Source organism: Leptodactylus fuscus, chromosome 9 (genome assembly GCF_031893055.1).
Source record: "Leptodactylus fuscus isolate aLepFus1 chromosome 9, aLepFus1.hap2, whole genome shotgun sequence".
In the NCBI taxonomy this organism is placed as follows: Eukaryota; Metazoa; Chordata; class Amphibia; order Anura; family Leptodactylidae; genus Leptodactylus; species Leptodactylus fuscus.
The window spans coordinates 43,411,644-43,483,732 of NC_134273.1; the positions used below are offsets into that span (position 1 = coordinate 43,411,644).

Genomic DNA, 72,089 nt, shown 5'->3' on the forward strand with positions numbered 1-72,089 from the left:
CCGCATCGCCGACTCTCTTCTCCGCTGCCACTGATGATGCGGGTGACCGCTCTCCCGCCTCCGGTGATGACCTGGATGCCCTGCTGCCCGGCGCTCCCCTTCCTTCAGCGCGCCTTCCCTACAGGCCTGCTCTCCTGTCTCCCGGTGTGAGCGACGCTGATCAGGTAGGCCGGGACTCTCCCCTGCCCTCCCTCCTGCCGGCTCATGGCCCGGATAGCTCCTGGCCATCCCTGCCGCCCTCTCCTGCCGCCCCCATGATGTCTCCTGCTCTGGTTCCCATGATTGACGCCCCCACAGTCCTTGCTTGGGGTGAAGACCGGTCTGCCTGGCTCTCTGCTGTGCCCTTTCCCTCACAGTCGGCCTCTGACTCCCTTCCAGATGCTACTGATGTGTCCCTGGTTTCTGGGGCAGTGCCCAAGACTCATTTGGCCCCGGACTGTAACAAGCCTGAGGACTGTGGCCTATCCTCCTTGTCTGCTGCTCCCAGGGGTTGTGGCTCCCTCCCTATTGCCCCCTCTCGGTCTCTCCAGGGCCGTCCAGCGGTGTCTGCTTCCCTGCCGGTCCCTCCTGGATTACCTTCAGCTCCTGTGGATTGTGGGCCTCAATTTTGTATTGCTAATGACTCTGCTGGCTCTGGTGCTTCCCCGGCCTCCATTGCTGATACTCTTGTGGAATTGCGCCGCCTTAGCGCCCACTTGGCGGCAGTCCCCACCAAGTCTGATATGGAGGACTATGTGGTGTGACTTGAGCAGTCCTACAAATCGGAACTTTCCGCTGTCCGTTCCTCTGTACAACAACTTGAAACCAAGGTGGATTCCCTTGAGGCGGCCTCTGCCTCTCATGAGACTCAGCTTTCCTCCCATGAGGCTACCATTGCTTCCCACACTCAGCAGCTGCGGTTTCTGTCTGATATGTTGGATGACCTGGAGAATCGCAATCGGCGTAATAACATTACAGTGCGGGGCCTCCCTGAATCCGTTGAGTCACAACATCTGGATGCTACCTTGCGCACCATCTTCAATTCCATTTTGGGGGTCCCCTTGGATTCGCCCATTGAACTTGACCGCGCGCACCGCTCCCTGGGTGCGCGCTCTCCTGGTGATAATAGGCCTCGAGACATCATTTGCAGGGTTCACCGCTATCAGCTGAAGGAGGCGATTATGCGCAAAGTCCGGGAAGCCCCGAAGGTTCTGTTTCAGGACAATGAGTTGCAGCTGCTGCCGGATTTGTCTCGCCTCACCCTGGCTAAACGGAGGGCTCTGAAACCCCTCTTGGAAGTGCTCAACCAGCATCAAGTTCCATATACATGGGGCTTCCCTTTCCGCCTGCAGGTCCGTCATGGTGGCCGTGTTATCTCCATGTCTCATCCGGATGAACTTTACAATTTCGCTTCTGCCTTGGGTCTGCCATCAATTCCTGCCCTCTCCTGGCCTCCATTCCCTGGTGATCTGCTGTCGGCCCCTCCTGCTCGTCCTCAGCGGCGCTCTAGAAGGCGTCGTAAGACCCGCTCCCCAGAGGGGGCGGACCTGTCTCTGGCTGCTTCTGGCGCTTCCACCTGACTGCTGTAGTGGCTAATGTTGTTCCTGTTCTTTTGAAGTGGACTGTCTGTCTATTTTTTTGGGCACTTGTGGGAGGGATTCGGGACGTGTTTGACTTATGTCTTTTTCCCCTTTTTCTTTGGGGGGGTTCCCATCCTTTCCATGGTGTAGTCCTTTTGTTGGGTCTGCCCTCCTTATTCCTTCTGTTTAGTCATAGATGCCCTAGGTGGCGTTGTGCGGACCCCTGATGTTCTAATTTGTTGGTCAGCGTTTATTCTGTGTCAGTTTTTTCATGGTATTGGTGTTTTCGCCTGGGGCCCGGGGGCGGGGTGCCGGCTTCTTTGTTTGGAAAAGCCCGTTTCCCACCGGGGTCTCCACGCTTTCTGTTTGCGTGGTCTTTGGCAACTCTTTTCTTTGCCGTTTCCCCACCCTTTTTTTTTTGTGTGGAGTTCTTCCCTCCACCCCACTTAGTTGGTCTTGTTTGTCTATTTCTCGTTTATTTTCCTTCTCCTTTTTCTTTTCTCATTTGTTTCCCTTGCTTGTTCTTCGTTTGTCCCTTTGTGGTCTCGTTCTTTTTGTTCCTCTTCTTTTTTTTCCTTGGCCATGTCCTCTGTTAACTTTTGTACCCTCAATGCTAGGGGTCTCAATGTCCCCCAAAAGCGTAATCAGATTTTGTATCAGTTGCATAAACAGCGCTCACATGTCCTTGTTTTGCAGGCTGCGGATATCCGCAGCCGTTACTTCCCTAAGTGGTTCCACAGTGTCAACCCAGTTGCTAAGTCCAAGGGTGTCTCGATTGCTATCCACCGTTCGCTGCAGCATGAGGTTCTGGACACCTGTATCGATCCCGAGGGTAGGTTCCTCTTCCTGAAATTGCGCACCGGTGGTACGATTCTCACCATGGCGGGTTGCTACCTTCCAAATCAGGGTCAGTTGGCGTATTGTAGGTCCCTTATCCGCAGATTGGCAGACTTTAGTGAGGGGGTCGTGGTTTTGGGTGGTGATTTTAATTTTGTCCTGGACCCTCAGGTTGACTCCTCCCCCCCGCGCCCCTCCCACGCTCCCTCGCAATAGCGCCGCTTGTTGTCGGCTCTTCATAACTTCCAATTGGTCGATGTTTGGCGCATTCTAAATCCTCAGGGTCGAGATTATACTTATTTCTCCCCGGCTCATAACTCGCATAGTCGCATTGACTTTTTCCTGACTAGCCATCATGCCCTTTCATGGTCCCCGGTAGTTCGTATTGATTCGGTTCTTTGGTCGGACCATGCTCCGGTCCATTTGTCCCTGGACATTCCTGGCCTGTCACGGCGCCCCTTTAACTGGCGCTTGAATGAGGGCCTTTTGAAAGACATCCCCTGTAAGGAGGCTGTCGGGGAGACCATTCGGAATTTTTGGCTAGACCATGCTCTTGATCCCACTTCTCTCCCTATGCAATGGGAGGCTATGAAATGCGTGGTGAGGGGGGTTCTTATCCAACACGGCGCTCGTCTTAAGAGAGAGCGAGCCGCTGGGGTTACCGCCCTTTTAGACCGTATTCATGGCCTGGAGCTGTCTCACAAACAGTCTGGCTCCCGTTCAACCTTTACGGAGCTTCTTAATGCGAGGGAGGAACTTCGCGCCCTCTTGGACGGGAAATATCTGCGCTTTAGGGACCACGTTAAGAAACACTACTATGAGTTTGCTGATAAATGTGGTCGCTCGCTGGCTCGTTGTCTTCATCCGCGAGATTCCCCTGCGTATGTTCCGCGCCTGCGTACTGGGTCGGGTGGTCTTGTTCATAACCCCACTGATATTGCTGCGGAGTTCCGCTCGTTTTATTCAAACTTGTATGATATTCACGGTCATTACGCGGATTTGGACCCGTCGGTGCTTAGAGACAAGATCCAACAGTATGTAGCCGACACTGCTCTTCCCTCTCTTTCTAGCTCTGACGCGGAAGCCCTTGAGTCGCCATTTACGTTAGAAGAAGTCACCGCGGTAATCCAGTCTACACCCGCGGGTAAAGCGCCGGGACTGGACGGGTTCTCTGCTCGCTTTTATAAATGTTTCAGTTCCCTCCTTTCCCCAGATCTGGCACGGGTGTTTAATAGTGTGGGGGATTCGTCTCCGTTCTCTGCGCAATCCTTGTCTGCCCTGATCACTGTGCTTCCTAAGCCTGGTAAGGACCCTGTATGCCCGGGGAGTTACCGGCCTATTTCCTTAATCAATATTGATGTGAAATTATATGCGAAATTGTTGGCGAATCGCCTCTCTTCCTTCATGTCTGCTTTGGTTCATAGTGATCAGGTCGGCTTTATCCCGGGTCGGGAAGCGCGTGATAACGTTTGCAAAACTGTTCTGGCCATCTCTATAGCCCGCTCCTCTAAGGTTCCTCTTTGTTTGCTCTCAATCAATGCCGTTTGATCGCATTCATTGGGGTTTTCTTCGGGAGACCCTTGCACAGATCGGGGTTGGCTCCGGTTTCCTGGGCAAGATTTTAGCTCTTTATGGGAATGCGTCGGCGCGTGTCCGGGTGAACGGAGTGATCTCGGATTTTTTCCCGGTCCGCAATGGTACCCGCCAAGGTTGCCCCCTCTCGCCTTTGCTCTTTGCCTTGGTGATGGAGCATCTGGCGGTGGCGTTGCGTCGTTGCCCCGATGTCCACGGTTTACAGTTGGGTTCCCGTATGGTCAAGGCGGCGCTATATGCGGATGATCTTCTGCTGTATGTCTCTGAACCACGGGTTTCGTTTCCGGCTGTCTTACGTGAATTCTCCCGCTTTGGTGCCCTAAGCAATTTTAAGGTCAATTTATCTAAGAGCGAGGCTCTTAATGTCTCACTTCCCCCTTCTGAGGCTGAGTTCCTGTCTCGGTCTTTTCTGTTTCGGTGGCAACCCTCTTCCTTCAAATACTTGGGGATCCGTATTTCTCCTGATCCTGCTTCCCTGTTCCAACTTAATTATCTCCCGCTTTTGGATACTATTACCTCTGATCTACGTTCCTATGGAGCTCGTCTCCCCTCTTGGTTTAGTCGCATTCATGCCCTTAAGATGGATGTCCTCCCTCGGTTCCTGTACCTATTCCAGGCCTTGCCCATCCCTCTTCCCCGCGCTTTTTTAGCCAGGGTACAGTCGTTGTTCGGGAAGTTTGTGTGGGGTTCCTCTCGGAGCAGACTGGGGTTCAGTACTCTTGTCCGGCCTAAATATAGGGGTGGCGTTGGTCTCCCGGATGTGCGCCTTTACTATCGTGCCTCGGTTTTGCTTCGTCTGTTCGATTGGCAGTTCCGTCGCCATGATAAGCAGTAGGTTTCCATTGAATTTGATCTGATTTCGTCTTCACTTTCCTCTTGGCCATGGATCCCTCCGCACTTTCGTCCTAAATCCCCTGGCCTCTACGTTCTCCCTTCGCATTTTCTGAAAGTATGGGATCTGGTCTGTTCTTCTGGCCGCTTGGCCCATGTCCCGGGCCCTTTGACTCCCCTCTTCGACAACCCTATGTTCCCTCCTGGTTGCTCGGTTGACCGGTTCCTCTGCTGGGACCGAGCGGATTCTACGTGTCTTCAGGAGGTGGCGGGTGATTCTCCGCTCCTTCCGTTCGTCCAGCTGTGTAGTTCTCACCCTGACCTGCGCCTCTCGTGGTTGGAGTACGCTCAACTCCAGTCCTTTCTGAAGCAGTTTTCGCTCACTCCTCGCCTCTCTTCTCCTCCATTAGCCCTTGAATCCTATGTCGGGCGTCAGACCTCCCCCTCTCGCTTCTGTATGATGTTCTCCTCTTGGATGTCACTGCGGAACTCCCTCCCTACGTCGCCGCTTGGAACGCCGACCTTCCTGTGGGTTTGTCATCTGCGGATTGGGACCGGTCCTTTTTGCTCTCTCACAAGCTGGCCCTCCCTTGTAGTGCTCAGGAGAGGAATTATAAGATTCTGTCCCGGTGGTATAGGTGTCCAGTGCTTCTCCATAGGATTTTTCCCGCTGTTCCGGACTTGTGTTGGCGCTGTGGCTCCGCTAGGGGTACTATGTTGCACATATGGTGGGACTGTGACGTTCTGCGCCCCTTTTGGGACGCGGTGTTTTCTTTGTATTCCAGGGTCAGTGGGCGCTCGGTGACTGTCTCTCCCCAGCTGGCACTTCTATCGGTTATCCCTGGTAAGCTGTCGGAGATTAAGAAGGACCTCCTGGGGCACTTTCTCGTGGCCGCCAGGACCGTCATCCCCAGACACTGGCGCAGCCCTACCCCTCCCTCCTTGATTGAGTTCCTCCAGGAGTTCCTTCTTATTCAGCGGATGGAGACCTTGGTGGCGGAAGATTCCCCTGACTATTCCAAGTTTGAACTTCGTTGGCGTCCCTGGGTTATGTTCCAGGAGTCGTCTGCCTTCTCTTCTGCCTTTGCTTGAGTGTGACATGGCCGTCTGTTTTCTTCTCCTTTTCTTCTTTTGCTTCCGTTGTGGTTCTTTTAGTCTTCGTCTTGTGTTTGTTTGTTTGTTTCTTGTCTATTCCTTTTCCCTTTCTCGTTGGGCTATATTTGATTTGTGCGGAGGGGGGTCTTTTTGGCCTCCCTGTCCGCGGACTGTTATGTTTTTTCATTTTTGCTCGACTTCATGTTTGTTGTTTGTTCTGTATTATTTTGAAAAATCTTTAATAAAACCCGTTTAAGCATTAATACAGAGAAAGGCACAACATCTGTAAAAGACAAAAATGAATAGACAATTGCTGTAATACAAAAAAAGGTACATATAAAAGGTGGAGGAAACATGCATGTAACCAAAAGGAAAAGTAGACATACAAGGTTATAGGTAATATAATACTATCTTATGCTACACAATACTAGGGCTATACTATACCACACTGAAGTTGTATAGGGTTTCATTTTGTCTGTGGGAGAAATAGGAAGCAAGATTAATATCAGGTGTAATACAAAAGATATCAGAAAGTAAAATCTCAGTGGTACGTATAATTTACAATCTTCTTCCAAATCTATCGTACAAGCATAACATCCGTTCATAGCATATAAGTCCGGTCATAGGCTCTGTTGAGACCATCCGGTTCTATTGTACCCAGCGTATGAATCCAAAATGCTTCCCTTTGTTTAAGAAGGGAAATACGATTACCACGCCTCCTTGGCTGTTCCATATGTTCATTCACTTGAAACCTAAGTTGAGAGATGTTGTGTCTGTGTCCATTGAAGTGAGCTGGGATGGGGAGGGTATTAATGTTGTTTCTACTTGTAGACTTGTGTTGAGAGATGCGGTCCCGTATATGCTGGGTTGTCTCCCTGAGACCGCAAGGACACTGTATAAGATAAACCACAAAAGTGGTCTCGCATATGAAAAACCTTGGCTTAGGGAATTGGTGACTTGTGAGTGGATGGTAGAAATTATCTCCTTTGATTATGGGCTGAACATTGTATACAACGCAGGCCTGGGAAGGTGCCCCTTCTGGGGGTTGAAAGGTCTGTTTAGGCCTCAGTGGACTGCCCACATCCACTTTGACTAAGGAGTCTCTAAAATTCCTGCCTCTTATATTGCACCTTAGGGGAGGATTTTTATATTCCTCTATATTTGGGGATGTACAATGTAACATAGGCCAGTGTTTTTTGATTATGTAATTTAATCTAGGGAAAAAAAAGGGTGGAACTTTTGGACATAAGGAATGCGTTTTTGTTCTTTAGTCCTCTTGTTAGAATTGGTCTCCCTATGTGTTGCTTGGTCTAATATATTGGATGGGTAACCTCGTTCAATGAAACAAGCAGAGATTCCAGTAACTGGATTGTGTCTGGTGTGTGGATCAGAGACTGTGCGATATATACGTTGAAACTGGGAAATAGGAAGGGATTTCTTAGTATTTGGGGGGATGACTGCTGGTGTAATGCAGTAAACTATTCCTGTCCGTGGGTTTGGTACATACACTAAGTCAAAGTTATTATCCCCACTAGTGTATTTTGTGGACCCAAGTGTCCAAAAAATTCATACGTTCTGGGTCGTGGTGTATAGTAAATTGGAGTTTCGGATATATGCTATTCATGGAGTGAAGGAACTGAAGGAAGGAATCCGACTTGCTCGACCATATGCAGAAAATGTCGTCGATGTATCGATGCCAATAGATGGAATGTTCCTGAAATAGAGGGACATGAAAATGTTTGCGTATAGAGGGGCCATGTTGGACCCCATTGCAGTACCCTGAACTTGCAAATAAAGGTAATAAATCTCTGAAAAGGAACAAATTGTTATGCAAAATTATGTTAAGCAGGTTTAGACAGAATTGATGTTGAATGTCCATTATACCATGAGTAATTATAAATCTACTAATGGCAATTAGGCCTTTGGAATGTTTGATAGAGGTTTAGAGGCTACTAACATCCCAAATAACCAGAATAATATTGATGGGGCATGGTGAAATGTTTTTTACAGACTTGATAAAGTAAGTAGTATTTAATAAGAAGGAGCTTGTTGTATACATCAATGGAATGAGTATTTTCTCCAGCAAAATAACTAGTGGTGCCAGCAGGGAATCCGTATTTGCCACTGTAGACAGACCCAGTGGGTTGTGAAAGTGTTTATGAACTTTTGGTAAAATGTAAAAGACTGGAGTAATAGGGTGATGGTTGGTGAGAAACTCTACCGTTTTTCTATCTATACCACCTTCCACCAGATAATGGTTGAGGGTCTCCTGTATGGTAAGGGCAATGGAAGATGTAGGGTTTCTGGAAAGAAGCTTATACGTGTTGCTATCTTGTAACTGTCGTGTAATCTCGTCAAGATAGTCCTGTTTATTCATTACAACCTCTCCCTTTTTCTGCACGTTTGATAATGATATCAGAGATGTTTCTGAGTTCCTTTAGTGCCTGTTTCTTGGTAGGCGACATATTAGAGTGGTATTTGAGGCGTCCCAAAGAAATTTCATGAAGTAGATCTTTGATCTCTCTTTGTACCATTGTGACATAGGCTTCCACTGAGGGATTACTTCTTGGTAGGTTAAACGCACTTTTATTCCTAAGACCCACAATTTAAGATGTAAAATATCGGTATGGTGTCATTAATAGGAGCACTGGAAGGGTTCTCATGGAAGTGCGCCTTCAGACTCAATTGTCGGAAGAAATTATGACAATTTTCCTCTAAAATGAAGGTGTCAAGTCGTTATGTAGCACAACAGGATAAACCTTTGCTTAGGACCAACATCTGTGTAGAGGTTAATGTCTGTGAGGATATATTAATGATGAGTTTTGACTCACCCGGGATCGAGTCTGAATGCATCTTTCTCTTGTTTCCACCACTGCGGGTGGGTTTCTACCCTAGTTCTCTGGTTTGGGGCTGTAATGTGGAAAGCGTTGACACCGTTCTTAAAAAAGTACCCTCTCAGAGTCTCTTAACGTGTCGCTTCCGGAGCACACTGTAGTGCTGGCACCTGGAACTTCAGCCCCATTCCAGTTTACTTGAATAGGAGAAGGGCTGTTTAGTATATGAGTTCTGATGGTCAAAACAACTGATTGGGATGGGATCCAGGTGTCAGACCCTGACCAATCTGTTACTGATAGCCTATGTTGTGGATAAGTCATCAGTATCAATTACCTTTAGATCCTGCACAACCCCTTTAAGACCAGTGCACTATACATTGCTCCAAATAAATCCCCCCATAGCTTTATTTTCAGATCCACACCCACCTACTCGGAAGAGCACATGGCTTTTGTTTCTTAGTTCCATTCAGGCCAAAAATAGTATTATGACAGTAATTCTTGAAACTACAAAAGGCTTGACTTGTAGAAGCAGGCCACTTTCAGGGAATAGAATTGTCTCCAGTTAGGACAGTGAGTGGACATACCACCAGAGAGAAATTCCAAATGGATTGACGATATCAGTTTGCGAAGCTAATAAATCTGTGCGGAGCCTTAAATTTATGCATTGCAGCTAAACTGAAATAATGGGACCTTGATTGGATACAGTACATATAAAGCCTAGTTTCCAAATATGCCTGTCATTCAGCTTTGGAGACCCATTTTAATGTAGATTGCAAATGAAGAGGAAAGACCACCTTTGAGATATTGTTTATTAACCCAATATATATCAATTCAGAGCATAACTAAAGATGCAATTCCCAAGGTGTTGGGTTTGGGTAACAGCAGGAGCATCATAGAGAATGCATGAAATCTCTACATATTTGTAGTTCCCATTATGTGGTTTTAGGCCCTATGCAAATCAAATATGGTGAAATAGCTATTTCACTTAATGCAATCTATCAGTTCTGAGATCAATGGAAGCTGGTATCAGGTTTACACTGTAATCTTGTTTAGCCCACAATAGTCAATGCGTAGCCATATTTGTTTTTAACAATGAAGAATACAGCTATTGCAGGGAAAAAAAAATTCATGGATAAACCATTTTTTCCAAACCCTTCTACACTTTTGTTTATCTGCAAAGTCTCAGTACTGAGGTGGCAGCTTGGATAGAAGAGGACCAGATAGGAGTGATTCCAGGTTGTGAATCAGTCAAAGGGTAAGTACACACTGAGTTTTTTGGTCAGGGTTTTGAGGCCGTATCTGCCTCAAAACCCTGACCAAAAAGACGGCTCCCATTGAAATCAATGGGAGCCGCTCAGGTCTTTTTTCCGGGAGCTGTTTCTCTCGGCTCCCGGAAAAAAGAAGCGAGATGCTCATTCTTCAGGCCAAGTCGCCTCGCGAATCCGCCTGAAGACACTCCATCCTCTGGACTAGGCCCTTTCATTGGGCCTAATCCGGAACAGAGTGCGCGGCTGGATGCCGGTACAGTGCACTGGCTTTCAATCGCGCTACCTCCGCCTCAAGTTCTGATCCAAAAAACCCTGTGTGAACTTACCCTAAGAAAGCAACAATGAAAACAGGAAGACTGGATAACTTATCAATGATAGGAAAGTGTAGTCTGAGCCAGGGTCATCCCAGGTGCATGAAACTAGTAGAACACTGCCTAAGGGCTTGCCTCATTATTCTGACAATGTAGCCAGGGATCAGACCAGGAAATTACATAAGAGTAGAACCAGAAAAAAACAGGCAGCAAATCTAAAGATTAAAGGGCTATTCCCATGTACATAATTATTTTTAAATTTGTAGATAATTAAAAGTTAATCATTTTTGCAAATATAAGTAATTAAACATTTTGCAGAGTTTTAAAGACTTTCTCTAAATATCTTGTGGTCACAGTCTTGTTGTCTTGATCGGTTGCCAGCGGATACGACCATGAATGCAGGAACTTTCTAATGTCAGAAAATCAGCCATGATGTCCTTATTGTGGCCGGGATATCTTCTGATACATGTAGTGTCCCTGCCTGATAACATAGAAAGATAAATCTTGCTGCACACAAAAGTAGTATTGAAGGAATATAGTGATTTATTTTACAATAGAACACACGCCATTGACACAATGCAAAATAATAGTTTTGAAAGGCAAACTAGATCATTCAGTATTGATGTTTCGGTCGTTAGACCTTCATCGGAATAGATCTAGTTAAAGAGGACCTTTCATCAGATCGGGCACATGCAGTGTTATATACTGCTGGAAAGCTGACAGTGCGCTGAATTCAGCGCACTGTCGGCTTTCCCGATCTGTGCCCGGTGTAAAGCGCTATCGGTCCCGGAACCGTAGCGCTTTAGTGTCAGAAGGGCGTTTCTGACAGTTAGCCAGGAACGTCCTTCTGCCCAGCAGCGCCTATCGCGCTGTACTGTGGAGCGGGGAGGAACTTCCCCCTCCCCTCCTGATAATACTCGTCTATGGACGAGCTGTGTGAGCAGAGGAAGGGGGCGTTCCTCCCGGCTCTCACAGTACAGCGCGATAGGCGCCGCGAGGCAGAAGGACGTTCCTGGCTAACAGTCAGAAACGCCCTTCTGACACTAAAGCGCTACGGTTCCGGGACCGATAGCGCTTTACACCGGGCACAGATCGGGAAAGCCGACAGTGCGCTGAATTCAGCGCACTGTCAGCTTTCCAGCAGTATATAACACAGCATGTGCCCAATCTGATGAAAGGTCCTGTTTAATGGCATGGCAGGCAGAAGTGTCAGGGTGTCATCTTTCTATGATTACATGAGTCGGAGGACCCCTTCTTTGCTAGCACCACAAATTTCTTATGAGTGTGCGGTACCACTGATTTCTCTTTACCTGCCTGATAACACAGCTACAATAAGAAAATCATAGCTGGGTCCTGACAAGTCCCAGACCATAGAAAGTTTCTGCATTAGTGGTTGTAACCATTGGCAACCGATCAAGATAACAGATGTTACCACTAAGAAAGTTAGAGAAAATCTTTAAAACTTTGCAGAATTTTTAATTACGGTACTTATATTTGCAAAAATGTTTAACTTTTAATTATCTATAAATATAGATATGATTATGTACATGGGAATACCCCTTTAAGTCAGGGGCATCACAAGGAGCAAGACCACAGTCAGGGTCAAGAGCAGGAGTCAGAAACAGAGTCAGTAACAATGACAGGAGCAATAGCAAGGTATGGGTGTCCATCAAAGGTCCATGGCGGCCTCTTCTTTAACCCCTTAAGGACCCGGCCATTTTTTGGTTTCGCATTTTCGTTTTTCCCTCCTCACATTTCAAGAGCCATAACTTTTTCATTTTTCAGTTCACAGAGTCACATGATGGCTTATTGTTTGCGGGACAAATTGTACTTTGTAATGGCACCATTCAATATGCTGTGCAATGTACTGGGAAGCTGGAAAAAAATTCAGAATGAGGTGTAATTGGAGAAAAAATGCATTTGCGCCATTTTCTTATGGGTTTAATTTTTACAGCGTTCACTGTTTGGTACAAATGACATGTTACCTGTGTTCTACGTGTCAGTACGAACGCGGTGATACCAAATTTATATAGTATTTGAAATGTTTTGATACTTTTAAAAAAATGATAAACTTTGCAAAATAGAAAAAAAATTTTGTGTCATCATGTTCTAACACCTGTAACTTTTTCATATTTCCATGTATGGAGCTGGTTTTGGTGTCTTTTTATGCGGGACAAGATGACGTTTCTATTGATACCATTTGGGGAAAGATCTGATGGTTTGATCACTTTTTATTCAATTTTTTATAGGAGGCAAAGTGTTGAAAAAAACGCTTTTTGGCGGTTTTTATTTTTTTTGCCGCTACGCCGTTCGCAGTACGGGATAAATGTTTTAATATTCTAATAGTTCGGGCATTTTGGAGCGCAGGGATACCTAATATGTTTATGTTTAATGTTCTTTAATTACTTTTATAGCTAATCTAGGGAAAGGGGGGTGATTTGAACTTTTATATTTTTTTTATTTTTTTAATACTTTTAAAAACTTTTTTTTTTCTTCTGTTACATTTATGATCAGACCCCTTAGGTACCTTGAAACCTAGGGGGTCTGATCGCTCATACTATTCACTGCAATACTACAGTACTGCAGTGAATAGCAGAATCGCAGCACTTCTATTAGACGATGCCTCTGGCATCGTCTAATAGATCTCATGCAGAGACAAGCCTGGAAGCCTTCAATAGGCTTCCGGCTGTCATAGCAACCGATCACCGCCCTCATGTGACGTTCAGGAGGGCGGCGATCGGCGAAACATGGCGGCGCCCATGCCGCCGGCGCCGTTTACACACTGCGGTCACGTTTGACCGCAGTGTGTAAAGGGTTAACAGCAGCGATCGGCTCGGGCACCGACCGCTGCTGTTATTGGCAGGTCCTGGCTGTATGATACAGCCGGCATCTGCCGTGTATGGAGCGAGCTCAGCGTGTGAGCTCGCTCCATACATCCCCATGCGACCCATGACGTACAGTTACGTCAAGGGTCGCTAAGGGGTTAAAAGGCATGTGTAGTCATTTTTGTTTTATTTACTGTTCAACCAGGTAGTGAAATATATCACATATTCTAATAGGTTTTTATTTTTAGATTGTAGATTTTTTTTTACTCTATTTTCTGTTTATAATTATGGAGGCTGCCATCTTTCCTGGGTTTCTCCTTTGCTCTGTTAACAACATTTAGTGACATGTTTTACATCTAGATAAACTGTGACATCATCCATTGTCAGTAGTGGATCCAATAATGGGTATTATGTGATGTTATCCATACTGGTGTTATATTCTATTTTAATTCTGTCTGTCTTGTCTGTAATGTCATAGAGGTGATTGCTGCAAAGAAAATCCCTATAGAATTGGCAAGTTTCAGTCTATTATTAGGCTTAGTGATTGGAGTGAAAATTGTAGGATATAGTAGTTTTAAAAAAATAAACATAGAATAACAGAAAATGGAAGACAAATACCAAAAATTCTTAGATTCTTAAATATGTTTAACATAAAAACTCAGTTTAATAATAGGTCAGTTTTGGTTACACATTTCCTTTAAATAGGCCACAAGTCACTATGGGAACCAAAAGCAGCTAGCCAATAAAAGGAGGAAAACTCAGCCATTGGGACAGTGCTAGAGTAGGAGAAACAGAGAAGCAAGGGTCAGTGCACACTGAGTTTTTTGGCGCTGATTTTGACGCTGAAATCGCCTCAATATCAGCCTCCATAAAAAGTCAAGTCTCCCAATAGAGTTCTATTTGAAAACCAGAGTAGTAAAAAAATTTTAAATTGCTAACTTTTACATATGTTCTTAAAATTTCACAAACGAATGCAAAAAAATATTGACTAATGTGTGCCACTAATACAACGCTAAGTAAGGCCACTTGCACATGACAGTGAAAATCAGACATGAGACAGATGTTTTTTGCAGCGTCCGTCACATGTCCAATTGAATTTAATATGCTTATTCTCATGTTCATTTTTTTGACTGTCTTTTTTTCACGTCTGTCAAAAAACTGACCTACCCTATCTTTGTCCATTTTCATGTACACAAACACCCAAAAGAAATCAATGGATCCAGTTTTACTGATGTCAAATCAACTGCTCAGGTCCATTTTTAACTGCCGTTAGATCCTTCAAATATTTCACTGTCGTGTGCAAGAGGCCTTAAAGCGTTCTGATGTTATTACATCATAAAGTGAAATTTAGATTTGCAAAATGGAGCTGTGTTCTGAAGATGATACTCGGCCTTAACCTCTTAAGGATACAGGTTAGTTTGTATGTTAATGCTTGCTGACTTTTTTCATATTTTCCTTCCCCAACTTCCAAAATTCACGATGTTTTTATTTTTCTGTCGACAAATCTAAGTGAGGGCTTATTCTTTGTGGGACAGGTTGTACTTTCATTTTGCACCAATTTGGGGTAAATAAGATGTTTTGATTAAGATAAGATATTCCTTTAATAGTCCCACAATGGGGAAATTTCAGTGATACAGTTTCATAGATGGTACAGTAGTATATAACAAGAGAGAAACACATAGAAGCTCATGGCAGATAGAGAAATCCTAGGAATCATAGCAACTAAAAAAGAAAGAAAGAAACACAGACATACTGCAGGATCATTTAGTTCTCTGTGCAGATTGATGTTAATAATAATAATAATAATAATAATACAGCCGACTTGGTTGTAGGACACGAGGAGGGGGGTCACAGCATGTGGATATAACAAGCAGAAATTTTTGCAGAGGTGGGGGACATAAGCAGCTATCATGATAACATGTGGCAGTTCCTTTGGTAGGTGGTGAGATCTCCTGCTCACAGCTGATAGTTCGGTATCTTGCATCAGCACTATTGTCCTTTTAACCACAAAAAATGCCCCAAATGTCCTTCATCACAAGCCCTCCTCCTCCTCCTTACCACAGTGTTCTACTGCCCCAAGGAAGTCAGAGACCATCCAGGTATACATGGTGCTGCTCTCTTGCCAAGCTTCCATAACTCCTGGGGTAGGTGGGTGATGGTAGGTTCCCAGGTTGTAACAGTGTCCCACGTGTCCACAGTAATAGAAAAAAATACCAGTCAGCTGTAGCATCTTCACACATCAGCAATTGATGCCAGAAATCATCTCCTTGAACGAAGAAGTCCGCATTTCCATGTAGGTTTCTCTTCCATGCCGCATGTTGAGCCATGCTGTCCTAGCTGGGGGGGATGGTAACAGGCACATGTGGAAACCAGCTGAACCAGGTCTTGAGTCCATGCTTTACAATGGAAACAAAAGGAACAAAAAACTCCACAGGGTCTTCCATTCGATTTATAGTTGCTAAATTCATAGTGCTAGATTGCTTGGTTACCGGATTCTTGAAGATATAGAGAAAAAGAGTGAAAAAGGAAAGAAAAAGTTTGCTCCCAGCTTGGAGCACTGCATCAAAGGCAGCCAGCCTCTCAGGGGGCGGCGCCAAAAAAAAAAAAAAAAAAAAAAGCTTTTATTTATGATTTTTTTTTTTTTTGGGGGGGGGGGGGGGGGTCCATGAAAAACCCACTGTTAGGATCACATCCTCCATCTTGTATTTTGTCATCCATCTTTCCCTATCAAAGATAGGTAGTTTTGTCTCATAAAGGAATTGGTTAGACTAATTAACATGGAGACGCTATGGGCTGTGCTATTGAGATTTTAAAGAAAAGATCAAAGAAGAGAAACCCTTCTTTAGGTGATAAGGAAATGGAATGTTAATGAATCCTTATATAACTAACTGTCTTCAAGGAGGATGTAAACACAGGATGTCTGTAGGCTATTGAATGTTAGCCCCAAACTGGAGTAACCTGACCAGCATGTGATTATCTCTCTCTTGCCATGATATATGCAGAAAGTCCATCCCAGTTTGGATAGCAATAATGAGATGGAGATTACAGTAGGCTTTAGCCAATGGTTACAGGCTAGGATTATGTTACCTCTCCACATCCAATCCTGTTATGCCAATTATGTTATAGTCCAACCTGCTCTTGTCTGTATAAAAACTACCTCTCTGTAACAATAAAGCAGAATTCATTTTGATACACCACCAGCTGTGTCTTTGTGAGTTCTCCATGCGTAAAGTATGGGTGTAGCCTATCCAGGCCTGTTATTTGATTTGGAACTCTGCAACATACACTATTATGAGGACCCATTGATGTCCCTAACACCCACAATTCTATCATAACTTTTTCACATTTTGTTTTTACAGCGTTCACTCTGCATTAAAAATTACATATAGAAACATCTTTAGATATGATTAAAGGTGTAACAAGTTTATCACTATTATATGACTTTTTTTATTTTTATAAATGCTCCACAACAAATAACAAGGTTGCCACAAACAAGCCCACCCTCATAATTTCCACACAACTCAACACAATTTCCACAAGTTTGCTGTTGGTAAGGAATTTTTTCACTGAAATGGGGCATTTGGTATAAGCCTCATGGGGATTTTTGCCTTCCTGTGGAGCAATACTGTAGGTTTATAGGTTGGACTTGATGGACTGGGATCTTCATCCAACCTCATCTACTAGATTACTATGTAACTCCCATCTTTGCTGCCTTTTCTGGGGGGTTTTGTGGAGAAAAAAAAACAGTGTAAGGGTTAGTTCACACGGAGTTCCACGTCTACTCATTCTGTTGCACCGGGATGCCGATACAGTGCACCAGCATCCCGTTGCGGCATTTCGCTCCAGATGAGTGGGCTGGAGCCTCGCACCACTGCTGATTGAGCTGCGGAATTCGCGGCAAGATAGGACAGCTTGCTTATTTTTTCCGCTAAGCTAGCAGAAAAAAGAAGCAAGCGGCTCCCACTGAAGTCAATGGGAGCCATTTTTGGCAGCAGATTTTGAGGCGGATTCTGCCTCAAAATCCGCTGCCAACAGACTCTGTGTGAAATAGCTCAAACCCCATCCTTCTTTTTGGGTAAGGCTGGGTTCACACTAGTGCTTGAATTCCATTCGGGGTCTCCGTCCTTGAACCTGTTTAATAAACGCGGTGAGAAAAGCACAGCAAGCAGCAGTTTTTTCTCCGAATTTTTCACCCTCTTTGGGCGCAAACACGACAGACCCCATTTTAAGCAGGTTAGGTTTTCGTTTAGGGAGGGGGGGTGGTTTCCTAGAAGACCCCCAAATGCAGATGTGAACCTAACCTAAGAGCCTACATAAAAGACAACCCTAAACTAAAATCTTCACACCTGTTCCAACATAAGATGCAAAAAAAATGACAAATGGCCTGTCACCTTGCATAAGAAATAAAATAGAAGCGACTGGCACGCATCAATACACATGAGCCAGTGTAAGTCAGTCAGGTTGTAGAGACTAGAGTCAGCGCGTATATGAGGAGGACATGACGAGCTCTCGCTTCCCGCCAACAAGAAAAGAAGAGGAAAATACCTCACTAGTTCTCACAAGGACGCGCAGTCGAGCCGACTTCAGAGGGGCGGGGCTTGTCTGTGACGTATACGGAGGAGGAGACAAGGGGCTAGACGAGAAAAAGGAAGGGGGCAGTAGAGAATTGGGAGCTTTAAAGTGGGCGTGTCCAGGCGCTGTAGCCGGCTCACTGACAGGGAGAGAGGGCGGGAATAAGACATTGACAGCGGGAAGGGGCGCGGTCACAGCCGAGGTGACAGCAGTGCTGTGGAGGAGGAGCTGTCCGCTTACTGCTGCTGCTGCTGCTAGTCTTGGCCGGGGCCGCGCTGAACATGGAGCTGTCTGCAGTCGGGGAGCGGGTTTTCGCCGCCGAGTCAATTATTAAACGGCGCATAAGGAAGGTGAGCAGTGGGCACTGTATAAAATATGGCGCCGAGCCTGACGTGTATGGACGGTCACGTCACTGTCTCTTCTCCGCTTGTCTCTTTGATCTTGTGATTCTGCATTCACTAGTCGGAGGTTCGGCCTGTGGCAATGGCGGGGCGCTGGAGTTCACCTGTTCTGTGCCCATTATATAGGCGATGCTAATGTTTGGCATCTAAGTCCTTATTCTGTTGTTGGCCCAATGCCAGTAAGTCGCCCTTACTATTGACTATTGCCCCCTAGTGGTCGTAGTGCATGTCGCAGCCTGCAGTCTTCATCTCTGCCTCGCACTTTTACATTCATTATCCCATTTTCTATAAATATTTTAGGAAATGCTTTTGATGTTATCCAATAGTGTTTGTGTACATTGGCTATAAACCTTTTATTTACACCAGATGAACATTACAATATGTTACATTATCAAAATCCTTATTTGAGAAGATAAGCTGCCATAAAACCTTAGCAGGACTCTGCGATAGGTGCAGAGTTCTATCTATATCCTTTAGGGTCAGATTCCTAAATTTACTGGAACTTGTGAATGTCTTCTTGTACTATTGTAACCAGGCCGGCCTGGAAAATCTATGAAGCATATCTAATAAATGTGCAGGCAATGAAACAACTTTCTGATGGTTGGAACCAAAAGTTTTCTTCCCATAGAAATATCAGCAGCTGCATTGAGTAAAAAAAAAAAACCCTATACATCTGGTTGCAGCTTGCGCTGACTAGTATTCCCCGTCTTGCCCCCCGCTGTATGGCCTCATATGCCCTCATGACGTTTATTGAAATTCTTTCCTATTCTGTTCTGAGCTCGCTTACGCTGGAGGAAATGTCTTTTGCTATAATATGATGATGTGTATGTAGCTGTTCCTTTCTGCCCCCTCGTCTACAGTCAGTAGGAGCAGAAATTGTCTGTGCCTGTTCAGTAGGTGTATTTACAGAGTTAAACAGGGACACGCTACACCATTTTTGGCAGTGGCTCAACACTAAGCCCTGTATCTGCTATTCGTTTTTGTGGGGTTATTTTTTTTTCGTTCTTTGTCCTGATGAAATCCTAACATTTCTATACATTTGTCATACCATTTACCACTATATAGGGGATTTACAAGAACAGTCATGGCAATATTGTAACATAATTTCAATACTAAAAAACAAAAAAATTTGTGCATCATATCTAGAAAGTCTCACTACTTGTAGAGAAGAAGTAAGAGGAGGATTGACTCTTCAGGTTTTTTTTCTTACCTGATACAGTAATCTATTTTAGTTCAACTTGTACTTCATGTACTCAACAGCCCTGCGTATTGTTCAGTTATGTATGCACACCACACCAGTCGTGTTTCGGTCAGTTCACATGTTCTGGATTTGACATAATTGGATTCATACTGGATTCGGCATAAAGTTTGCAGGCATTCAACATATGTTACACATGTGACGATAGTTTCCACAACTTTATTCACAGGCTATAAAAAATATCTATTCTGTAAAATGCAGAAGTGTAAGTAGCATTCTGGGTGGATTAGTCTCATTGAATGGGTTGGTTTGTAACACAACCACAGAGAGATTCAATGTGTCAGCCTCAAATCCTGTTGTAAATATGTCACCTTTCCAAGAGGCAAACCAGACACGTGTGAACATACCAAACATGGCCAAGATGGGAATACCAGGCTTGTTTTCTCCCACCCCAGGTCAGAAGATACAGACCTTTCTGAATGTGACTGTTTTACACTGTTTCCATGAGTCACATAGAAGTAAATAGGAATTACCGAAATGGAATACCCCAGCCAGCTATTATTTCCATAACTTTGAGAGTTACTATACAGTTTATTATTTGCCTCAGTAAGAGCTACAGAAATGGCATATAATGGCCCCATTTGTCTGTGATGCTAGGAGTCCCTGTCTCCTCGGAGCTTTATTGACCATACTGTATACAGTACTGGTTACTGAAGACAGTGAAAGCACCATAGATCATTGTGATGCAGTGGGTGCGAGTCTCCGGGCTAAGTTTGGACCAGACAATCTGGCCAATGGATTGCCCCATTTGCATGAGGCCTTAAGAAGATTTACAGATTAGGAGGGATAATGCATAATAAATATACTGTATTATTGCACACAGCTTTATTGTAGGGACAAAAAGTTCACAAAACACACAATAGAATAAATCTTCAAATGAAGAACACTCAGATAACCAGTCCTCATATCTAGTTAATGCTCTATGCACTTGGTCTATTGTTTCCTTACTATAAAGTCTCCACGTGCCTCTATATGACAGCAATTTATTGTATTTGCTTTAATACAGCATCTAATAAAGCTTCTACAATTTTTTTTGCTTCACTGATTCTGTAAGGATAAGAGGAAAAAACTCAATATGAAATTGGAAGTTTACATTTGTACCGAATATAATATAGCTTCACGCAGCTCGGGACCTGTGCTTAGTTGTAGTACTTTCCTGTAATAGGGGCTTAAAGCGAAAGTAAACTTGGGACAGCTTTTGATTTTCGGGCAGAAATTGTGTCATTAAAAAAAAATGTATTACATTTTATTAACAAATGTTGGCTTTTTCCCGTGAAATCCTGCTTTTCTCTGTTCGGTCTTTCTGTCCGTCGCTACATACGGCGCTTGGCTTGTCTGTAATGCAGGGAAATAAGGGGAGGGGTGTCATTTGAAACAGTTATATATGTGGCATTATAAAGCATAGAACATGCTTCTGATGTGAGATGAAAGCAATGTCATATGAAAGTAATCTTTCATATGACACTAAGTTCTACCTATATTATTTCCAGAGATATCAACAGTTGAAAAACACATCTGGGATTGGGACATCTCTATGTCACTGCTGTAAATCCTATGGATTCAATTGAAGAGACCCCTAAAATTACAGGTAGAACTGAAACCTTAGGCTGGGGCCCCACGTTGCAGAAACGTAGTTTTTTTTTTTTGTTAGGATGGGGCTCCACGTTGCAGAAACACAGCTTTTTTTGTTGCAGATTTTGTTGCAGTTTTTTGAGACAAATCCAAGAATGGCTACTCTATAAAAATTTCTTATACGTCTCCCTTCTGCTCAATCCACCTCTGACTTTGGCTCAAAAACCGCAATAAAATATGCAACCAAAAAAAAGCTGCGTTTCCGCAATGTGGGGCCTCAGCCTTAGTGTCACATGAAAGATGAGAATGTCTTCTTTCAATCAACACCTTTCTATACACATTTCTGTTTTGTTTTGTTTTTTTACCATGCCTGCGATATAACTGTACACAGTGAAAATCAGGGACAGCTCTAAATAAAGAAGCAAGGGAAAGAATAAAGGAATGCAGTATTTCACAAAAGTGAGCCAAATTTTGTTAATAAAGTAGATTGCAAAGTTTATCAATGACACAAATACTGGCAGAAAATGAAAATTAATTGGAAAGTTTAGTTCTGCTTTAAATAGTTACATAGTAACTAATACGTAGTAATAATAGTAAGTAATACATTTTTCAGGGTTACTTAGACAGGCAGCTTAGAAACTGAACATACTGGACAAAGTTAAGTTCACATGCTCTGTAGTTGTTTCAGAAGCTGTATGTCAAAAATCTGCAACAAAGTACCATGTATGATGTATGTACATGGGGATCTCACATCACCCTATTTACATACTGGAGCTCAGTTTGCCACAGACATATAATATCTGATAAACCATACTGCAACAGATAAGGCCTGGGTCACATCTGTGTCCGGTATTCCGTTCGGGGAGTCTGCTAGTGGATTGCTCAGCGCTTTTTAATGCGTTCGGTATTCTATTTGTGGTGGTCCCCAAGAGGACTCCCCGAACGGAATACTGAATTTAGATGTGAACCAGGCCTTAGGTACAATGCATTTCATATACTAAAATACAGTGAAATCCAGGTAAACATTGATTTTAGCGCCTATAGATTAGTAATATGTTTCTGTGTGATACTCTAAAATGGCATCACATTTCTTCTATACTGGCATATGTAATTTAACCCTTACATCTGTAGCGCAGACTGTCATGCTAAAAAGGGCTGGACTACAGCCCATAGCCTTACTTATTTGATGTTCTCCTCGTGCACATGAGGCTTTAATAAAGTATACCAATAAGAAAATACATTGAGCTCCTGTCTTATAATTGGGGCTATATTACATGTTTTGACCTAGTGATGGAATTGGCGATTGAAGGCACAGAGCTATGCTAAACACTGTGTGCTGTATGTTCACTTCTTTACAAACAGACAGATCGCTCCTGCCTGCCGGAAATTAAATCCACGCCAGTCTAGATTTCAGGTATACCACACACCAGTTTTCTGGCATACTAAATCTATCAGGCCGAAGTTTCCCACCCTGCTTCCCCCACTTGGCAGGCATGTCTGAAAATCAACAAAGTACACTTCTTCTTCCCCTTTTTTTTTTTTTTTTTTTTTCTTGGCATAAATGACGGTATTTTTGCTGCAAAAAAACAGCGTAACTATCTTAATAAACTTACCCCAATATGCCTTGCCTATTGTAAAATAATTTGTGGTTGCTGTGGTCTAAGGGAACCTCTGACTAGGCTCAAGGAATCCCAAGGTTATTGAGAAACCTGTTTTGGAAATATTGGTCCATAGACACACAGTATTCAATAGGGCCCTGTGTTAGTTGTGTGCACAAAGCTCTATAGACTACAATTATGAAACTGTAAAAGAAAAACATAGTTGCCCATATCAACCAATCACAATGCAACTTTAAAAGCAGAATCCAAACTGAACGCTGCTCTGTGATTGGTTGATACAGTTTCATGTTCTGTGACCCGCACCTTACAATTGGTGTGTTTGGTGTAAAATAATGGCCACATCTGGAAAATAAGAAAAGTCCCTTTCATTAGTAGAACTGGGTTAAAATGCGCACATATATTTGATTTTCAGACACTAAAGGGAGTCCGTGACCATAACCCTTCTTATCTGCTGGGTCACCTGAATTGAACAGTTTTCCTATTCAAGTAAGTAGCAGTGGCGTTGCAGTTCCCTGGAACCGCACGGTGACTGGGTTGCTGTATTTCTACTACTTGAATAGGAGCGGTGTAGAATGCTCTCCCACTCCACTAACAGCATCTTGTACTGAAGTGTATTATACAGTACATGTCAGCTTTACACAATGACAGCTAGCTATTAGACCCTGCCTGTAGCAGAGCCTCATAAGACTTCTGTAGATGGCAATCCTGAAGTGCACTGATGATCATGTTGTAAGGAGCAGAGAGAGAAACTCCTTCCCTCTACCTGCTAAGATGCCATGGTCTCTATTCACCACAGTATCAAAGGTGTTGAACTGCTGGGGACTGAAGTTATCCCAACTTGGGAGCAGCAGGTAACTAGGATGTCGATCCTGCCTGTGCCCTCCAGAGGATCCGATAGGCTGGTCCAACGCTGATGGATTGACCTTCTCTACTGACAGGGAGTGAACAACAAATTGGATAGAAGGGAGACACATAGTGGCTGCAACTTTAGAGAGGTTCTCCAGGCAGAAAACAGCAACATTTGTTAGCTACCCTTTGTCCAGATTAAGCTACCTGAAAAGTTGGTGACCATTTCAGCAATGAAGTAACTCGTGTGGTATACATAATGGTTTAGATTAAATTCCAATCTTTATTAGAATTCTATTCTGCTTAACTGAACCTGGAATTCTGCAGCTCCAGACTTGTTTCATGTAGAAGAGGAGCTTCAATTTTAGACAATGAAGTATGTAGCAGAGAAGGACTTGTTCGATGGCTGCCAGGATATAAAAATCACCTCTTTAACCGAACTGATTTATTCCATTGTGACTTTTTTATTTTAATCCTGAAGTATTAGTGTCATAACCTTTGTGGCCTCAGGCTATGAATTTAATTGTTCTCTCATTGAAGAGCTTTTATGAGCTCTGTAAGTAGAGAAAATCTATATGTATAACAGTATGATGAAACGCTGGGTTCACAAACGAATTCAATAGTAATGTAAAAATATTCTCATGATTCAGTATTAAGTTTCTCTTAGGTCACAGAAAACCTAATTGTCTGGTTAATGAACATTGGCCATGCTGGATATTCTCATCTGACAGTTGGCCAAAAATATCCTTGTTTGGCATGATCAGTCAAATGTGGCCAATTCTCAGCTGACTTGCACACACTTGCTGTGATTTAAAAAAAAATAAATAAAAAAAATTTTGCGTTGTGAAAAAATAAAAATAATTGCCTTCTCGATCGGGCAGTTTAGTTGTTATCGTTCGTATCAATTAGTTGTTTGCATCATTCATATCAAAGGTGGATGGATGACCACATGATGGCTGTCCAAAACGTAATGTGTATAATCTGCCTTATAAATGTTCAGGAAAGTGATTCCTTCTTCTGTACAGGCCAGACAGTAAGAATCTGCATAACCAAATTAGGTGGAGGAAATCGAAATAACTGTAGGGGGCACCATCAGAAATGTCACCTTAATATCCAGGCCGGTGAATTTCTTCATTACGGTTTCAATTTAAATTGTGTTCTGTGATCTAACAGGGAAAGTTAACCTTGGTATAACCCCTTTAGGCTGAGACTACACATTGCACATTCTTGAGTTAAAGACAAGGTTTCAAAGGGAATGGGAAATGTAAAGGAAATTCTTCAACTTCTCCCTTCTGCAAAATCCTCTTTTAGCTTTGGCTTATTAAACCACAGCAATCTGGAACAAAAAGAAATTGCAGATTTTCCAGCAAGTGTGACCTTAAAGGTGATGTGTAGGATTAGAAAGCATGGCTGAATTTTTCTCAGGAAGTGCATCCCGTCTGTTGGTTACATGGCCATGGCACCTCTGTCCTATTTACTTTAATGGGACTGAGCAGTAACAATGTCATATGATCAACGGGTGCAAGGACATTTACTGAGAAGAGAGCTGCTGTGTTTTCTAATCCTGCACAACCCTTTTAAACTGTTAGGGTGCGCTCACACTACCATTGTTTATTGTCCATTGCTCTCATCAGTCACAGGATGAGAGCAATGTACGTTGAACAGACGTAGAAGGGCCGCCCTCTGTCTGGTGTCCATCTACATTTACCCCATGTAAGATGCTTTCTTCCATCACAGAACATGGGAACATATGCAGAAGGAAGGGGCTCTGTTTGTGTTGTTACTCTACTACCTCTAGTGTCCGTTGCGTTCATCCTACGATGATAATGGAGTGCAAACATACACTTATATTAATACTGAAAGTTGACCTCCTAAAGCTATATTCGCACAACCGAGAATAACTGCTATGGGACTTTCATTTATTTATTTATTTTTCTTAATGGACGTCACATAGCAACATTTGATGTAAAACAAGTTGATGGGGGCTATTCACATGACTGTTAGTTTGACAGTCCATTGTAATTGGTCATGTTTTATTTTTGTCTGTTTTCATGGATCCCTCCACATACTCAACAGGGGGCACCCTGAGGTATTCTAGTTAAAACTGCTCAAAAAAGGGATAAAACATAGAAAGCAATACTAAGGCTGGGTTCACACGAGTTTTTTTTTTTTGGACTGGATTTTGACGCGGAATTCACCTCAGAATCCAGTCCAAAAAACGCCTCCCATTGACTTCAATGGGAGCCATTCACTTCATTTTGCTGCGATCAGTTTCTTCCCGCTCTCAGAAAAAAGCGGCCTGCTCTTTCTTGCCGTGGATTCAGCCGCAGGCGTCCAACGCGACACTCCCTCCCGACTAGGCCCATTCATTTGGTCCTAATCTGGAGCAGGAGGCGTTTTTTGGACCAGTTTCTGAGGCAGATTTCCGTGTTTAAATCCGGTCCAAAAAACCCTGTGAACCCAGCCTTACCCTCACTCACCTCTTCTCCGCTTCCCGTTGGTCTCCATTTCCTCGTGTTTCTCTACACAAGTGAAATGTCTGGAAATCCTTGGCTTTCGGCCTTAACCAGTCATTGAGTAATGTAAATATACTGAACACATGGCTGCTGTCTTATCGTGTGCAAGAATTTAAGAAAATTCTGTTTTCTGTTTCAGGGCCGCATTGAATACCTTGTGAAATGGAAAGGTTGGGCTATCAAGTAAGATTTTAGTGCTTGCTTTTGTGTGTGTATCCTTTTTATATTCATTGCATTTTATACTATTCACATCTATATTAGGGTCCCATCAGGAGTCTCCACCACGTATTCCATCCTTTTGGATGAAACCTCCCCCCCCAAAAAAAACAAACAAAAACAAACAAAAAACTGTATGGTATGTTTTTGTGCCACTCACAACAATGAACATCTGTGGCACCCAATAATACCCATTATAGCAAGGTCTGTGTAATACTGTACTCCACACATTACAGTATAGAGACAGCACAGGAGGTGTTGGACGCCATTGCTGTCTACTTCTGGCTGTACAGTACTACACAGCTGGAAGTCAGTTGTTAATACAGTAGTCAGAGGCAACTCCAATTCCAGCAGACGAATCCCTTAGTCATGATCCGTTTGGACAACAAATATTACATCGTGCCACATTTGCTGTTTTTATCATTCCTCTTCATCATCATAAGTAACTCTAACTTGTACCAGTAAAACGCGCAGGGATAAAGTTTCCTAAAAGTAGTAAAAAATAGAAATTTGTTATCCTAATTATGATGGCCCAAAAAATAAAAATAAATAACATGCCATTTTTTCCACAAAGTTATCATCATAAAAACCTTATAGGGCAGATTTACTCATTAAGATCTGCCACAGTTTCGGGGCAGTTTGCGCACATGCTTCCTACAACATTTAGCAGCAGTGAAGATTTCTAATGCCAATAAAGAAACACGGATCAGAAAGTGAATTCTAAGTGCAGGATTTCGTGGAAATTATCCTAAATTTATCAACATAAATGTTGTCAGAAAATCAAGTTTATAGGTTTAGGAATGCTTCGAACAAAACTCATCTTGCAAAAATATGCTCTTGTGTGGCTAAGTTTACTGAGAAATAGTCATGGCTTTTGAAATACTGAGAAAAATGAAGAAGGGAAAAAAAAAATATATAAAATGGGCAGATTTAATGGAAGTCACCATAGATAGCTGATTAAAATAGTCTATAGCCTGAAGTTGTTTTCTTTATTATGGCATCAACTGGAATTGTTCCCCTCCAATACTACTGCAACTTTAGGGATGATTTCCACTGTTGCCTTAGTTACTTCTAACCTAGTCTATGAAAAGGGAAGGAGAGGAATAGATACATACTACAGCTGCTAAGTTCTGCGACATTTACTTACTAAGAGTATGTTGACCTGGTGGAAACTGAACGGGAATATGAGCCAGACGACCACCTCGCCTCTTTCTGCCTCTCTGGCTTTTTACTTTGGCTTTCACTCGCTGTTGAATGGGTATAACCAGTGGAGTGCCCTGCATGGCAAGGTTCAGAGGCTGAATTAGTCTCTGAATCTGTGACAAGATCAAGCTGGATATTTTTTGATCTTCCTGCTTCGATCTCTGCTTCCCATTTATAACAATTGTAAGCAGATCCAGGAAGGAATCCACCTCAAAATCAGCTCCAAATTACAATGTATGATCATACCCTAACATAACTTTTTTTTGACTATCTTTTTTTGATTATATCTACGGTAGCAAGATGATACTCTCCCACAGTACGGAATGAGGCGATAGATCAATTACTAGCAAGCGGCAGTCCCCCCCCATCCCCCCCCCCCCCTTTGTAGACATCTATGTGTGAGGCTTGATACAGTTAGCCTTCTGTTAAAGAGAAGAGTGTGAGTGAGGGGAAGGAAAAGGAAAACGGTTTGATAGAAGGAACAAGATATATCTATATACCCCTGTTTCTAAACAAAAAAAAAAAAAAAAAGCCCTAGCTTGGTTTTGCAGGGTTTTTGGAGTAGGCTTGAAATAAACGCCCTACTCCAAAAATAAGCCCTAGTTAGTCATTGGATCCAGCGATAGGTTATGTCAAGTGATGACACGGACATCACTGAGATGGAGCATATACTCCCAACCATCATGGACAAGCACCTTGCTACCTCCTGCCACAGCAGGGCAGTATCTGCTCACCCGCTCTGGAGTCCTGAGTCCACCTTTTGAGTGCCGCCACCTCACCACTACTATGCTGTGGGCTTTGCTTCCTATGTGACCAGATGTCACATCCCACACCGGCTTGTTCCCACATTCGCAACCATTCCACTACAGCACCCCCCTTCCCCCCAGTGTAAAGGAGAGGTGATAGAGAGGGCACGGGCCGCTGCCACAGTGTTTAGAGAGAGAGTGCCAATAAGTAACACCCACTGACCCTGCACCATCAATTGTGAATGTAAGTTGGGGTTACTAACCCTAACTATTTTACATGATTACTCTGGGCTGAATCAGAAAAGATTCTGATTCACTCCGTTGTCTGAAAAATAAGGCCTACTCTGAAAATATACCCTAGCTCTTTTTTTTCTGGAGGATACATATTATAAAACACTGTCTTATTTTCAGATAATCACAGGTACATATACAAAGTTATTCATCTGCACTATTCATTTAGCTGTCTTATCGTTGGAGGTGTGCTTTAAATTTTTGTATTGTAATGTTCTCTTGAGAAAGTATGTTAAATAATGTTAGTTTTAATTCCATATCAAATTGTGCTTAGCATTTATGGCTTGTTTTATAACTTGGGAATGGACGGAGGAAACAGTTGGTGAACGTGTTTCTTTAAAACTACAGGTACAGCACATGGGAACCAGAGGAGAACATATTGGACTCCAGACTTATTGTTGCTTTTGAGCAAAAGTAAGTTACAAATACTGTTATGACCTTCTTCTTTTTTAAATGTCTGCTTAAAGGAAAAGTTCACTTTTAAAACATAATGGTCGTGTGATTGCCCTTTCCTTGGAGAGTATATATGCGGACAGTGGCCGTATTTGCATTTTAATAAGCCCTAGGTTTTAAGTGACCCTAACCTTGAAAACTTTTGCATGCGTCATCTGTCTCCTTCTCCAGCTGTATCGTATCAGCAATATTTGTTAGCTTGAAATAAAAACTTCCTTGTGCTTCTCATTTACTGCAAATATCCAAATTGCATGTATTGTATTTCAAACAAAAGCTACTATAGCTATTGAAATAGAATACTGTATTGTATGACGGTAGTCCAAAAATAAGGATACTTCTCTTTAATACAGTTTTTATTTGTATGTGTACAGAGAGAGAGAGCAGGAAATATACGGACCTAAGAAGCGAGGCCCAAAGCCAAAAACATTCCTTTTAAAGGTAAGCATGTAAGTCTATTGCATCAAGGGTTGTTTTTTTTTTCGTCTTGTTTTTTTTGTCCCTTTTTGTTGAGGACTGTAAAAATGAACTTGTGCAATTTTACTACCCAAATATGTTAATAATATATATATCAGTATGATGGATCTGCACTAAAATTTCCTTTGGAAACCACCAAAAATTGACTGAGGGAAATTCTGCACAGAGGGCTTTTTTCTCCACTGCCTTCAGTTTTAAAATGACAGGCACTAGGCAGACCCCATTATAGTCAATAGGTTCACTGGTGTTCATGTGTAACTGCTGTTTTAGTGGTCTAACAGAGACCACAGCACTAGTGTCAGCCTAGCATAAATCGTGTAGTTGGTGTTCCTGCAGAGTTGGTAATGACTTAATGGATGCCCATTATCTGTTGCTCTGTACGGTACTAGAAACTCAACGCTAGAAGAATCAGACAAAACTCTGTATACAATTACAAAGTCTAAGATTCTTGTGGCCTTAGACTTTACTATTGATGACCTATCCTTGGTCCTGGACAATTCCATTGATATTCCTGTGACTTGCAGTGAATCTAAGGTTTTTAAACAATGTTTTTGTTTGGATTGAATTAAAATGTTTAATAAACCTATTGGAATTTTTTTTAACTTATGTTGATCTGAGAATGGAACAGATGAAATAAATAGTTTGATTTTAAGATACAAATCTGTTTTTACTCTAGATTTCATATTAAGCTACAGCAGTAGTACCTGTTAGTAACTGACATTTAGTATACGGTTTAAGTGATTTTTAGATTAGAGAATGCAATTTTTCACAATATGGTTTGTACTTCTGTATAGGCAAGAGCCCAGGCTGAAGCTCTTCGTATGAACGATGTCCACTTTGGAGTTAAACCTGGCTCAAGTGCTTCCCCTAAACTGCACTCCAGTGCTTCTGTACATCGCTTGAAGAAGGATATACGACGCTGTCATAGTATGTCTCGTCGCCCTCTCCCCCGTCCAGATCCCTCAGCACCTTCTGGAACTACTTCTGGTCTACGAGCCCCTGTGTCTCCTTTTTCAGAGACTGTACGGATCATCAACCGTAAGGCAAAGCCCCGAGAGCCAAAGCGTAGCAGAATTATTCTTAATCTGAAGGTCATTGACAAGGGAACAAAGCAACCTCTAGGACGACCTAAAATTCCATCCCGGAACAGAGTTATTGGGAAAAGCAAGAAGTACAGTGAGAGTATGCTTCGTAACCAGATTCGCCATTTGAAGTATGGAACCTTCTCCTTATATAACAAACCAACTCTTCGAGGTCCAGAAGAAGAAAAGGCCGAAGATGAAAGCACTAACCAGGGTGTTGGTGATGAGAGCTCTAGTACATCTGGGTGTCCTTCTCCAGCTCCATCTGATGATAGACCTCCAAAATTACTGCCTGAGACCCTTAGCCCAGCTGTTCCTGACTGGCGGGAATCTGAAGCATTGGATCTCTCCATTCCACCAGAATCTTCTGCAAGCAAACGAGGGCAAGGAGAGCCCGAGGAATCTGATCCTGAAGAGGCTGGAGATTGGCGCCCAGACATGTCACCATGTTCCAATGTGGTGGTGACAGATGTTACGAGCAACCTTTTGACAGTCACCATAAAGGAGTTCTGCAATGCACAAGACTTCGAGAAAGTGGCAGCTGCTAGCAAATAGTATGGAGAAGGAGCTGTAAGAGTAAAGGCAGTTCAACAATTTAAAGGTTAATTCACTCTTAAGCTATTGCTACACCACCCTACACATTTAGTATGTATTTAAGGTCATGATTCTCATGTGGTGCTGTTCTGTACGATGGTGTGCATCACATTGACTTGAATTGACCTCTAGGTTAATAGATGTCTGTAGAAATGGCTCATCCTATGTCCTTACTTGCTTATAATGGTACAATTTAACCCTAGGATGTGATGGCACTTACTAGTCTTTCTGAAATAAGTATGTGTGTCATTAAATATGTAGTGGAACAGAAAGCGACATGAATATTAATGTGAAATGCACATTGTTTGTGGCTTTTAAATTATATTGTTAGAGCTTGTAAGCAAAAGTTCCTGTGGTGTATTGGTATACAACAGGAGGCATACATATTTACGGCATGAGTCTCTGGATGTAGATTTATTACAAGGAAAGCTTCTCCATGCGGAAGTAGAAAATCTTTTCTACAAAATGTGCAGTTGAATATTTTGTATGCTTTTTCATACCTATATGCTTATTTAATATCTATAGTGGCAACTCTTCTCATTCCTATGAAAACATGCTATACTTAATGTATAGATACTGCCATATGGGGCAAAATGGGCACCATTATATGATGTCACACAGAAAAATAAGAGTAAATCTAAATAATAGACGCAGAGAAGCCAGACCAGTTACAGACTGCTCTCGTTTATATTATATAACGTATATTGACTTTTGTAACGTACACCACATATATAAGATCTGCAGCTGTTCGTGTTAAGTATGTAGGTGTAACTTCACACATAATCTAGGCTTTCCCTATGAACAGAGATGTGTTCACACATCACAAATGTTCATGCATCTACTTACAAGGATGTATCACATTCACACATCTGTAACTAATCTTAACTTCTATAGCATAAAAGCACAAGGCTTCTCTGTATAGGTCATTGTGACCCAAATTATATTTGATGGTGAACCTGTCAGCTTTTGATGGGAGAGAAGCTGAACTCTGATATATTCTGATTAAATCCTGATAGGACTTTTAGGAGAGACAGTGAGTCCTTCTTTCCCGGCCTACACATAGTAATTGACAGTCTTCTGTGTACAGACAAGTGATACTGGGACAGCTGTATGTGTAGGCGGGATAGTCAGGACTTTTATTGTCCTGCAAGGATTTATACACAAATTCTCATACATCATATAAACCTACATATCGCAGATCGTATCCTTCTCTCAGATAGAACAGCAGAGAACACCTGACAGCTTTGCTTTCATAGCAGTTATAAATTACACTTGGGAGATCGTAGTATCTTTATAATGGAAAGTGACGGAATCAGGATATAATATGAATACACTTGTATGTATTGTGTACTTGTGTGTATTTCCATATGGATGAATTATGATATAATAGGATGCTTACATTTACCGTGCATAAGTTTTTGGTTAGTAATACTTCCTTAGTCATTCAGAAAACTGTTGCACCGTCTTTGGCTTAATACATCACAACTGATATACATCATTTACATGGTACAACTAGTTTCTTGAGTAATTCGTTACCCTCAAAGTGTAACTCCAATTCTAATCTCTTTTCATAAATGAATAGTACATGTAATTATAAGACACTTTGTAATCTCTAGTATTAAAGAAACCTGTTCACTTCTCTGCTTATTACCATGGTTTCCTCATTCTTCCTTTCACTCAAGCTCTTGTCTCTAATACCATCACTATCTGTGTCCAGCCACACAGAAGTCTATGGGGAGAAAAAGGGGAAAGAAACTTCTGCTGGCTAGTACTAGATTTATTGCCTTGTTGTGTAAACTGTAGTAAAATTTACATGGGAGTGTGTGAATATATAAAATAACTATTTTACTCTTCGTTTAGCAAAGCACAGCTACAATATGTGCGTTCCTATTCCAGCAGCCTCTTCTTCCCTTTCCCCTCTCCATAGACTACTTTATTAAAAGTAACTGCTTGATAATTGTAGAAGGAGGCATCTTTAATACAGCATATTAAAGTTTCTTATAGTCACATGCACTATCCATTTATGAAAAGTTATTTTATAATTTTAACCTAGATAATTAATCTACATTAATATGTTAAAAAAAAATCCCTGTTACTGTTTAGTCTACTGCGGGATGGAAGTAGTATCAGAGTGGAAGAGTACGGCTGGCTGTGGGGTCCTCTGAATCTCGGAGCTGTACACCGCACTCCCTGCTCTACTCTATTTTTTTTTTTTTTTTTTCTGGAATGTTCCTTCGAAGCCAGAAATTAGAGCATGACTTTATACATTGAGACCGAGACCGTGCAACAATCTGGAGTGCCAAAAAGTGTTGCTATTCATTATGTAAGGTAAATGTAAACTTTGTTCTAGATAAAAGTTCATTCATAAGGATCCAGGCAAAGTTGGGAAAGGCCAAGACCAGTATTTCTCTGCCATCACATTTTATGGTTCGTTTCTTGTATAATTTAATGAGATAACATCTATACTTGCTGGTTTGTGTATAGAAGGGAGTTACAAATCCAGTGAATTTACTGGAAAGGGTGGTGTAGGTAATTGCTTTTTATTGAAATGCTTAACTTATTGGCTGAAAGAATGAAACTTTTTATTTCCAGCCGAAAACTTGAAACGTAAGCTTTTGAGTGAATGCATCTTTAACTACTTAAAATGAATTGTGGACGAGCTAGTACAAGACCTGGAGAAATGTGATCTCTGGAACGCCTTTGAGGTCTATGGTGTTATACAATTCACTGGTGCTGAAACCTATTTATGTCCATTTTCTAGATGAAGGGTGTTAATGTCGCTGCATGGATAAAGTGGTTAGTTAGCCTGTCAGGATCTGCCTCAAGCCACAAACTGACACTGCTTTGCAATACTTCCTAAATGTTCCTTCAACAATAGGAAGCCAACATGACACCTGGTGCTAACAGTCTATATATTTGCATTTACAGACATTCAAGTGGGTGCACTTCCAATGCATTTCTCCAGTAAGCGGAGCGGTGGACAGTTTACTGTTTTGTCAATGGGCTTGTTTGTAATGTTCAATGAAAGATGACATGTGAAGGTCCGCTGAGATTATAAAGAGCATCTGTCACTGTTTAATGAGCTACAATCAATATTAATCTGTTTTATCATATAGTCTCTTTAGTGTATTGACTACACTTGTGGACGTCAATATAAAGTGAATTTGAGACTATTCTGACATTCAGCTGACCACGTGCATACTTGGAAGTTCACACTACCGTTATGAACGTCTGAGAGCAATGGATAATAGTAGTAGTGTGACAGGGGAAGGCTCACCCCCCTCTGTCTGCGTAAAGAAATGACAAACTTTTTTTCCATCATGTTTACTTTTGTAATGGCGGAAAAAGTCCAACATGGATAACTTTTTCTTCCCTCAGAAAAGTAACAGGTGTGACTGTAGAAAGCTACCATCATGTTTTTTACATGTGTGAATGCAGACATACACCAGCTGTAGGGGTGACTTGGTCTGCATCAGTCACTCCACTACTGTTGGGTGAGGGCTACACTACCAATCTTTGTAGCATGAACTATTGCACAGCAGACATAAGATTGTATATGTCAGTGTATTCACCTGGACTTCATGTGTAGTGCAATGGTTAAAGTCCATTTGTAGTGCTACAAAAAGTTAATGTTGCCCTAGCCTTAATGTTCAATGACTTTTTAATAATGAGTGTGAACCTACCCATTCAATTTAATGTGGATCTATGAGCAATATTGTAAAAATTAAAGGGGTTTTCCCAGTAATGTCACAGATTTAAACCCCAACCCCGTCCCCACGACAGAATGGTTAAGTGTCAAATCCCAAAGGTCCCTGAGTCCTCATGTGTGACCACTGCTTTATTCACATCTATGGGGGGGATTTTATGCCGGTTAGTCCCATAGAATTGAATAGAATGGTGGTCCTGCATGTGTACTACTGCATGTGTACTACAGCTTCATTCACACAGGCGACTTAGACACCCCTGTTCTCATAGTACCTCAGTGATCAGACCATTATGCCCAAGGATAGGGAAGAAGTGTAAGTGTTAATATTACTATATCAATTTATTGCTCCTGAAATGTCACAATATTGGATACAGATGACAGATACTCTAATCTACAGCTTTTTGCCTTGGGACGTAAGCTTTAATCCCATGGTTCTCTTGGTGCTATATCCTGAAAAGTGTTTCACTTTGATGCTTTTGGTTTTGAAGGATTGAGAAGTTGGAAGGAAATTGCTAAGTAATCCTTGTTATTCACTGCTAAAACATGGCTGCTTTGTATATCTACCACTTCCTTATGGGTATGAAACAAAATTCTTACAGCTTTGTGTACACTGTTAATTCTGGGACTTTTTGCCCCTTTGCTGAGGTCATACATAAGAAAGATACTAATGGTATCTTAGTTACTATTAGTAGATTAGTTATTGTGGCTTGGTTGATACATTCTCAAATGTCTGGAAACCATTTACACTTTTTCTCCCCTTTGACACCAGTGAATCACTTATTGCTTAGACCAGACTAAGGATTTTTGCTCCTTTGTTTCGAATAGCAAATGTTAACTTGATAACCAATATATGCTTGAAATGTTAACCCAACGTCCCATTGTACTGATGGATTACAGATAGGGCATTTTTAATTCTAGCAGTAGTAATTCATTTGTTAGGTTATAGTCTTATTAATATGTCCCTTAGAACACAGAAAAAGGAAAAAAAGAAAGAGACTTGCACTTTTATCAGTCCTCCATGCTGCTTTCTTGTTCAGTATGTTTCATAAATTTTAGAGTTACAATTTTCATAAGATATAAAGAATTATTAAGGCATGCACTTATTTTTCCGTCCAGTCTTTCTTTTTAGCCAGCAGGAAAGTCTAAGTTAATTTATTCTAAAGCTGGTCAACCAACATGTATATGTCTATGTTCCCTGACTCTTTCGTTTGTCAGGTCCTATTTATGATGGGAGTGAGATAAGGAGCTAGTAGACTCCTCAGGTGCTGCTTACCTCTGAGCTGTCCAATCCCCGTCGTCTTGGATTGTCACCACAGATGGGAAATGGTCGGTGGTTTCCATCAAAATCTCATGTATGGCCAGTGTTAGGAGCTGTTGGTGTGAAAAGCAGGATGAAATGGTGCACTTTGATAAAGAATATATTTTGGTGTAAAAGACAGAAGCTTTGCAATTGCACAGGTAATGCCTGAAGACCCTTACGGTCTATATGCACTTGTGCATGGACACTTTCTTGATCAAGGGCTTGAGCAATGACATTGGCATGTATTGAAATTGTCTCTTAATTTTATGTGTTTAACCTTTGCTACCATTTAGAACTTAAATTTTACAAAAGGCATTGGTTTTACTTTCCTTGGTCACTGTGGCTTGACTATAGTTCTTGTGTAGATCTGCTTCTAGCAAGGAGCCCTAGTTGACAGCGTGTACTAGTCTGAACATGTGTTCAGTTGAGCTAAGAATTGGTATAGTGTACGGGGGTCTTCAGCTTGTCGCTCTGTGGCCGCTGTAGGTTGTAGTTTCACAGCAGTTAGTGGGCCACAGACTAAAGAGCACTGGTATAATGGGTGACCCTCTATTTAGGGTGTGACTGTTTTACTTCCCCCATCCAGAGAGCCGCAGCTACTCTCCGTCTTCTAGATTAGAAATACAATAATGTTAGTCCAAAAGAGAGAAACTGTTTATATCTTGTGCACTTCTGTTGGCAGAAAAGTACCCAGTACTGTTAAGATGGCCAAGAAACAAAATCCAAAGAATGTGTTTACTGTAAGTAACTTGTATCTTACCGTATGGCAGAACTTGTGTCCTTGATTTTTAATATCTGATGAATTATTATATTTATAGCTCCATTTTACCTTTTATACATAAAGGGCAGATATTATTTTGGCTGCACTATATAATGACCTCCAAAATCAATGAAAGCCTGCATTTTAGCAGATTGTAATTCTTCAGTTACCTCTCGTAAAGGGCTTGGCCACAGATATATGTTTGGATACACCTCTGCTTGCTGCGGCACATTAAGCTGCAACCATTCTCATGTTTTACCTTCTAGTTGGCCATCTGTGGGCTATGTAATGCAGAATCATGGCCGTCCTGTCCATAGGAAGCAAGACTTTTCTGCTGTATCCTCTTGCTTGACACTTTCAGCTGTAGGAACTTTCTGATGGTCAACTGGATGGAAACTTGAGCATGGTTACAGTCTATTGAACCACAGCATCCACTCCTGGTGGTATTCAGGAAATATATGTATGACATGGCCCTCCCCTTTAATAGTTTGACTGATGTTTAAACCAACATGGCAGTGTATAGAAGTATTGAGGTCACTTTTGAAGATTGGGCATTTATCATGTAAATAAAGTAAAGTCCTCTGGAAACATTTGCTGGCAGCTATGATACTATATCGCCCAGTGCATAAATACCTGCTCATGAAATGTGATCCTTAAAAATATATATTTGTAACTCCTACTAAAGGACTAAGAAGAGTTTCCTTTTCTTCACAAGCAACAACCCATATTGGGGTATTTTAATATCGTAGATGGGGAGCTCCTACTTGGGCCTCTTCTCTATGTGCCAGAACAGATCCCTACCACTGCCAGCCCAGGGGACTAGACCTGTCCATGGATTTGAACAGCTGCCATGTGATGCCACATTTGTCTTGAAGGGGTATTGTCTGGCTGTATTTGTTATATGCTGATCCCGCAGTGGGCAGATTTCCATTTGAAGAGGGCTGTCTCATAGGGCCACTAACGTGGAGGTGACACATTGTAAATTCAGCTATTAGTGTTGTGTTTCTGGTTACCCTCCTTCAATATACACTGATCTATCGGTAGTACTAATAAAATACTGTCTCACCCGAAGTCAGCCGTGTCCATAAACCATTAGGCCACATAAATGAGTCCAGCCTATGAAATAGAAATACTGTATGTACTTGCCAAACAAGATTTGCTGGATAATGGATTATATTTCTGCACAGGCAGATGTATGACAACCTGGATATAGAGCAATCCAGCTGCTTCTAGATCCAGTTACAGAATAAAAAGCAAAATTGCTGCTCTGTATGGTGCAGCTCTTATGTATGTATGTTATACCATAAACCAAATACGTTTATTTGTCTGCAGTTGAAGCATCCAGACAACATTGTCCCACCTGATATGTATAGGTGTATTAGAGACCAAGGAAGTTGCTAGTAGGTTGCCAAATAAATGTCATGACAGTGCAGAGTACATTATGTTTAGTCAAGGTCTTTCCCATAGTTTTGTTTTGTTTTTTTTCCCGTGATTTTCATTGAGATGTCGCAGAACAGCACTGAATAATGCACTGTAGTCTAGGCCTTGTTTCCTTGTTTTGTCACTATGCTGTGTAATTTTAATTTTTTTTTTTTTTTTTTTTTTACAATCTGCTTCTTTTCAGTAAACAAGTATTTATTAGTTCAGTTTATAGTGTTCAGATGAAGATTAAATAAGCTAATATGTACGATTACATTTATATTCTGCCCCAGTAATATTAAGGAGGACCTTTCACCACCTCCACCACCTCCAGTTCCTTTTATAGGCTCTGCTTCACTGAACTTGAATTTTCTCTCTAGCCCCCACCATTCCTGAACAATCAGTGCAGTTGGTTTTGGTGCCTGATGTGTTAATTACGCTCTGTATTGTCAGGTGGGTGGTCCTGGAAGGGGTTGTCATTCAGAGCTCCCTGAAACTATCCTATCAGTGATGGCATGGTGAGAATTAGAGAAGAAAATTACGGTGCCAGATCCGGTGGACCAGCACCTATTAAATGGTGTGGGAACTGAGTTTGTGGATGTGGAGAAAGGTCCTTTGTAACAGGATGCTACCCAATAAGAGGGAGGGGTCTAAATAAAAAGCTACACTTGCCTTCCCAGTTGCCCACTTGTCTTTGGTTGCTCCCTGCAGCTGTATATCATTCAGTCACTGGCCATAGTGGTTATATCAGCACAGGTTCCTGCTGCCCAATAGCAAAGGGAATATGGTGAAACGTGGTTGGACTTCAGTTTGTTCATGTCTCCATAGCAGTTACATAGTTTGGTATACGCTATTGTATGTACACCCTTATGCAAATGTAGCAATTCTCACTTGTTTTTTTTTAATACTTATTGACTTTATGGTATATGCATTTCAGATTTGTTTTTGTTCTTTGTGGATGGTGTTATTGGTTAATGAAGACTTTGCTTTAAGGCATCCTTAATGCAGCAAATACTTTGGTAGCACGAAGTGTGCAATATGATAGTGTTTTATTCTGATAAGTAGCATTGCTGTCATTGTCACAGATTATGTACGCCTGGAGAGAAATATGCTTTTTTTTTTTTTTCCCTCCTGTCTCACAAGGATATTGATTGAAATCCATTTTGAGGTCATCTCAATAATGGGGGTTTCCTGAACATACGAATACTACAAATAGTTTCCTGTATGTAATTAGGGCCCGTGCACATGGCGTTGATTCTGACATGTAAACTCGTGTCAAAATCAGCGCTTCAAAACAGAATCCCATTGAGGGTAAAAGCCTCCCATTGATTTCAATGTGTAGTGCGCATAAGGTGGAACCTATTGAACTGAATGTGATTCTGTTTTGCAGCGCTTGATTCTGAAACAAGTTTACGTGTCAGAATCAACGCCGCGTTACATCGTGTGCACGGGCCCTTACATTACAGACGTTCCCTAGCCTAAATTTTAAGGGCAAGCCTGTATGATCTGAATAGGTGAAATATAAGTCTATACAGAGCTGGTCCATACATCCATGATGTATGTGAGAGAACAAACCTGCTTGTGCCAATGTAGTGCTCCCTTAGTTCTCTGCTATGGGGATATGTGAATATAGTGTAATACAGAGTTATTGTATTATTATTACGGATTGGTTTTCTTATGTCCAGAAACACCTTTAACCAAAGATTTCTGAGCTTATTTTAATTTAGAAAATTCTTGCAGACTACATGTTGTAGAGCAGGTATACTTTTGTGGGAAAAGATTCCACATAGGAGTCCATTTGGTGGTCCTAGTCAGTGACTGATGGTCCTTCCTGTATGCACTCTTATACAGGGAATATGTCAATAACCGAGTAGGACCGCCTGCTAGACTCTTAAGCCCAGCATGAGCAGAGATTGATCTCAATAATGTACAAGTTATATTGAATCTATTTGGGGTTATTAGTTTAATTTCATTAACTCCATGTGCCTCACATTAATAGCAGTTAACCTCATCATGTCCCTGATATTAACCCCTGTGTGCCCCATATAAGTGTTACTAATATGTGAGACACATGGGGGTACTAATAAAGGGCCTTAATAATGAACATATGTCCCACATATCAATAACCCTTATGTGAGGCACACAGGGGGTTAATGTGAGGGACATGATGGGGTTAACTGCTATTACTATGAGGCACATGGAGTTACTAAGCAGTAATGCACATGACCAGATTTATCTGCAATGGTGGATAAAATTATGGACTATTATATTTCAATGGACCCATACACATAGATGCCGTCGCTTTTGTGGCCTTGTGTCCGGGCCAAATTGAAGAGCTGCAACTTATGACTAGGCTTATACTCGAGTCAATAACTTCTCACAGTTTGGTTTTTTTTGTGGTAAAATTAGGGGCATCGGCTTATCAAGATCTACTGTTTTCCGGAGGAACATACTGTGTTAATAGAGAATGATTAGACGTCAGTGTTGACATTTTGCTAAATCTCCTTGGCTCTTGACATGTATGATTTATTAAGGTGCATTTGGGACACTGTGAAATACTTTTCTTTTCGGTGCTGTTTAATTACTTGGAAGCTACAAAAAAAAAAATAGGAATGAAGTCGATTCATGGCTGATCTGCTTAAGAGGTAACAGTCTGTCATGTTATAAGAAGATGATATCGTATATAAGAAGTAAGTTGATGCAAATGCTACAAGATTCAGACTTGTATGTGCACTATAAGCAAGCGTAAGATGCCCACAATGCGGCTTCTCTCCACATACTGTATGCCTATAGTCGTATTCAGATGCGCTTTGTGTAAATATCGACTGCCTTGGTGATATTAGTGCTTTTCTTCTAGGACAAATTGCATAAAAATTACACATTTATTTTTTTATTTTCGTTGTACTCATTGCACATGTATGATTAACATGTGACCAGTAAGTCGTTCATCTGTATGAACATGTGCAGTGATGGTTAATCCATAGAAGCTTCTACAAATGTCATATCCATATAGACATTACATGTCTTTGTCTTCTAAACCTTCAGTTAAAGGAGTTGTCTTGATGAGCCAAAGCGGAGATCTGCTCTACAAGAACATCTTTGTTGGATCTGTGCATTATGTGGCTGGCCATTCATTCGAATGGCTACAATGTAATGCTACATTCTGGCAAGGAATGGCTTATACCCTGCAAAAAACAGATGATCGCTTGGGCTTAGAGAAGCTAGATGTAGCTGCTATTCAGGCAAACCCTTTAATCTTATTTTTCTGTGCAAAATGGTACTAGATTAAATACATTAGCTGGTAGGTTAAGATCTTTTCCAGCAGTACATTGATATTTAGGGGAACCTAAAGCTTCTCAAAACTTCCTATCCCTTGTAAAATGTTAAGAGTCGTAGATGCTTTAAGTCATCGCCTCTTATCAAATGGGGACGAAGGATTCCTCCATTTAAAAAAAAAAACAAATGAAATGTATTTTGTAATTACCATGTTAATATATATGTATTTTATTTTTTCTTGCATGGAATGGGGTTGTTTGTCTTTTTTCAATGGTATGTGTATAACAAAAAAATATCAATATCGTGTGTCCGAATTTGGTGCCTAGCTGGCAATAATAGTCTTGTGGGTTTGATATTAGCAGGCCAAGCCTGCATCTATGTAATTCTGCTCTGTTTTCTGGATTTTATATTTCTGTTATACTGCATATATAAATATAAAATATATCTATATGTTATCTGCTGCACTCAGTGTTTTATTGGATTTCGGGATAAAGAATATAAATAAAGTACATTCCAAAAAAAATCTTGTTTGTGATTGTTTTTGTCACATGGTAACACAACAATCTTTACTTGCATCCATGGGAATAATATGTCTCCTATGATGTTAATATAGGGAGACAGGGCTTCAATCATGCAGCAGACTAGGGGGCGCTCCCTTTAACATCATGCTTGACCTTCCCAGAGGCCTTTGCTTCAATGATGTGGGATTTTACCAAGTCAGTCTCTCAGCCGAGGACAACTGTTTCAATCTGATTTGGATCTCTTCAGCCCGGCGCAGAGAAGACTAACTTGGCAGAGGTGAGAGGCTTCAGACTAGGTTAAGGGGATATTGTCACTCCTTAGGTAGGCCCACCATATAGGTGTGTGGAGACTTATCAAGCCATTTGAGGATGGTCGGGCATGATGTTAAAGGGAGCGCCCCCTAGTGGGCTGCATGACTGAGACACTGTCTCCGTATATTAACATCATGGGAGACAGTTTTGCATATTCTTCCTATGGTACTTGCATCCAGTCACTGTGCAGCCCTGGTCTAAATAATAAGCATAATCTGTATAAATGAAGCACCTTATAAATAATCATTGGCAATAAGATGAATGTATAGCGGTATCCTATTACACATTCTATAACTCTGGAGATTATTTAACCATAGTAACTGAAATGTCTTCTTATATCTTGATGGTTGGAGAAAGCCACTCTTCTGTGAGCGCTCTTCTACTCCGCCTGTCAGAGTGGGCTTTAGTAAACAAAAAATACACATTTTTCCCTGGCACCCTATGTATCCTCATGTTAATGTGTTTATTCAGAATTAGTTTAGGCACCAAAATCCCTGCACTGTCAGAGGGGCCAGCCTTGTAGTGCGGAGTCATCACTGAGCAATGAGTAACGCATCCTCTGATCGTACATTTCTGTAGTCTTTTACTGTTAGGGTGGAAGGGGATTGTTCCTTAATGCTCAGTGATGATTCTGAGGTGTGAGTCTGGCCCCTCTGCAGTGATAGCAGTACCAAAAATAACTGTATCAATATCTGCAACCAGAGCAGATACTAGCAAAGCTGACAGCTTAGAATTTGGCTTTCCAGTGGTCAATGTTAGAGAACATGAAAGGTTCTCTTTAATTAGAACCCAGCCCGAAAATCCCCTTAGTCAAGTCTGCAGTCCAGTGAGATCTGAATCCAACAACAACCGCACAGATGTCATCTTGATAATGTTTTAAAAACTTTGGTTTCCTCAAAATGTATTACTTAGAGAGGACCTTTCATGAACTCTTGCGGTATTATATACCACTATATAGCCGACAGCGTGCTGAATTCAGCGCACTGTCAGCTTTCCCGTTATGTGCCCCGGGGCAAGAAATATCAATGTCCATACTTATCTCTGCCCACTGTCAGAAGGGCGTTCCTGACGGTCTAGCTGGGATGTGAGGAACGCACCCCCCTCTTCAGACTGTACTCGTCCATAGTTCTGTACTGTCAGAGGGGGAGTTCCTTACTGCCCAGCGATGACCCTAAACTGTGAGTAATGCCCCCCTCCTTCCCTAAACTATGGATGAGTACAGTTGGGGGGACATTCCTCACAACCCAGCTAGACTGTCAGGAACGCCCTTTTGACAGTGGGCAGAGATTGGTGCCGTTATAACCACACTGATATCTCCAGCCTGGGGGCACATAGCAAGAAAGCTGACAGGGCGCTTAATTCAGTGCAATGGTATCTTTCTAGTGGTATATAAAACCGCATGTGCCTGAGGACTTGAAACATCCTCTTAAAGGGAAAACCAGACCCCAAACTCACTCAGACCTCAGAGTGGTGAATAAAATAAAAAATGTATACTTCTGGCTCCTGAATTCTTTATAGTTTCTGACAGTTAGGGTTTTCAATTCCTGTATGATGGCAGGTCTGTGGATTTTTGGGTTTGAAGCACAGTCGGGCAGTTTAGGACCACTTCTACTAATTTATGTACTAAGACTATTTATAAAGAAAATGATTTGAGTGCCATCTTGTGGACACATGCAGAAAGCACAAAATCCACAATTGCCATTGAATTAGAGGTTTTCCCAAGGACTTAATCAGACTTAAACTTGTAGACCAGTTGACATTTTTTTGCAAATATAAAAAATAAACTTTAACAATTTTCTCTAATTTCTTAGTTGGTGATGTCTTGTATCTTGATGGATACGACATACGGTATATGCAGGAACTTTCTATGGTCTCCCTATTGCGGCCAAGATATCTTCTCATGTAGTGTCCCTGCCTTTCCACTATAAGAAAATTAATTTTTCTTTGACTTAATGTAGATTGTGAATAATCCCTAATTTGTAGGACAGTCACTGAAGATGAACCTTCTTATTAGGACCCATACATATGGCAAAAAATTACAAGGAATTGTGGCGGACTTCCACCTCAGATTTCTCGCCTCCATTTTGCAGCCTCTGGGTTCCCCAGATGAATGTACATAAGACTGAGTGTTTCATATCGCTGGTCCTGTGGCTGAATTGGCTGCAGAATCTGCAGCAAGAATGAGCAGGATGATTTTTTTTTTTCTCCCTTCAGCCTGCTGCTTATGGGGGCGTTCACACTTGCGCCCATGTTCGCCCTGTGTCATTCTGCCAGGTTTTCGTCCTCAGCCCTGAGAAACTGGACAGGGGACGGCTTCCTGGTGGTCAGGCTTAAAACCCATTGAAACCACCGTTGTCTGCCTGCAGCCTCTCCGCGTGGAAACTTTTTTTTTTTTTTTTGACTGGACACAAAGTTGTACATGCAGGCAGGATTTTGTGACTGTCCAAAAAAAAAACAAAAAAACTTTCCCCACAGAGAGGCTGCAGGCAGACACTGGAGGTTTGCTTTTAAAAACCCATTCAAATTAATGGGTTCTAAAACTGACCACCGGGAAGCCGTCCCCTGTCCAGTTTCTTGGGGCTGAGGACGAAATCTCGGCAGATTGGCACAAGGCAGACACCAGGCGCAAGTATGAACGTCCCCTAAGGCTCCATTGTTTCAATGGGGGGGGGGGGGGCAAATTCAGGGTGGACTCCACCTCAAATTCGTGCCAAACTACACCATGTGAACATATTCTTAAACACTGTGTAAGGGTGCATTCACACTACGTTTCCTGAAGCTTATTCTGAACGTAAAACACGTTCAGAATAAGCGGCGTATAAAGCAGCTCCATTCATTTCTATGGGAGCCGGCATACGAGCACTCCCCATAGAAATGAATGGGCTGCTTCTTTCACTGCGAGCAGCCCCATTGAAGTGAATGGGAAGTGCCGGCGTGTATGACTTGGCATGAGCAGAGCTTGCCGTATACGCCGGCACTTCCCATTCACTTCAATGGGACTGCTCGCAGTGAAAGAAGCAGCCCATTCATTTCTATGGGGAGTGCTCGTATGCCGGCTCCCATAGAAATTAATGGAGCTGCTTTATACGCCGCTTATTCTGAACGTGTTTTACATTCAGAATAAGCTTCAGGAAACGTAGTGCGAATGCCCCCTGAGGTTAAGGCCCCAGGTAGGGGCCGCAGAAAAAAAAGCACTGCAGGAAAACCGTGGCAGAAATGCATCACCGTTTTTCCCGCAGCACTTTTCATACAAAAAGAAACCTCTGCAGTCTTTTTGCTTCCATTATACCTATAGGGAACCTGCCAGTTTAGTATATGATCTTTCATATTTGTATGATACTGTAATGGTAAGGAGTAGGTGAAAGTTACATTGTATTTATTCATTACTTAGATGTAGCAGGTGTATTTGTGAGGATGGGTGATATAAAGCCATTAGTTAGATACAAGACGTTGCTTCATTGGAAATACCTCAAGTAAATGAGGATAAGGAAAGGAAGGGCAGGGGCTCCACGTGGTGTAAATGACACATAAAAAACATGGCGTTTTATAGTCGCTGCAAAGTGAATGGGATTCTATAATATGAAATAGTATTCAGATTTTAACTTTGCTGACTATGATTAATAAATATATCACAGCTTTTATAAGATTTTTTATTTTTTTTTATTTTTCAGTTTAGTAGCCACCATTTCAATGAAAATCGGTAACAAAATCATCAGAATTGCAGTTTTCATAATGGTCACTGGATGTCACTGCTCTCTGAATTTACCTTTGTTTGTGTGTTTTGTCTCCTTCACGTTGCATCACCCATTTAGGGGGTGCCTGGGTTTAGTAGCGAGACCCCATGCACACTCTTTTATCCGTCACCTATTTGGTGCTTTGGCGGATAATAGATATGGGCATGACTACAGCCATAGCTAGCATAGCAGGACTGCAGGCTACTCTGATGCAGGAACAAAGCTGGAAAAGCGTCACACAATCTTACACTATGACATTTTCACTTCTACAAATTTTTTTTTTTTTCATGCAAATGAAAAATGAAGAAACTTTGCTATACATATTTGCTAAAAGTGCTGAGCATTAGTTATGGGCAGTGGGCTGTGAACCGTACCCCCTATATATAGATTTAGGATCACTGACAAGGGTCTAAGTAGCCTCCCTGGGATTCTCACTGTATTCCACTTATAAGACACTGGACAGGGTAGATCAGCAGAACAAGGCCATGATCAGAGATGGAGTCATGAACAAGATAGGTTCAATATACGAAGATTGAAACAGCACTAGCATATACTTGGTTTACCTACAGTATATTGTTCAGGCAAACAAAGCCAGCATTACTGCATTGAGCAAAGTAAGCACATTAACTACATGGGGATGTCCAGTGTCAGCCTGGGGTGCCTAGGGCCCATCAGTAAGATTCAGTCTAGGGGTGCACTATACAGCTACATGCTAATATTACTTGACACTGGTTCACAAATTCCTAAAATGTTGCCAACATAATTTTTATTTTCCAGTAGCATCTTGCTTTCTAACCCACACCTCTGATTATTTCTGGGCCTTGGTCTCAAACTTTAAAAAAAAAAAGGCAAAATACATTTCCCTTCTTTCTTTTCTAGATTTATCTGGATGTTAAAAATGATATACACATAAAGCCCTATGTATCACTGATAAATATTATTTGAATAACCCAAACAAAAAAAAGTTGTAGACAGAAAATGTGTCCGGTCATGAGCCAAGGAACATGGCCCAGTCATGAAGTGGATGGGATTAATTTTTTCTGCCAATTTCAAATGTATTTGCAATACCATCCGGTATAAATATAAAATTTTGGGGAGAATTTATTAAGCCCTGAGTGACGGTATTATGATAGCAGCATGCACCTCCATGTAGGTTGGCCTGGAATGTCCATTCCTGATCATTAGAGATGAGCGAGTACTGTTCGGATCAGCCGATCCGAACAGCACGCTCCATAGAAATGAATGGATGCACCTGGTACTCCCGCTTTGACGGCGGCCGGCCGCCTATCCCCCCCCCCCCCCACGTCTATTCATTTCTATGCGAGCGTGCTGTTCAGATCGGCTGATCCGAACAGTACTCTCTCATCTCTACTGATCATTGCCCCAGTTAGTCAGACCAAATAAGAGGGCCCTAAAATTAGTGTATGAATAGATAAACCTCCTGAATGCCAAGACTGAATTGTTTCAGGTTAGAGTGCCCCAAGGTTATCACATTATAATAATGGGGGATGACTGAAATGAAAACTCTGTTATTTTCATAGGTCAAGAGAAAGATGGTTTAGACCAGGGTTAGGCAACGTTCGGCACTTCAGCTGTTGTAAAACTACAACTCCCAGCATACATACTTGCTCTACTGTTCTTGGAACTCCATAGAAGTGAATGGAGCAGGTTGGGAGTTGCAGTTTCACAGCAGCTGGAGTGCTGAAGGTTGCTGACCCCTGGCTTAGACAGATGAGAGCCAATGAGAAATGGAAAAAAAAATCAAGGATTAAAAGTAAGCAGTGTTTAAAGCTGGCCCTACACTTGAGATAGATTTCACAAGTCTGATCCAGTCGATAGCTATCTACTTAATCCTTATCTTCTCCTGTGGTTACATGTGCCACTGCACATCCAACTTAAAGGACTGGAAAGACGAGATATCTTATTCTTATATGATATATTATATTTAGCAGCTGTTAAATAGTATTTATGTTTTATATTCTTTGAGCAACCATGAACCAAGAAATTGCAGGTCACATTTAGGCACTGCCATGCTGGTATCCTAATAATATATGGCTCTGTCTATACAGCAGACAACCGTTTTTCAAATACATAGAAAAATATCTTGTTTTAGGCTCCTCATGAGGTTTTTGCCTTCCTCTGGATCAACACTGTAAGGTACTGTAGGGTTATAGGTTGGACTTTATGTACTGGTGTCTTCATCCAACCTCATCTACTATGTACAGCATATTTTAAAGGGATTCTACCATTAAAAAACTATTTTTTCTAGGTAACACATCGGAATAGCCTTTAGAAAGGCTATTCATCTCCTACCTTTGGAAGTGCTCTCCGCCGCGCCGTTCGTTCAAAATACCGGTTTGTACCGGTATGCTAATTAGTTCCCTCGCAGCGATGGGGGCATCCCCCAGTGCAGGCGATGCGATGGGGGCGTCCCCATTGCTGCTCAAAAACTGACTGCAGCGCCGCCTCTATGTTCTTCTGTATCCTCCCCTTCCTTCTTCGGCTTGATGTCAGATGCCTGCGCAGTGCGCTCTGTTCAGTGAACTTTGCCGAATGTACTGCGCATGCCCGCGGACATAGTGCCGACACCGAACTTCGCCGAACAGAGCGTACTGCGCAGGCGTCCGACATCAAGCCGAAGAAGGAAGGGGAGGATACAGAAGAACATAGAGGCGGCGCTGCAGTCGGTTTTCGAGCAGCAATGGGGACACCCCCATCGCATCTCCTGCGCTGGGGGACGCCCCTATCGCTGCGAGAGAACTAATTAGCATACCGATACAAACCGGTATTTCGAACAAACAGCGCGACGGAGATCACTTCCAAAGGTAGGAGATGAATAGCCTTTCTAAAGGCTATTCCGACGTGTTACCTAGAAAAAAAAGTTTTTTAATGGTAGAATCCCTTTAAAGGGTAAAATGACATTGACATTGTAAGATGAGATGCTCACACTGCGACATCTCATGTAGTATGTGCCAAAAAGTGTGAAATGTGAATATAATATTTACATGTGCTAACCATTATGGTAATGCTCTGCATTCTATATGTACCTTAGTTGTAGGAGTATCTGGCAAGGACAACTCTTAGGGTCAGTGCACACAGAGTTTTTTGGCGAGGATTCTGACCCTGAATCCCCCTCAAAATCAGCCTCCAAAAAAAAAGCCTTCCAATAGAGTTCTTTTTGTAGCACATATGTTAAATATAGTACTGAAACAATGTTACGTAACTTACACCTAAGTTACATAACAAGATAACACTTCAGCTCCTGCTGGAATTTATAGATATTTTCTTCACACACCTCTTGCAGGTACACTTATAGATATTTTCTCTATCACTACACAAGTACACATGACATCTGTCATACTAATTCACATGGGCACCAGATACAAGCAGATACACTGTATGCTTCCATATATTACCTATCCCCATAGAGATCACTATAGTACCAGCGTCATAGCCAGCAACCTGAGGGAGATGGGTCTCTTCATAGGATCTCTATAGAGTTGCACTGGATCCCTCTCCCTTCTTACATAGAAGACTTCATTGACCTGTCTGTAAAAGGGTGAACTAAATTTTCTACAGATATAAGACAGCAGTACATCTTATTGCCAGCTGCCTATTCTTTTAAATAGAACTTTGTTGGTTACTGAAAAACTGCTCAGGTACTGAAGTCATGTTCATATGTTGTGTTGTACTGTATTTGGACGACAGGCCATAGTGCCACGTGAGTGTGATGATACAGTAGTGACCCTAGCTTATCTATATACAGAGCTATGTTGACATGCTGAGCTTTAGTGACAGCCTTCTTTTAATTCCATGCATTATGTGGGGAAGTTAGCTTGGTAGAAGCAGTGGTGCAGACCCAAACAGTCAAGAAAGGGACACAAAATGTACAGCAAACTGGTTTATTTAGAAAAGAACAGGAAAATAAATAATCCTTCACTTCAGGCACAGAATAAATAAATCAAAATACAGCCTTAACTTCAGGCAAAAACAAAATAAAAACCTGCTCGTCTGAGCCACCAGCTAAACAGAATGGATAATCTAACTATACGTGTAGCTTACTTCCAGCTACACGAACAAAACAGGAGCAATATTGTCTCACCAGAATCAGAGTTACAGGACAGAACCATGCATCTCCTTTCACTTCATGGAACTGCCATGAACTGCAGGCTCTGCAGCCTTTTATGGATCGGTAATGAGCCTAGGATCTACACCTGGGCTGAGGCCTACTCCAGATCCGCCCTGACCTCACATACATCAGAAACCTGGGGCTGATATATCTGGAGTCCAGCACTTTGCCTGTCACCATCTCACAATGTTTCTACATTAGGTGGGGTTGGGGGGAAGTTATATGATCAGTGCACGTCATAAGAAACTCATCAGATTTGACATGTCTGCAGGCTTGCTTACTATCTTTGAGCTGCCCATATACTTTGTTGTTGTAGATGTTGGAACGCAAGATAAAATGAGTTTCCCCAAAGTGAGAGATCTGACCTGACAATAAGTGTCTACTTCTTGTTTCTTATCTTTTGTTTTATTACTTGTGGATTTATTGTACTTGCTTGTTTATCTTTTATTAAAATCACTGAATGTGTAGCATTCTTAATTCTCGCTATCTTTGAACCCACCGTAAAACTTTTTCTGTCAAAGAAGCACATGTATATAAAGTATATGGAATCATCAACTGTCTGTTTAATAGAATGTATGGCAGCTGACCATTCTGAAGGACCTACACTATGCAGTACAGCAAAGCAGAATAAAAAATATATCATAAACTAGCAGGAGGACAAGGCTTCGCACGGGTATATTTAATTCTTTATTTATGTAGAATTGCCCAGTTTTGCACTGGTGTATTTTGTATGTCATTTGTGCGTGTGTCTATAAGCGGCATGTGATCATGTGAATATCAGTGAAAAACCTGCGATCGGTTGTTATGGATACCTGGAGTAAAGCTGTGTGAATGTGAACTTGTGTAACAGTGTCATCAATAGCACCCTGTCCCTTTAAAGCTGGCCTACAGCAGTGAAGAAAACTGGCTGAGTTGTTATGGAAACCTGGAGTAAAGCTCTGATCTGTGATACTGTGTGCTGAGCTGTGTATCTAATCCTCTGATGTGTGCTGAGATGTGTATCTAATCCTCTGATGTGTGATATTGTGTGCTGAGCTGTGTATCTAACCCTCTGATGTGTGCTGAGCTGTGTATCTAATCCTCTGATGTGTGATACTGTGTGCTGAGCTGTGTATCTAATCCTCTGATGTGTGATACTGTGTCCTGAGCTTACTCCATGTATCCATAACAACTGATCACATGTTTTTCACTGATGTCCAAACTGAGATACACATGATCACATGACGCTTATGGACACACACACAAATGACATACAAAATACCCCAGTGCATAATTGGGTAATTCTTATGGGGCCACTACACAAACAAAAAATGAAATATACCTGTGTGAAGCTGGGTCGTCCTGCTGCTAAATAATAAATATAGTGTTTAGAACCGTATTATCATTGGTACAGTAGTTCCAGGCCTCATGTCCGGCTAGATTAGGGGGTCTTGTATTTGCTTATGCAAAATCATGGCATAACCATCACAAATTTGCAGTAACTTTTGTGCAGGCCACAGAATTACATAAACATTGGCAAGACATTAACTAGAAATTCATGATCTTTGGTGACATTATAATGTGTGTGAAAGGTAGCTCAGTAGAAATAGTGGTGCGGATCCAAACAGTGAGAAACAGGGACACAAATCTAACAGCAAAGCAGTTCACTTAACCCCTTCCTGGCATCCGCTGTACTAGTATGGCCACCGTAGTCGCCAGTTGTCTACTGCTTTATACAGTAGACACCGAGCGCTAATGCCCCCAGTCTGTGCCCACACCAATCGGGGGCATTAACCCCTCCGGTGCCTCGATCAAAGCTGACCGAGTTGCCATTTTCCCTGTGATTGCCGGCACCCAGTGTAAGCTCCGGGGTCGGTATCCCTTGCTATGACAGCCGGGCCTGTCATTCTATTGTTTCTATTGCAGGCTTCGCTAGGTAGCCTGCAATAGAAGCGCCGGTATTTTGCAATGTACTACAATGCATTAGCATTGTAATACATTGCATTAATGATCAGACCCCCTGGGGTTCAAGACCCATAGGGGGTCTAACAAATGCAAAAAAAAAAAAGTTTAAAAAAAAAATAAATTAAAAATATTAAAAGTTCAAATCACCCCCCTTTCCCTAGAACACATATAAAAGTATTTAAATACTGTAAAACACATACAAATTAGGTATCTCTGTGTCCGAAAATACCTGCTGTACAAATCTATAAAAATATTTTTCCTGTACAGTAAATACCATAGCAGGAAAAAAATTAAAAGTGCCAAACTGCCGTTTTTTTCACTGCTTTGCCTCTGATAAAAATTTGAATAAACAGTGATCAAAGCAAAAGCAATTCCCCAAAGTGGTATAACTAAAAATTACACCCCGCCCTGCAAAAAAAAGACGCCCTACGCTTCCCCGTACATGGAAGTATAAAAAAAGTTACAGATGTCAGAAAATGGCAACTTTTAGAAAACATTTTTTTTTTAACACAGTTTTGGATTTTTTGTTAAGGGGTTAAAATGTAAATAAAACCATATAAATTTGGTACCCCCAGAATCGTACCAAAACATAGAATACATTTGACATGTCATTTTGGCTGCACAGTGAACGCCGTAAAAACGAAGCCCATAAGAAAGTTGCAGAAATGCACTTTTTTCTTCAAATCCCCATCATTCTGAATTTTTTTCCAGCTTCCCAGTACATTGCACAGAATACATAATGGCGGCATCATGAAGACCAAATCCCGCAAACATTAACACCTTATATGGCTCTGAGAGTGGAGAAATAAAAAAGCTATGGTGTTTGGAAGGAGGGGAGGGGGAGTCAAAAACAAAAAATAAAAAAATGCCGTCAGTGGGAAGGGGTTAAGACTGTGTAACTTGGGTTTTCCTGCATCCTCCACCATAAGTGGGGAAGGTAGCTTGGTAGAAGCAGTGGTGACAGAAACACAGACACAAATCTTACAGCAAAGCGGCTTATTGAAGAAAAACAGCAAAATAAATAAACCTTTACATCAGGCACAAAAATGAGCAAAATAAAATACAGCCTTAACTTCAGGCAAAATAACATCAAACAAAATGCTGCTCGTCTGAGCCCTAACTAAGCAGGAAATACTAGCTGTGTGTGTGACTTATTACTAGCCACACGAATCAACCAAAAAACACAATACCATATCACAAGGTTCTCAGTGTAATGCACTTCCTCTCCTCCCAGAATCTGCCCTTAAGTTCAGGCTCTTCAACCGTTTATGGACATGTAACAAGCCTATGACCCCCACACCTGGGGCTGAAGCCTATTCCAGGCCCGCACTGGACCACACATAAGTTAGGAATCTGGGGCTGATATAGCAGGACTCCAGCAATTTGCCTGTCACCATCTCACGCGGAATCCACCTCAAAATCTGCCTGCAAAACCGCCTCCCATTCATTTCAATGGGAGTCACTTGCAGTTTTTTTCCGCTAGCGACTTTTTTTTTTTTGATAGCGAGAAAAAAAAAAGTAACATGCTCTATCTTCGTGTGGATTCCACGGCTCGAGACTCCCTCCTGACTTGGCCATTCATCTGGGGCTAATCAGGAGCGGGATGCCGCAATTTGATGGAAGGACATTATGAAAGTACCTTAATAGGCATTGCCGAAGTGATATAGAAGAAATCAAGCAATCCAATGATGAATTTTGAAGTAGTAATTTAATTATAGGTATCAAATTTATAAATAATCCATTCAGAGTGAACGTTCACCACAGGATGCCTACCACAAGCAGTGGAGACCGCTGATAAGCAACAGAAACAGGAGAATGGCGGGCACTGAAATGGCTTCACTGGACCGGACCTTAGGAGACCTTTTGCCTGAGGAGTCCAGTCCATGACTATGGACCTGTTACATCAGGACCTATCTGTCCAGCATTTTGAATCATTATTGTTGAAGTGCGCATAACTATATTCTCAAACTTTTACTGTATATACTCGAGTATAAGCCGACCTTTCCAGCACATTTTTCATGCTGAAAAAGCTCTCCTCGGTTTATATACGAGTCAGGGTCCACGAAGCACAGAGAAATGGAAGGGGGAGGTCCTTTAGTGCTACTGCTCTGTGATTGGCTTGTCATGAGGTCACGTGACTGTGATGTCATCAAAGGTCCTGTAGCCACTGGTATGTAACATCTGCAGATAAGGTTGAGTCAAAATCCTAGTAGCTCTGCCCACACCAGAGTCCGATCACATGGTCATGACGTCATCAGAGGTCCTTTAGCACACTAGGATTTAGCATCTACCCTGCAGATGAGTGGCCAGGATTCATTGTGTCTTATGGAAGATGTCTGTTGTATGGAGGAGAGGAAGCTACAGTAAAGTGACACACACGGGTGCCTTCCTTTAGTTACTCTGTCTATTAATGTCAGGCATTTAGGGTTATTAATTTAGTTTTAGTAACTCCATGTGCCTCACATTAATAACAGTTAACCCCATCATGTCCCTCATATTAACCCCTGTGTGCCCCATAGAAGGGTTACTAATATGTGAGACACATGAGAGTACTAATGAAGAACCTTAATTATGAAGATACCTAATTATTACCTCCATATGTCCCACATATCAGTAACTCTTATGTGAGGCACACAGGGGGTTAATGTGAGGGACATGATGGGGTTAACTGCTATTAGAATGATCCCCATGTAGTTGCTAAATTGCAATGCACATGACCAGACTTTTTATCTGCAATATACTTTTATCTCGGCTTATACTCGAGTCAATAATTTTACCCAGTTTTTTGTGGTAAAATTAGGGGTCTTGGCTTATACTCGAGTTTATATAGTATATCCATAGAGTCTGAAGAAGGCTATTAGAAACGTTCAATCTGTATAGATTATTTATGCCTTTAAAACCTATAATTAAATAACTACTTCAAAATTCATCATTGGAGTACTTGACATCTTTGATATTACATGGACAATAGGTTGGGACCCTATCCAAGTACCCACACAGTAATAAGTTCCGCATACAAATTGTATTAGACATTGCCATTGCCATGAGAGATTATTTACTATGGTTACTAAAAATGTAATATAAATGCAGATCAGATAATATGCACACTAAATGTATATTACATTACACAGGTTTGAAGAGATAAATATTTATATATGCTCCCAGGACTGACAATAGACTTGCAGTAAATTCAGTAATCTTTGTGTTTACATAGTGACCACACTTTATCAGAAAACTGCAATTAGCTGATGTAAATGCCTGGAGTTAGGAGGTGAGATATCAACTCTGAAAGTAATACAGAGAATTCAACCCCCCTCCCCTCCAGAGAACAGTAAGTCAGATAACAGGCTGGATGCTTTGTCAACAATGTGTAAACAATGGGGAGGAATAATCTGACTTGGCAGGCAAATGAATCAGCATTCGTAAAGCGCTGTATTTAGGAAAACTCTTGACTTTCATAAGTTAGCAGCATAGATAGGATCTTTGAGATGGAAATACCCCTTTAAGTCCAGCAGATTGAGATACCGTATGTGCCTCACCATGTAGGAGAACTATAGCAAGTTTAATTCTAGTTTCTATACAATCAACGTTTAACAAAATTTATTATTTTTTAACACTATAACCAATGGGATAACTTATTCGGCAAAATTTGGCACAAATTCTTTAAAACTTCATATCTGTGTTGGACATTTGCCCTACTTACTATCATCACCTTAATACTCATTTTGCTATCTAGCTTCATTAGGTGATGACACTGTCACTGACAGATACCGTGCATATGTCTATTGTGATGAAGAATTGGTAATGAAGTCCTAATGCTGTATATGAAATGGTTGATAAGTGTGAGTTCTCAAAATCCTATCAATCCTATATATGTAGAGTTTATTACAGGATGAAGGAAGAATTACTGCACTTTCTCCTTATCTGTCCTGCTGGCCTATGGATATGTCCCTCATCCATCCTCCTGTCATTGGTTACTGTATTCATCATAGACATGACAGTTACTAATCGTGTATCTGCAGGATATAATATAAAGCCGGATATGCGATGCCTCTTCTGTCGTATTAGTATTCTATTCAATAGTCACGCCACAATACAACAGCTACTGTGGGATTCTGCTCTTACACTACACCTACACATTTATCTGTGCAGTCAAATTGAGGATGCAAAGTTGGCAATAGACTCCTAAAGCAATACTTTGTGTGCCTTTGACTATTGTAAATAATTAATCCCCTAGAATTAAAGTAAAATAAAATATGGGATATGATATAAATATTTTTTTTTCAAGAATTATAGGGCATATTAGTTGTTCATGCCCAGAAATTAACCAATGATGGGAAGTCACAAACTTCATTGGGTTGTTCTGCTACTTCCATTCTAATGCTTACCAGGCACTTATGGCCTCTACTTGGCACACAGGAAATTTTCACTTGCTTTTGGTGTCATATGAAAAAGGAGATTCTTACATGGCACCAAACATCAAGGACACTCCGATTGCCATCTACCAGGGGATCTACTCCAGGGTGTGTCCAAGAGGAACTACTACCACCTCATTGATACTGATGGATCATCCTTATCACTGTGCCACCCTAGAATTTGCAAAAGCTTTTGGTGGTAAAGTCACTTTGACCATATTGAAGAAAAACCCAGCTGGCATCTTGGGCCTATCCCAACTCCGAATACCACTACTGAACTGCTTTTCCTTGGGTGTAACAGTTCTGCATTTAAAGACAATCTATTATCAAGCAGACCATCACTGATCACCAAAGATAGACCATGTGGCTGGCTCCATACTCTACTGGTTAGAGCAGGGGTAGGGAACGTACGGCTCTCCAGCTGTTGCAAAACTACAAGTCCCAGCATGCATACTTGCTCTGCTGTTCTTGGAACTCCCATGGAAGTGAATGGAGCATGCTGGGAGTTGTAGTTTCACAGCAGCTGGAGAGCCGAAGGTTCCCTACCCCTGGGTTAGAGCCTGGATGTCAGTCACCCTGTGGTGTCCTATTTAAGCTGGGTCCTGGAACCAGTCCAATGCTGGTTATTCACTTGTGATCAGCTACTGTGGCCTGTTATTCTACTGTCTGTTTTGTCCTGTAACCTTGTTTTGTCTGTTTTCTCTCTGGCCTGTTATGTTAGTGTCTGTGTAGGGGTATTTGTTGGTGTGAGTTCTGTGTCACTGTGTATCTGTTAGGGTGAACCCCCAGGGTCTCTGTTTAGGTCCCTGTGAGGCCGGCTTAGTCATGGTGAGTGATAGGGAAACTTCCCCTGCTATTATTTACTGGGTGAGTGATAGGGAAACTTCCCCTGCTATTATCCACCTGCTTATTTTGGTTTTCTCTTATTTTGCCTGTTTTTGTTTATTTCACATTTTTAAATTACCCTCTTTTGTTTCTCATGAATATTTGTTGTGACTTTGTTCGGGGACAAACGTAACACCATGTCCTCTTTCAGGTTTAGACAAAGTTGCAGCCGTTAGCTACCAGGGTGACATGAGCGCCGGAGGACTGAATAAAAAGTACCAATAAAAGACCCATTAGCCTCTCTGAAATACAGCCAGTGTGCATGGATTTTATTATTTATGACCATATTTCCTGATGGCACAACTAAGTCTTTTGCAGGTTACTAAGGAAAAGGGTTAATTGCAGTTTCTCGGATTAATTGTATTTGTCATTCATTTTTAATGGCCTGCACGTGAACTGAATGTGTTTCTGCTTTGTATGATTCATGGTGTGCTGATGGTTTCCAGTCAGCTGTATATCTTTCTATATCTCCATGGAGACAAGAGAAGGTGAATCAGATATTTTATAGCCTCTGTGACCGTCACACCATCAAAGTCAGGGTTATTAAAAGGCCTCTCCAAGGTTTAGTGCTTTTTAAGTCCCATCCCACTTTTTAGCCTAATGTATTGTCCGTAATATCCTATTTTGGTTAGATGTAGACATTCTGTTGTCATTTATGTCTGCAATACTATTCATTGATGTAATAAATGCACATTCATCCAGCAGGTGGCAGAAGATCACAGAGGCTGATGTCTGGAAAATGTACTTTACATACAAATCTGCAAATCTTTCTTACTTTTTACCTTTTTTCTGGATACATCTTTTTCAAAAACACATGACTCACTGTTGTGTGAAGATGTGATCTAGTATTATATTTTCTGCCATTCACATTATTATCGGTTAATGCTAAACTTTGATACCCGATAAAGAAGCTGACTAACAATTACCTGGCACAGTGATATAGGAGGCTATTATCTGAAAAACCCAGGCATGACGTGTTAGAGGATTCAATACCAACCCCATAGGACTGCACATTTGTCACACTTACTGACTTCAGATCTCTCTTGTGTTACAAGCAAAGGGTTTGGGATCCTTGTGTCAGCCTACCAGTTTGGCTTTGGACCATTCTTAAGTGGCCTTCTTTTTCCTCAAGAGGTGAAGAATCCAGCATCCACGGTAATAAAAATTGAAATTTCTTTATTTTCTCAAAAATTAAAAAACATCCGTCCAACAGACCAGAAGTGATCCCCACCCCAACACACCGAGCAACAAGAGTGACGTCTGCTGACGCGTTTCAACACATGCGTGCCTTAGTCATAGCCATTTCTTTTTCCTCACCCTTTAAACCCTATACAGAGATCTAGACTTTACTGCGGGAAGACTACAACATTGCTATCTCTTGGAATAGGTGATGTCAGAACCAAAATAAACTGGCGTGAGGCACCAAGGGGTAAGGCAAGAGAGTAGACAGTATGGGTCAAGGTCTGGACAGATAGAGTTCATTTTGGTCAGAGTGGTCAAGGCAGGTAGTGGAGGTTCAGTAGTCAGAAACAGTCTTGGCTCAACAACAGGTAGATATGTATGTAGGTCAGCAGGCATACACCAGGTCAGATATATAAGCCCGGGTGAGATATACAGTAGAACAATCGATGAGTAGAACACCTTAGGACAGGAAGAAGCGAGTAATGAACCTTTGCTCAGGTAATGTGCAAAGGACAGAACAGGACATATATGGAGGAGAGGGCCCTGATATTGGCTGGGAACATGTCTGAAGGTGCATACACTGACCCTTCAAGAGGAAGAAATAGCCTATGTGCATACCCTATGGGACCCACCTACAGAGAAGCAAGAGAAGGTATGTATGGCAGTAGGAAGGATTAGAATGCAGCACTAGGAGAAGGTTAGTTGGCACTGGTGGGAGGGGGATGCAACTGACACAAGCCACTGGTGTTACAATACCTCTCCCTAGGCCTTGTTTTATTTGCTTCAAAACTTTTTCAAAAGGGCACTAGCATTAATGTTTTCTGCTGACTCCTAGAATCTCCCTTTTAGTCCAAAGAAGCCCTTCCATTCCACTAAATAAAGAAATCTTCTCCCAACTTCCTTGTAGTCAAAGATATCTTTGACATCATACTCATCTCAAGGACCAACAAGAGTAGGAGCACACACCTGGATTAGCTGGATTGAGGTGCAGAGACTTGAGCAAGGAGATGTGGAATAGGAAATAGTATTGTTCTGCTTTATCACCTCAAAGGGGCCAAGGAACTCAGGGAGCATACTTATAGGAGGAATCTTTAAGTGCAGAAGCAAAATCAGCCAGACTCTATCGAGGAGAGAACTGACTTTCCTTATAGTTTGCATATTTCTTTATATTAGAAGAAACTTGCACTATCATTGTCTTGGTCTGTTGTCAAATCTAAAGAAAATGTTCATATGTGGTGTTGGCAGTTGACACTTTTGTCAATGCAGGAACTGAAAGCAATACTCAAGGATGATGATTATAAACAATTAAAAATGAAGAAGAATCCATATATTCTCCAGACTGATTATTATCAAAGAAATCAGCTCAAGGAAGAAGATTCGCCCAGTCATCATGTTGAGCAGAAACAAAATGGCAAAGGTAATTCTCAAAGACCAGTTTTACCCGCACTACTTGGCCTTTGGACTGTGGATAATAGGCAGTGTGAAGTCCAACTTAACATCGAGTACCACAAATTATTTAAGCCGACTTTGTTGACTATGAATCGGCAATGCTATTATTACATTCTGGCATCTGTTCAGACCCCAGACTATAATAAGTGGAGGTCCAGTAAAATAATAAACACATACTCACCTTGCCTCCCTCTCCTTGGCTTCCTTGCAGCATTTGGTATCATCTACCACCTCCTGGCTGATGTCATGTGTAGCAGGGGACAGCTGAGACCAGTGATTGGGCCTCGGCAGTCACATAGGACACTCCAATGTCATTACACTTTAATACAAGCATTATGACATTGACTTGTCCCTTATGACTTGTCCCCACATAGGGAAAAGTTTTCATACATTCATCATTTTAATTCACATATGAATTTTATTATAATTAATAACGGTTAAAGGAGTTTTATGGCCTCAAATGATTTTTCATACCGATAGCCTGTTCACAGAAGAGGTTATCAGTATGTAATCTGTGGGGTCCAAGACCTGCAGGCTCCAGGCACCAGAGACTGATAGGAACAGAGCTCCTGTCCACTGCATAGTGCTGTATTGTAGCACCACTAATATTACTTGAATAGTAGCACACTGCACACACTTCCTATTCACTAACCAGAACGGCACCTGTAACCTGCAGGTACTACTGATGTGTCTGGTATCCGAGTGTTGGACCCCCACAGATCACATACTGATTATCTGTTATCCATACTTCAGGACTGTTCTTTGGAAAACTATCAAGACATTCTGATTTATTAGAAGAAGTTTTCAAACGTAGGAACCAAATAATCGGAGCAGAGAACGGATGCAAAGAATGTCGGTCAACACTGCATTACATAAAAAGCCCGTTGATTTCCAAGGGCACTGTATAATGCATCATTTATACGTTAGCGTCTTTCTATTACCAGAAGAATGATATACGCTGTAAAGGGAATGAGCTAATGTGCACATTTTAGTGTCCTTATTATAAGGGGAAGTAGCTTTTCTTACACTGTTTTATCCAATTTGTGGCTTCTTCCTCTACTGAAAGACTGACCTCAAAGGTTTGGCTGAAATGACTTAGTTCTGTGTGTCATCCATGAAAGTCTGTGGGCTGATGATAGCATTTGATCTTCACAATTCAGCTTCCTTTTAGTCATCAGAGAATATTGCTATTACTAGAGACCTTGGTTCCATTCTGTTTAATTAAATTGTTCTGCAATTCTAGTCACACTAAAGTTTTCTTCTACAGCTCTCTCATATCTTAATGTTTTATGAATATGACTCATTTCAATGTTCTTGTTTTAGTCATTTTCAAACTTTGAAGAGTAAAAGTGCAAAGATTGGTCCCAATTTTTAGGCTGAACACAAATGATCCCTAAATATGGAACATGGTTATCTAAATGCCTGACTTGTCTAGAATACTGACATCAACCCCATCAAAAACCTTTGGAATAAAAAGAAATACCAACACTGAGTCAAGGGTTCTTCTCCAAAATCAGTGCCCAATCTCACTCATGAATGAGACAAATCTTTATGGTCATGTTCCAAAATCTTCTTGACAGCTGTTCCAGAAGGGTGGAAGCTATTATATCATAGCATAACTAGGAATGGCAGGACCCCATGGTGAACTTTTGAGGGCCCCCCACTTTTCAGACCCTAGAGTATAATAATCAGAGACCCAGGGGAGGATACAAACGTTAAAAACACTGTTACTTACCTCTCCCTGACTCCAGCGAACCCCTGCTGATGTCAGACATCTTCAATGATGGAAGAGACATCACTTGAGCCGGGGATTGCGTCGCGACGCAAAAGTACTCAAGGCCTGGCCCACGTGACGCCTGTGACGTCACCAAGTAGGCCTGAAGCCTCTGAAGCCCAGGAGAGGTGAGTAACTGTGTTTTATTATGTTTCCTTACCTCTCCTAGCCCTCCAGTCATTATACTTGGGGGTCTGAAATCCCCCAAAGTATAATGATAGTGTTTGTGGGGTTCGCGAGCCCCCGGCCTTACTTACCGATCCTGGCTCCTGCTCACAGCTGACTCCGCAGAAGGGGAAGCACCGGCGGGCGTGAGTAGGAGCCAGGATCGGTAAGTAAATAGGGCCCATTAACGGCTGGAATTACTACAGCAGGTAACAGCCTATTTTTTTTTAAAAGTCTGCAGCGGTAGCGGCTGTCACTGGGCCCCCTAATATCCTGGGCCCTGTGCCAACTGCTACCGCTGCTACCCCAATAGTTACGCCCCTGCTCTAATATGAGCAGTAGAAGGCCAACTCTAAATAAAAAGAGTCTTCCACTTTTTACAATCCATACCAGTTACACTAGGTTCACACTAGTATTGGTCTATCCATTGTTCTGGCCTGTCGGAGAACCAGAACAATGGATAGGTGGACTGCGGTAATAGTGGTTTCACATGGAGCTGTCACTTAAAAAACTGGAATCGGTGGAGGAAAAAGTCCTCAGTGCAGGACATTTTCAGCCACAGATTTAAGGTGGACATTGTGATGGAATCTCCAAAGTAGACTCCAGTGTAGATGTGAACTAAACCTTAGAAGGGTCCACAATGCAGATCACAGTGTGTCCCTGTGTAGGGATCCCCATTGATCAATTGTAATCTATGAGGTAACTTGGCAGTAAGAGTTCAGCTTCTCTACAGCGCCACCACAGGAGAACTAAAGCATTATACATTTCCCATTCAAACCAATAGATTGTCTAGGTAGTAGGTAGTAACTGCATATTTATTAGGACTTAATATACAAAGAATAAGATGTGGCATGAAAAGGGAAATATAATCTCCAAATAGAGGCAGATATAAACAATAACAAAAATAATAACGTAGTGTTACTGCATAACAGACTGGGTTTCAGGTACAGAGACAATACAGCCACACAATATAAGATAAGATAAGATAAGATAAGATATTCCTTTAATAGTCCCACAATGGGGAAATTTCAGTGATACAGTTTCATAGATGGTACAGTAGTATATAACAAGAGAGAAACACATACAAGCTCATGGCAGATAGAGAAATCCTAGGAATCATAGCAACTAAAAAGAAAGAAACACAGACACACTGCAGGATCATTTAGTTCTCTGTGCGGATTGATGTTAATAATAATAATAATAACAATAATACAGTCGACTTGGTTGTAGGACACGAGGAGGGGGGTCACAGCATGTAGATATAACAAGATATAGACACAAGATAGAGGAACAGAGGGGACTAAGGGCTAGGAGGGGTTAATAAATTAGGTACATCCAACATCAAAATAGGGACCAATGATGATAAGAAGATAAGTCAGCTAAGTCATCTATTAGATTGGATCAGGTAGATATCTCATGGATTCTAAATTGTGTCCGTGCTATGAGATATTCCATACGCCTGACGTCACTTAGGCAGGTGTGGACATCTAAATGAGGAGGGGGACATGACATATTGATATGGAGAAGCAATCTGGATGTTTTGCAACCTAGTTTATATGGTGTAAGATTTAATAAACTAGATAATACCCATTGAGTTAGTACATAAAACATTAAAGAGGACTTTTCATGGGTTTGGGCACAGGCAGTTTTTTTTTTTTCAACTGTAATTTTTAATTGAAATTTTTAACATAACAAATAAAAGAACATTGGTGAAAAACTGACTGTAAAGCGCTACGGTACCGGCACTGATAGCTCTTTACCCGGGGCACAGATCGGGAAAGCCGACAGTAAGCTGAATTTAGCGCACTGTCAGCTTTCCAGCAGTATATAGAACTGCCTGTACCCAAACCCATGAAAGGTCTTCTTTAAGATTGACTGTTTTGCCATGTAGTTTTGCCAGGTCTTAAATTTGTGTGATAAGTCAAATGTTGTCTTATGATAGGTCTCAAAGACATGTCAGAAGAATAATAAAAGATGCATATGCCTTTTAACATGAATTATAATAATTCTATAAATCTAAAATTATGTTTAACTTTTCCATCGCTGAACCATATTTGTGAACAAACTAGATCAAAGAGTTTGCATGTCTTTAATACAGTAGTCCATCTATTGTAATGTAGCTGACAGTTCTCTATCACTGTGTTACTGCTTATAAGAATTTTGGAAGAATGTGTCAAGGTGGCCACTGATATCATGTTATGGTGCGGTATTTCATTTCTGAAGTTATGGGGGTTAGCTTTATTTCAGGTACTCCATTCCTGCATTGATTTATACTGAGGCTCTTTCCTGTCAATGTTAAGAATAGAAAAATATACATATACAACCTAGCAATGAAAATGTCACTTTTCTTGAGAACCTGCAATCACATGGAATCAGAGGCCTTTCCAACACATGGCCTAAAAGCTAAAAAAAAAAAAACATTCCCCATACGTCCAACACAGCAGCACAACAGATGGGGTATTCCTGCCCCTGCGTGCAATCAGGACAGGTGGAACTTTTACTCAATCAAAGAACCTCCCCTATAAGAGGTCACCAGACCTCCCCCTCCTCGTGTTTTTTTCTGTCCTGCGGACAGGGACAGGTGGTGAGGAGGCCTGTGGCCTCCTCCGGGATCGGAAGAAGGTGGCTGTTAGCGCCTTCTTCTTTCCCCTTCTTTCCTTCTCTTTCTTTCCTTCTGAGAGAAAGATTTAGGTTTTGTCTTACCTGCTTTGCAGGGTGTCTGATGGTTCAGCTGTGCACAGCTCATTCACTGCCCAGTAAGGTAAGCTGAGTCCTAGCTTTCCTCTGTGTTTTCTGAAAACTAAAAGCACTGATACTTTTTGCTATGGGCACTCTATTATGTCGATTGTATGTCTATTGCAATGGCCTGTATGTACCTGTCTGTGTTACAGTCAGGCATGGAATTTTTGTGGGAGCCTTGCTTCCCTTCATGCTTAGTGCATAGTGTGAGCACTTATTTCTATTGCAATGGCCTGTCTGTGTTACAGTCAGGCATGGAATTTGTGTGGAGCCTTGCTTCCCTTCATGCTTAGTGCATAGTGTAGCACTTATGTCTATTGCAGTGGTGTGTATGTACCTGTCTGTGTTACAGGCAGGCATGGAATTTGTGTGAGAGCCTTGCTTCCCTTCATGCTTGGTGCATAGTGTGAGCACTCATTTCTATTGCAATGGCCTGTCTGTGTTACAGTCAGGCATGGAATTTGTGTGGAGCCTTTGCTCCCTTCATCCTTAGTGCATAGTGTGAGCACTTATGTCTATTACTGTGGCCTGTAGGTGCCTGGCTGTGTTACAGTTCACAGGCATGGAATTTGTGTGTCAGCTTCTGCTCCCTTTATGCTTAGTGCATAGTTGTGCATGTCTATTGCGATGCCCTGTGCGATTGTTATGGCTTTACCGCACCTATCTGGCCGGGTCTTCCCGCTGCCCTAAAGCGCAGCTAATGGGAACTGCAGCCTATGAGATGGCAGTGAGTTATCCAGCAACTCCCACAGCTCTGGTGAGGTAAGCTAAGGTGCACCAAGACTACTTTTGTGAGTGAACAAGTCCCTTTAAAAAAAAAAAAAAAAAAAAAAAAGGGGAGTTTTTTTCGTGTTGCTGTCTGTAAGGAAACAGACTTTTATGTTAAGTGCACCGGGTCTAGAGTTCTATACTGTTCGTACTCTACCCGAAGGCTAGATCTGCCTTCTCCATCTGTGCCATCTGCCTGTGGGCTGCCTGACTAACGCCTACTGTGTCGGCGTCACTACAAATTTGATCATTGGGGTCCTCCCCCAAGAGTCGATATGGCTGTCTCTAAATTATCGAGGCGCACGTTAGTGCCATCAGAAGATGGCTCAAATCTCCAGGATGCGATATACAGGCGTGCAGAGGGTTCTCTGCACCGAATTTATACTGCAGCATCTGCGCAGGCCTCCGTGGGAGTTCAACAGGAGAAGTCGTTCAGTTCCTGCGAGGTAATAGATCTACTCTGTGTAGAGATATCTATACAGGTGTTCCCTGTGATGATCTTCTGGCGTTCCTATCCTCCACCTCCGTAGCAGTGGATTATTTGGCAGAAGCAGGTTTGTATCAAGTGAAGATTGCGGCGAAGGCTATCTCATTAGCCACGGCCGCAAAACGCCCCCTGTGGATGAAGCCCTGGAGGGCAGATAGTACTTCCAAATACAACTTGTGCGCACTTCCGTTTGAGCCGGGCAGACTCTTTTGGAAAGAGCTGGATACCATTATGGAGGTATAAATTGACACACCATCCGGGAGCCTGAGAAGGAGAAAACTACCTTCTGACGTCTACTCCCCCCTCCCCTTGTATCCGCTTTGCCAGTGGAAGGTCGACTTTCCCACTTCTCGGCGGCATGGAGCCGTCACATTCATGGACCCATGGGGCCTCCAGCTCGTGTATTCGAGCTACAAAATAAAGTTCACATCTCACCCACCCGACAAATTTGTGTAAACCCGCGTTTTGTGTTCAAAAGCAGATCCTTCTGGAGAACGCTGTTCAGGGATACCTGGACAAAGGCGCTCTAGAGCCAGTGCCTGGCAGAGCAATCGACCGGATTTTACTCTCCAGTGTTTTTGGGACCCAAAACATCGGGAGTCAGAGAATGGTGGTCGATTTAAGATTTCTCAACCAATACGTCCTCAAGACCCGTTTCCGGATGGGAACTATCAGGTCAGTGACACCTTTTCTGCACCGAGGAGACAGGTTTGTCACCCTAGATTTAAGGGACGCATATTTACACGTCCCGATATTTCCGCCACACAGAAGGTTCTTGAGGATCGGGGTTGTGCTAAATGGTACTCTGTGTCATCTGCAGTTCACAGCTCTTCCGTTCGGAATGTTCTCGGCCCCCCACACCTTTACAAAGGTCGTGGCCCCGGTCGTTGCAGCTCTTCGGCTCCAAGGTATATTCATCATACCGTACCTAGACGATTGGCTGTTAAAGGCCCACTCAACAGAGGTTCTCGCGGCCCACCTAAGGATCACTATCGCCTTCCTAGAAGAGTTAGGCGGGCTGATCAATGGTCAAAACTCGGCAGTCGTCCCCATCACCAGAATCCAGTTCTTGGGTTCATTGTGGACTCTCAGAGAATGGAGATATCTCTCCCTCACAGTCAGAAGGAGTAGATTTGTCGGGCATTGCAACATCTGGCGGATACGCGGGAGGTTCGGGTAAGAACCTCAATGAAGGTCCTAGGTTTAATGTCAGCAGCTGCAGATGCAGTTCCATGGGCACTAGAGCATATGCGTCCACTACAGAGCGAGATCCTCAAGGTTTGGAGCCGCAGCCCCTCAGGGCTGAAGAAGCCTATCCAGTTGTCCATCAGTACCCGTCGATCACTGCAATGGTGGTCCCTATTGAAGGACGGGATGTCCACGGTCCAGCCCGACTGGACCCTGTTGACAACGGATGCCTCCTTCCATGGCTGGGGAGCGCATCGGGGGGAGACCCTGGCACAAGGGACATGGAGCCGACTGGAGACTGCTCAGTCATCGAATTGGCACGAGTCTGCGCAGTGTATTGAACCCTGCTATACTTCACCCAGGATCTACGCGGCAAGGCGGTCAGAGTCAGGACGGACAACGTCACGGTGGTCCTCTACCTGAACAAGCAGGGAGGGATGAGGTCCCCTCCCTCTTCAAGCTAACAGATCAGATTTTTTTCCTGGGCTGAGGAAAATCTAAGCCACCTCAGTGCGGTGCACATAAGGGGACATCTGAACGTGCTTGCAGACCAGCTCAGCAGGGGAGAAGCAGTGTCGGGCGAGTGGTCCCTCAACCAGGAGGTCTTTCGTCAGTTGACTCGGATGAGGGGTCTCCCCGAGGTGGATCTGATGGCCACCCAGTACAATGCCAAGGTGGAGAGGGTCTGTTCCCTCTACCAGGAGGACAACCCCTTGGCAGTAGATGCCCTATCAACACCTTGGAGGTTCAGGCTGGCATACATCTTCCCTCCACTTCCCATGGTTTCGAAGGTATTGGCCAAGATCAGTCAAGACCAGGTATGGGTGATTGCCATCATACCGTTCTGGTCAAAAAGGGCATGATTTACCCACCTCATACAGATGAGTCGAGGGAATTACTGGAGGCTTCCACTTCTTCACAACCTGGTAACCCGAAACAAGTGGCTATGCCAGGACCTGAAGAGGTTCAACCTGACAGCCTGGAGGTTGACCGCACCCTATACGGACATGGGGGATTGTCACAGGCCATGCGGACAACACTGGCCTGCTCAAGGGCAGATTCTATGAATAGAAGCTACATGAGGATTGGCAGAATTTACCAGCAATGGTGCACAGAGAATCAACGTGCAATACCAGTTATGGAGACGGTATTGGAGTTTTGGTAAAGCGGGCTGGAGAAAGCCCTCACCCCGGTGACATTAAAAGTGCATGTAGCTGCCCTTTCAGCCGTATTAGGGATAAGATTGTCTCAAGATTCGTTGGTAAGTTAATCCTTAAGAGGGGCCGGTGGCTCCGACCCGCAATCCAAGTCCTAATCCCCCAATGGGATTTAGCTACGGTACTGCAGGGGCTCTGTGGGCCCCCCTTTGAACCACTACAAGACATAGGACTAAAGTTCCTCTTCTGCAAAGTGGAATTCCTCTTAGCCGTCACATCAGCTAAGCGTACTGGAGAACTGCAGGCTTTAGCAGCCTCTGAGCCATATTTACTATTCTTCCAGACAGGGTACAATTAAGATATCTCCCGGGATTTATTCCAAAAAGTCCCGTCGACCCAGAAAACCTTTCTGGTAAGTCTTTTCAGAAAATACAAGGGGTGTAGAGCCTTGAAGGCAACATTGGCGAGATGGATCAAGGAGGCCATCTCTCAAACATTCAGTACTCAGGGCCTACTTCTGCCTGAGTTTTAAGTGCACATTCTAGTTGTGCAGTTGCCACGACATGTGGGGAGAGATATTCCATCTCCCTGGACCAGATTTGTGCGGCAGCAACCTGGAGTTCTCACTTAACTTTGTGAGACATGATAGGTTGGACGATTTTAGCGCGGAGGCGGCTGCCTTCGGTCGCTCGGTATTGACATCAGTTTGTCAGGAAGTCCCACCCTAGGGGGGGTTTCTTTCTACCTCCCCATCTGTTGTGCTGCTGTGTTGGACGTATGGGGAATGGAGGATTATGTAGATAATCTGTTTTCCCATAGTCCAAACAGCAGCACAAAGCTCCCTCCCTGTATGTTTGGCTTGTTAATTTTCTGAAGGGTTTGGAAATCTCTACTTTAGAACTAACACGAGGAGGGGGAGGTCTGGTGACCTCTTATAGGGGAGGTTCTTTGATTGAGTAAAAGTTCCACCTGTCCTGATTGCACGCAGGGGCAGGAATACCCCATCTGTTGTGCTGCTGTTTGGACTATGGGAAAACAGATTATCTACATAATCCTCCATAGTTTTTTCTAATTTTGCATTTGAGAAATGTGGCTAGCTAAGTTTTTGGCAGATTGATAGGTCTAAAGCCATTACATTTCTATATATACCTTCTCTGAGAGGAATCAAGATAAAATACATTTGTTCTGGTATTGCATCTTACAATCACTACAGAAAATGAACTCCATCTAGTTCAGCTTCATGGTGCTGGCAGGGCTGTGGACTCAATAGGCCAAACCACCGACTCTGACTGCTATTTTTTCACAGACCGACTCTTACTCCAACTCCAAGTCTGACTCCAAATCCTTCATAAATGGCTGACAGTAAAAAGCAGTAAAGATTCCCTAATTCATTAAAAATAAAGCGATTGATTCATATTAAGATAAATATTCAACAAGCTATGTATCTTATTAATTATACAATATTAATAATTATGTAATACTAGCTTCTGCCCGCGACTTCGTCTGCGTGTTGTTGTTGGCAATGAGCCACTTATATTTAGCAAAATGCGACTGGCGATGCTCCGCCTGCATCCGCATCTTGGCTTTGCTACATCTGTACATATGCGCAGCAGACCCAGCTGTATGTACATCCCTATGGAGAGCAGACCAAGCTGTGCTACAGCACTGCCTCAGCTCTGCTACATCTGGCAATTTGGATTGCAGGGGTTGTTTTGTGTGAGTGTCCAAGCAGCTTCTGTGTTAGAAACGACTGAAAGGCTGTTGCTGAAATTTGTCACAGTTGCCCCCTTCCCCCCACATCAGAGCCCGAACACCACATTCCCCCGGCTTACGCACACAAACTCTACACCCCATATACTCCTCTTGTGCACACACAGCCTACATGTTCTGTACTCTCCTGACCTTCCATTAGACTCCATTTTCTCTGGCTTGCACACTGTCCGGTTCAATCCTATTTAGTTCTGCCCACACAATAGCATGATCCTATCAGAGAATGGCTCAAGGATCTGTGATAACGTCATCAAGGGTCCTTAAACGTAGTGTGTACAGAAATTCATGCATAGTGGCTGTGAAGCCATGTGATTTACCATGCTAAAAAGTAGCCTATGTTCTAATCCAAGTTACAATCTATGTATGCGGCAAATTGCAAGCAAATCCGTTCAGCCGTTTTTGCGTGATCGAGGAAAAAACACCTAGACACACAAACTTTCACATTTATAATATTAATAGTATAACTTAAAATAATTAATCACTTTCTTTTGAAGCCGGAGTCAGATTCATTAATCTCTCACCGATTTGGGCACAGGCAGTTCTATATACTGCTGAAAAGCCGACAGTGCGCTGAATTCAGCGCACTGTCGGCTTTCCCGATCTGTGCCCCGGGTAAAAAGTTATCGGTCCCGGTACAGTAGTGCCCTTCTGACTGTAAAGTGCTACGGTACCGGGACACAGATCGAGCTTTTTACCCGGGGCACAGATCGGCTGAATTCAGCGCACTGTCAGCTTTCCAGCAGTATATAGAACTGCCTGTGCCCAAATTGGTGAAAGGTCCTCTTTAAGGAATTGTAAGGTTTCTACTTTCCTTTTTGGCTAAGGGGGCGTTCACACTTGCACCTGTGTTCGACCACTAGGTCTCCATCCTATTTCCTGGAGAAAAGGCATAGGGATGGCTTGTTTTTTGTACAGACGGTTCTCCTGTGGAGAGGCTGCATACAGACACTGGCAGTTTGCTTTAAAAACTCATTCAAATGAATGGGTTTTTAAAACTGACCGCTGGGAAGCTGTCCCCTATGCAGTTTCCCCGGGGAATAGGACAGAGACCCGACGGGCGGACACAGGGACAAGTGTGAACACTCCCTAACACAGTTCAATACTAATACTAAACAAAATGCTTAGGCTATGTTCACATTTTCACCGAAGTCTCTATCGGAGACTCCACTGTAGAAATCACCAAAAATCAGCAAAACGAAAAGTTCTGGACTGAGCATTTTTCTCTCAGCCACTTTCAGAATGAAAATGGCAAAAACCTGTTGGACCCCATTGCCATTGGGGTCCACCAGTGTCCATGTATTATCACTGTTTTAGTGATCTAGCTCTCTGTCATCTGTCCCCTAAATGACAGAGAGACCAGCGCAAGTGGAAACCTAGTCTAATATTGTAATGGTATGCAAAAAAAATCATGAACGGGGTGCTGCCACCTAAGGTAAGACAAGTATATCAGGTACCAAATAACAGGGAAGAAGTTAGAAATCTAAGATGTCAAGACAGCACTATATTAAGAACAGATAAAGACAAAACTGCTGGTATTTTGCTGCCCTCTTTTGAACTTGAGTTAGGCTCAATTCACACCTTATGTTTGTTAACATTTGGCATACAAAGCGGAAATGTCTCCCACCATTTACATTAAAGGGAGTCTACCACCCTTCTAAGCATATCCAACTGCATCTACCATGTTAGAGACCACATTACAATGAGAAACCACAGACCTTTGTTATGTATGTCACTTTTGTAGATTTGGAGAAAAATAACTTTGGCGTCTTAAATGAGGCAGTTTCTGTGATGAGGTCGGGCCTTAACCCATTGACTGCCAATTTTTTTTCAATAATATCGGAACTGCACCGTGAAAATGACCTCATGTGCGCAAGGCAATGCATGCATCTGATCAGTTTAGGTTTCCTATCACGGGTGACATCCTGCTGGAGCACGTGAATGTCCTGTTTCTGTTCCTCAATGACAGATAGTGTTCGTAGGCAGGTTAAAGTACCCGATCCCCAATTGGAGATC

General features: G+C 42.3%; 1 protein-coding gene across 1 annotated transcript; it reads left to right on the plus strand.

Annotated features, from left to right (window-relative positions):
* Window positions 1–17,902: 17,902 nt before the first annotated feature.
* Window positions 17,903–32,014, plus strand: CBX6 (chromobox 6). The gene is made up of 5 exons (XM_075286133.1): window positions 17,903–18,075; window positions 26,077–26,120; window positions 28,742–28,807; window positions 29,218–29,284; window positions 30,115–32,014. Exons 1-5 carry the CDS (start codon window positions 18,007–18,009, stop codon window positions 30,955–30,957), a joined length of 1,089 nt encoding a protein of 362 aa, XP_075142234.1. The 5' UTR covers window positions 17,903–18,006; the 3' UTR covers window positions 30,958–32,014.
* The last annotated feature ends 40,075 nt before the right edge of the window (window positions 32,015–72,089 follow it).

Excerpts from the sequence above, each read along its gene's own strand:
- CBX6 (XM_075286133.1), top strand. The coding sequence starts at position 18,007 with ATGGAGCTGTCTGCAGTCGGGGAGCGGGTTTTCGCCGCCGAGTCAATT. Across the intron at positions 18,076-26,076 it reads TTAAACGGCGCATAAGGAAG|GGCCGCATTGAATACCTTGT; the intron begins GTGAGCAGTGGG and ends TTTCTGTTTCAG. Across the intron at positions 29,285-30,114 it reads CAAAAACATTCCTTTTAAAG|GCAAGAGCCCAGGCTGAAGC; the intron begins GTAAGCATGTAA and ends ACTTCTGTATAG.